Source organism: Zalophus californianus, chromosome 3 (assembly GCF_009762305.2).
Source record: "Zalophus californianus isolate mZalCal1 chromosome 3, mZalCal1.pri.v2, whole genome shotgun sequence".
Taxonomy (NCBI): Eukaryota; Metazoa; Chordata; class Mammalia; order Carnivora; family Otariidae; genus Zalophus; species Zalophus californianus.
In genome coordinates, this window is record NC_045597.1 from 178,216,587 (window position 1) to 178,288,675 (window position 72,089).

General features: G+C 39.2%; 1 long non-coding RNA gene across 1 annotated transcript; it reads right to left on the reverse strand.

The window, feature by feature from the left end:
• Nucleotides 1-4,815: 4,815 nt before the first annotated feature.
• On the reverse strand, nucleotides 4,816-39,605 carry LOC113920831. The gene is made up of 4 exons (XR_003519385.1): nucleotides 39,476-39,605; nucleotides 38,914-39,259; nucleotides 24,110-24,198; nucleotides 4,816-4,885 (listed from the first exon to the last, which is right to left on the reverse strand). It is a non-coding gene; the product is annotated as an uncharacterized LOC113920831 (long non-coding RNA).
• Nucleotides 39,606-72,089: the final 32,484 nt, after the last annotated feature.

The window sequence follows — 72,089 nt, forward strand, 5'->3', positions numbered from 1 at the left end:
TGCCACTTCCTTTGGGTCTCTCAGAAACCATCAGCCCACACCCTCTTCTAGTATCTTCACTACTGTTTTGCTGGCACCTTCTCTGTTTTGACACCCCTGCAAATGCTCCAGTTAACTATGTCCAAGAAAAAAACAGTTCCTTGAAAATCCTCAACTTCCATCTAAAAGAAACATCAGCTTTTTTAAAAAAAAATCTATCTATAACATAATTTTTACAACATGGCTTTTAATAAATATTTTAACCAAAAGGAAAATGCCTTTAATTCATCCTGCAAAGCAAGGTGCTTCATGGTTGGTGCTCACTCCCCCAAAATAAACACTTCATGGGAAGGAGGAAAAAGAAGAAGAGGAAGAAAGAGGAGAAAAAGGAAGAAAGATAGGTTATCCCTCAGTTTCAGTGAGTGCGGCTTCAAGAGTTTCAAAATGCTCCTGTGGTAGTAAATTTATCATATATAATTAAATATTTTAAATAAGATTTTCAAAATTCAATAAATGACCTTACTGATTGCTAGATAAACTCTGTTAGGCACCAGAACAGGGAATGCCTCCCAAAAAAAATGAGAAAGGAGGAACGAAATACTCAGTTACTTGTGCAAATGTGATGGGAGACATTCTTATGGTCCAGAGAGAGCTGTGAGCCTATCAATATCAGGCATGAGAAAGACCCTGAAAACACCAAATGCTACAGAAGACAATGAAGAATGATTTGCTGGACATTCCTGAAAATATAAGCTGAGAAACAGTTCTAATGTTAAAAAACCATCATCAAGACCAAACATATTTCTACCACACCTAAATTTTCAGCCTGGCCCACTTTTTATTTTGTTCTCTTTAGAATGAGACAAAAACAGGTCTTTATTTTTATAATGGGAACCAATGGAAAATTCAATTCATTCTCTGTCTAACTGCTTGACCACACTTATCATAGCATGGAGGAGGAAGGGGTGGAAAATAAGTATTATTAAGAGAGTAAGTTTTAAAAATAGAATAATCATAGAAGTGAAAATGCATTTAAGCCTGAAAGCTATAGTTTGAACATAAGGTGAACTTTAACAGTTAGTTAAAACAGTATAAAATTATCGGGAAAGCATTCATTTTAGTTTACATTTAAACTTCCAGAAGAAAAATAATCTTAAAATAGTCCCAAACATTTGGAGTACTTCTGAATTAGGATTCTTTGAAGCATGAAGATAAATTGATTCCAGGATGATTCCACAAAGGCACCAAAAAAAGTCATAAAGCTGCTGAGTGCATACAACTGTTGAATGTTTAGTCTATGAGTTCAACACATTTTCTAGGCCCAGGGAGTTGGAGATTTTATTGCAAATGGGCAAGATGGTTTAAGTTAGCGAAAGGCTGTCATTTTGATATACTTGTAAGGTTTGATGTCTCTAATCTGAAAAATTCTTAAAATGCAAATGTCAACCACGCCTAATTGGTTCTGAAGTTTTAGTTCATTGAAAGGATTCACAAAGAGTAAATGTTTCTTACCTAACATCCTACATTAACTATGTCAGTTGTATATCAGCATATGTTAAACTTCCTAGTATAATATAATTTTATTAAACACCCTGAAAATCTCAGATCCATAATGCATTATGTAATATAGCCATTCATTAGTGTAAATTTTTAGGCATTGTCTTTTTTCATGTCAAGAATTGGGTTTTGAATGAAGGAAAGCAAGCAGGACAATGAACTATTAATGGTTACCTAGAATCTGTTCTTCAAATACTTGAAATAGCCAAAATTCTCAAGATATTGATTAGGTGCTCTAATCTGTATCCAGAAATCTAAAATGGGCTTGGCATTCTACTATGTAGAATCTTGGTCCATGCGTCAGTTCCAAAGGAGCTGTTCATGTTTAATTGCATTCTGGGACCACATGTGTATCCCTGCTTATTTACAAGTCTCCTCTCCCCACCTCCCCCGATTGCTTTATCAATCTTCCATTTATCCTTCCAATCTTCTCAGTGCTCAGTGCCTTCTTCCCTGTAGAGAAAACAGAACAGCTTGTGTACCTCCCACAATTCTTTACAAGATCTCATTTCTTGATGGTTGCATCGTAGCCTATTAAGCTGCTCTCATGGAGGGTACAAGATGCTGAAGAGGTGAGGGGGAGGCACTGTAAGTAAAAGTGACTATGCACGGGTCCCCATGGGCATATGTATCTCTGGGCATCAACTATATTGGAGAAAAGGAGAAATTTCTGCCTTTGTCCATGTGAGCTCCATCCTCCTTTTTGGAAGGACAAGCTTTAAAGGTCAGCTTTGAAGTTGCAGGATGAAGAACAGGGGCTCGGAGTCAGACCTGATCCATGACTCAAATCTTAGCTTTGCCGTCGTTAGTCACTATGGCATTGGGTGAATTGCTTGAATTCTCTAGGCTATAGTTTCCTTAACTACAAAATGCAGATAAAAGTTTCTAACTTAAGAAGTTATACTGAATATGAAACAATATTAATATTCTTGATTACATGTTTCATAGTTAGAATTCAATAAATGGTAGCAATTACTGTTGTTCTTATCCTACTCAGTGGTTCAGAAAACAGTCCAGCTACCTGTTTGCATACATACCAACTGCTTTTATAACCCTGAAGCCAAGAACAACCTCAGTTATCTTTCAAAAATAACCCAATTTCATTGGCACAAGTCCAGAACATGAGATTACACCTCCTCAATAGTCTGATTGCAATAATCTGATGCTACTTCTTCTTGTACACAAATGTTGCCTACCATGGATCAAAATCTGCTTTAGGGGAAACTAAACCCAGCAACCACAATCCAGAGAGAAAGCACCAAACTAAAAATCCAGAGAGAAAGCACCAAACTAAAACTCCTTTGATTTTTTTTTTTTTTTGATTTTGGATATTTGGTTTCAGAAGTATGCTCAGAGAACCCAACATACCCACTATTCACTGGTGCCATATTAGCTCTGTGCTTTCCACTTGCTCTTGGGTCTTTCTGCTGCCTCTAAAATGATGAACGTGATTTCTCTTAAAAAAAAATTACCTCAGATTTTCTAAGGTGTCAACTCAAAATTGATGCCTAAATGGGCTTTCTTTATATACGGTCTGAAGAAAAGAAAGTGAACAGAAAAAAAAAAAAAAAAGAAGAGAAGATGAACATCAGATTTGTGAGCTCTGTGTCCATAACAAATATTTCAGAATTTATCCACATTCATCAATTTCGAAAGCCCCTCTCCCCATATTACCCATATCCACCCATCCTACCATGGGCCGTGACCCCATGATGAACACTGTCAAATGTAACATAAAGTTCATGGATGAAGGAGCTGTACCAGCAGATCCTTCTGGCCTGACAGTTGCTGCTGCCCAGCAGCCTCAAACATAATCTTCTTCAGGAAAAATCAATAAAAACCCAACAACAAATCACATATTTGGAAATCCTTTAGATGTTGGATTCTGAAGCTGCTATTCCAGAGTCCACTATTTCTCTGCTTTCTCTTGGCAAGAAATGACTCTTGATTCTTTCCTTTTAGCTCCAATTTGATTTCTTGGGCAAGTCTCCCAGTTACGGGGGATGAGAAAGGTAAATGTGTTCTAGGGTTCTTAACTTTACCATCTTGGAAAGGACCTAATCCCTTGGTCAAAATTTGTTACAAAGAAAGGGAAAATATAGGGGAACACATGAATATTTGGTGAGCATTAACTATCTTCCAGACTATTTGTGCATATACTTAAATATGTATATACATATATGTGGGTGTTCATTTACGTATAGGCATAAAAACACATTAAACTACCAGAAAATTTTGCAATCTATCATTAACCAGTAACCATGGGGAAGTAAGTGGGATTGAGTGGTTGGTGAATGGGGATGTTTAAGGTTTATTTTATGTATATCTGCATTGTATTTTTTTCAAAAGGCATATTTCATGCATTATTTTTAATTTGATTTTGAAAGAGCAGTACTCATTTACCTTTTGGAATTCCTCAGCTTCCATTTACTTGCTAACTTACTGAAACCCAACTTCGGTTCCACTATTCCATAGAAACATCACTTATAAATCTCATCAGTGACCTAGTAATTGTTAAACTCAGCAACTCCACTTAAGTTTTGATTGTACTTGACCTCCTGTAGCATGGGACACTGTTAAGCATATGACCCCTCTTTGAAACTCTTGCCTTTTTTGACATTACACTCTCTTGCTTCACCTCCTACTTCTCTGATTATTCTTCATTCTCTTTATCTCCTTCCTTGTGGTGCTTTAATTGAAAGCATCCACACAAATTCTTTTAACCTACTCTCTCTTCCTGAGCAATTTTAACAGTGCTCTAACTTTCACACTTCTTGGCAGAAGACTCAGAAATGTGCATCCTGGTCTCTCTCATGATTTTCTGCACTGAATTTCCAATTATATGCCAGAGAGTTCCATACCAATGCACAAGGGGTAACTTATACTCTATATGTAGAATACTGATCACATAATCGCCCTCCTCACAACTTTTTCCCCATTCTCGGTCTCATATCTCACTTATGTCATCTCCCAGGGGGTGAGGTCACATGATCTTCAGTCAGATGGAGTTGAAATGCAGTTCCTCAAATTTACCAGCTATGTCTTTGAGAAGTTGTTAAAACTCTCAGAATCTTAGATTCATCATCCAAATGGGAAATATTAATAATAATAATTTCCTTTAGTAGTTGATGTGTGATGTTTATATAATGTGTTACATATTATGTATATTATATATAATATATAAATTTATATAATATACATTATATATTATATCTATTGTATTTACATGTTATATATATTTTATATAACTCAGCAGGATGTGAAAATATTTTTTTATAATCTTACCATACACCGAGACTGGAAACCTTGTGCAAGAATTTGTTTCTTTCTCTTCTCATGATTACTCTTCCTACAACATGCAATGAAAAGACTATCAATTACTTTGCTAAATTGTCTACTAATTTCACCCTCTTCCTACAAGGACCTCATCTTTCCTAACTTGGATTATAACAATACCCTTCATTGGTCTTGCTCCATGTCTCAATAACATTTGTTGACTTCTATTGCCATCAGAATAATGTCCAAATCCACCAACACCTTAGTCAAGGACTTCTACAGTCAAGACCCAATCTGTCCTTCCAGCTTGACTCCTCACCACCAACTCTATGCTCTAATCATCTTAAACAATATGATTCTTCTTTTAAATCTTCTATAACTTTACTCCTATCTGTCCCTTTGTCTAAATATCTCTTCCTTCCTCCTTTATCTATTGAAACCCTTCTTTAAAATTCATCTCAGAAGCTTCTCCTACCATTAGACATGTTCTGATGGCTTATCATTCCATGAAGAATTCACTGTCTCCTCATTTTCACAACCATGGTTGTTGACTTTTACTTCTCTGCTATCCTTATATCATACCTTCTTGTATACGTTTATGTATTCATTCATTTAACCACCCTCTTCATAATGGATCAATTCTGTTGGGCACTGCAAATTACTCTGGTGACTCAAAGAGGAACACCCTGTGCACAGCTGTCTTTCTCACACTGTTTAAGTTCCTGGAAGGCACTTCTGAGTTTTTTCACCAGCCTCTCTTCCTATCGTCTAGCTCATTCTTTGCATGCAATAGATGGTTATCAAATGTTCATTGATCAAATCAGGCCAGTAGTTATAGCTCTTTCTGCAGAGTCTACCTCTAGAAACAAAGTGTGGAGGCAAAGATACTTTCTTCAGAAGACCACTTTTGCCTATTTCTAATCCAGTTCTCTCTGAACTTCAAAGAAAGAACTGAACTTCCTTTTCTCAGGGAGCCCTAACCCTCTCTCTTTGAGGCCCACCTATGAGAGCATATTGACTGAAAGGATGCCTAGAGTCAGGTGCCTCCATGGAATTATCCCTTCTCAGACCTGGAAGTTTCAAGGTACTCCAACAAACATTCCCTTGGATATATGCTCATTAAGCCTCTGTGGAAATACTTAACCTACCTTGGGCTCTCCAAGAAAGGTGACCCCCCACACCCCCAGTCCTGGATGATGTTAGCCCTTCCTTTTGAAACCTGGATGGCTACAGTTTCACCTAAAACTCTAAATCTTTCTAGGGAAGGTGAGAAAAGGAAATGAGGGGATGGGAGGGAGTGATGTTAGCAAAGTCAGAGAGTAAGGGGGTAGTTGGGCCAAGCTGAGAGCTTAGAATCCTTGTTCTAATTCAGCAGAGCCTGAAGAGGAAGAAGGGTTAGTGGCAATTTGTGTTTCACAGACTGTAAATCATGTCTGCACGCCATTGGGTCAAGATATTTTTCAAGATTTCATTTAGTATCATATTGCACCTTGCAATCACCTTTTCCATGCAAAATGTTAGAAGTGTGTTAATTTTTTTCTGTTTGTGTACATTTAAATATGTAAGATGTCTCTAAAAATTAATTTCTTTTGAAAAAATGCTGTACAGAAATTTCAAAATTGCCATATATTCAAATCCTGTTCTGCTTCTGAACCTTTCAAATATGTAATTCTATATTCTATAATAATTCATAACCTTGTAACTTTATAAGAAGAAAATGAGCAAATGCTTTTAGAAATAATGACAGCCTTTCTTTTTCAAAGTCAAGTGCTTATTTTTTTAAAGGAGCAGATAAAATTATTAAAATAATTCTGGATTTTTTTTTGATCCATGTGATTCTACTACTTGGCAATGTGAATATTTTATAGTTACTATTCTTACATATATAATATAAATGAAAGGGCTTATTTTTAATTAAAAACAGAGAAATAACTATGAATCTATAATCTCCAGAGAAAGGGAACAATTATATCACTGCTATAACAAACACACACATGTAAAAGTATTTCTGGGGTAAAGAGTTTGTTTTTTTTTAAGATTTTATTTATTTGAGAGAGAGAATGAGAGAGAATATGGGGGAGGCAGGGCCAGAGGGAGAAGCAGACTCCCCACTGAGCGGGGAGCCCAATTCGGGACTCGATCCTGGGACTCCAGGATCATGACCTGAGCTGAAGGCAGTCACTTAACCAACTGAGCTGCCCAGGCGCCCTGGGGTAAAGAGTTTTAATTTTGGGATAAGATCATCAAAGTTTTTAAATCTGATGGACTGGGTATCACTTTTTACTTCTTTAGCAAACAATCTTGAAAATAAGATTCGAGGGGTGCCTGGGTGGCTCAGTCGTTGGGCGTCTGCCTTCGGCTCAGGTCATGATCTCTGGGTCCTGGGATTGAGCCCCGCATCGGGCTCCCTGCTCAGCGGGAAGCCTGCTTCTCTCTCTCCTGCTCCCCCTGCTTGTGTTCCCTCTCTCGCTGTCTCTCTGTCAAATAAATAAATAAAATCTTAAAAAAAACCAGAGCTGGATCATTGGTGAAAAATCGGAATGAGAAAGACTTAAAAAAAAAAAAAAGAAGAAAAGAAAATAAGATTCGATAATAAGGGAAAATCAGGATAATTTTTGGCAATCATATGTAGTTATTTTAACCTTTATCACTTGGTTAATTACATCAAGGGTATCAAAATTAACAGACCAGAATTATCCTGAAACAAACTTGAGGATTTTGTGGATAACCTATCTGGATAACCTAAAACAAAAGGACCAGCTTAGAAAGGAGGGAACGGGAAGAAGGGAGGGAGGAGGAGGGTTGAGGTGAGGACAGGGGGAAAGAAAGAGAGAAAGGAAGGGAGGGAAGGGGGAGGGGAGAAACAAACAAACAAAAAAAGGAATGACATTAAGAAATTCAGGAGTGGGAAAAAAAATCCTTAAAAAAAAAGGAGCGGGGGCGCCTGGGTGGCTCAGTGGATTGTCTTGACTCTTGGTTTTGGCTCAGGTCAGTTCTCATGGATCCTGGGATCAAGCCCCACATCCTGCTTCATGTTCAATGAGGAGTCTGCTTGAAGATTTTCTCCTTCTGTCCCTGCCCCAACTCACACAAGCTCCCTCCCTCCCTCTCTCTCTCTCTCTCTCTCTCTCTCTAAAATAAATACATTTTAAAAATCTTTTTAAAAATAAATTAAAAAAAGGAAATTTAGGAGTGGGGTGCCTGGGTGGCTCAGTCGGTTAAGTGTCCTACTCTTGATTTCAGCTCATATCAGGATCTCAAAGTTAGGAGACTGAACCTGTGTCAAGCTCCACACTCAGCATAGAGTCTGTTTGAAATGCTCTCCCCTTCTCCCTCTGCCCCTCCCCCTGCTTGCTTGCACTCTCTGGCTCTCAATAAAATAAATAAAAATCTTAAAAAAAAAAGAAATTCAGGGATGATGACAGGACTTTTGTAAAAACTGCTTCTTTTGGCAAAATATTTTATTTTGAATATATTGAATGAAGATCTATGGTTTGATTGTAAATTACATAGTATTTGAATTAAGTAATATCAAGTCTGGTAAATGGTACTTGATTCCCAAATGTCCAGGTGTCTGATGTTGAAACTACTTTCTTAAAACATGTACAAAATGACAGTAGCTAACGTTTACAACATGCCAAGCATTGTTTTAAGTTCTTTATGTTTGTCCTTTAAATAAGTCACTTAAGGACCTTGTGAGGTGGTTATTATTATTATTATTCCCATTTTATAGATGAGAAAACCAAATTAGTGACTCTCACAGATTCGTACAATTAGGAAATGGTAGTCGATGGTGTTTAAACCAGGTGGTCTGATTCCCAAACCCACATCCTTAAGCACTGTCTTTATACAGATGAAAGAGCACATTCTATTAGAAACAGTCATCACTACCTTTTAGTTTTGGAACACTGAAGTTGTATTTCTCTGCTGCAGCAACGATTCAAGTGATTCCCGGCAGATTCTCAAATGAACATGATCTTATTTTCCTACCACTTCTTCTAAAACCTTTTAAATCACCATCATAATAAACTCCGTATCAGCATGTTACCTGGCAAATAGTTGCTAGGGTACAATGTTGGACAAAAGCTTTGTGCTATGGAAGATAAATTACTCCTGCTGATACTTGTCCCCCTCCTGCCCCTACCAGCTCCATTTATGAAGTTTGGGTGCATCCCTACCAAAGGATTCATTTAGGTTTCAAACATTTAAACATGTACTCCAGCAAAGAAAAATACTGGTGACCCTGAAAAGCTGCCTTGGTGTTCCCTTATGGTCTAAGGGAAATGACCTTGGCTTCCCAGAGTGACTGAGCTCGGTGTAAAGTGGCACCTGGATCCAATGGCTCTTTTAATACCCTTGCTGTAAAAAGAAGCCTCTTAGCAATGCTTCCCTTTTGTTCACTCTTAATGCAGGAAACATTTTACAGATTTTATGGAATTCCCCACTGAGAAAAATGAAATGCTGCCTTTAGACAGCCTACATTTTAAATGATTGAATAGGTACTCAGCACATTGTAGTTGCTCAATAAAGGCTTGTTGAAAGGAGTTAAGTTTTATGGATGGCTCGATTCCAAGAAAAACATCTGTTAGGATGATGCAAGTCCAAACCCAGGTGCTCCCTGTGTGGCATATTTAGGCCAGGTGTTGAGTAAAGGGACTTTAAAACTGTAACACTCTTTAGAAGAGAGGGGGACACGTTTTAAAGCTAAATCCATCATGGCAATGCCTTACTGTTTTATCACAGCTGTCCATGTGAAAATACTGCCTCCTGTCTATAGCTGAGATGTTTGATACTTGGGACAGTAAGAGTTGTCATCTGCAAGATTTGTCAGTTTGTGTGTGAGACAACCTTAGACTCCACATGACCACCTGACACTGCCACTCAAAAGAAAACTATGAAACCAGAACGTATTGTTTCTATGCCAGATCTATTTACCTCTGCCTGAGCTGTCCTTCCCACCAGACTTAATTACTCATTGCTAGCATCACTCACATTCAAGAGTCATGTGTGTGGTATTCATTAAGAGAGAAATGAAACATAAAATAGCTCAGAGATGTATCTGCTTCCCCCAGGAAGGGTGAAATGACTCCCATAGACAGTAGAGCCTTAGGGTGCAGATGATGGAAACCGGTGGGAAGGGAGGAGGCGGCAGAGAGGCAGGGATCTTGGTGGGTGGAGTGGATGTTTACTGGAGCTCCTGCCTCATGCCATCAGCTTTGTGATTCATCTGAGCAAACAATTACTCCTCCTTCCCTGATATTTCCCTTGGATGAGTTGGCTCATTGTGCAGCTAACATTCACAAGCTTTTGGGTGGATAAGTCCCCTTGAAGATTAGATGCATTTTTGTTAAAAAGGGATTCATCTGGCATAATTCTTACAATGCAAATGAAGCCTAAGTTAGAGTATTATAGCTAATAGGGTCAGTGCCTTATGGCGGCCACAGTGGAGTTGAGAACAACTGGATTGAGTGTTGTACTTAGCCATGCAAGAGCTTTGCAGTCTGTGCATTAATACCTAAATTGTTTGTGGTTCAGCAAAGGAATAATCCCAGACTCTGCCCTCAAATATACAGAAACCTGAATTCTTTATTTTCCAGATTTTGTTGGACCTCCACTTAGGAGGTGAGGAGGTAGGGTAGGAACCTTAAATTCTAGGAATTTAGCTGCATCTGTAAATAAGGAACATGGAAAATGAAGTTAAGTGTTTTTTTTTAATATCAAATCTGTTTTGGATATCCAAATAAATGCAGCAAAAACAATTGATTGATTTACACAATTCTGGAAACTTGCAGATTTAAGGAGCACAGATGTTAATTATTATATTTTCTCATTGTAAACCTCCACTGGTAACAGGAATTTAAAACCTCACTGCCATAGGAACAGACCCAAATTCCAGGAACTGGGACCCATATTCCAGGACCCAAAGAAATGGTATCAGCCTAAAGAGCCAAGTTGAGTCTAGAGACACTTTAGCCATTAACTCCCCTTTGGCTTCCCTCCATGTTATAGCAACAACACTCTTTCAAGGGCAAAAACATACTTTTGTAGGTGAAATACTCTGCAGTGAAAACAGTGCAATCACAAGCCTCATATATCTGGGCTCTGAGTAAGTGAATGGAACACCATGGAATACTAATAGTATTAGTATTAGACTGTGACTTAAGCCAAAGCCTTATGTGTTAGGCCAGCTTTGGCTATCTTTTCAAAGAATAGGTGTTAGAGGGGTTATTTATCTACCAATCAAATCAGCGTGGGTCACTCTGGCCACTGGTATGCAGAAGGAAATCACAGTGGAACTCCAGGGGTAGAGGGTGGAGGGGAGCTACAGAAAAATGACCTGATTAATCTGGGTAAAATAACGCTCGTTCATTTTTCTTCAGTAGAATATACATAAGGAGCACCTACTAATACGAGGTGTAAGGCTAGTCACTTCAGCACTTGGACTTTGACATATATTTTACTCTCACTGGATATAATATATACCCATAAATACTTCTAATGAATGGCAGAAAGTAATACATTTCATAAAAGTGTAATAACGAATGTGCTATGTCAGCTCAAAGGAGTCTAGAATCACTCCCAATATGGGGAACATGGTAAGGCTTTTAAGCTGGAATTAAATAAACGTGGGATATGTGGAGGTACAGGGCATTCCAGACAAAAGGAATATTATATTAACCAATTTGTTATATTATAAAACAAAATTAACAAAGCTGTAACACTGAGGAAGTATAAAACAGTCATATGAAACTATTGGCTTGGTTGAAGGGATATAGCGAGGAATCAAGATAAATTTATGTTAGGACAAATTGTTTAGAATTCCTTCTTCAGGTAATTAGTGAATTGTTTTATGTATCTACTTACCAAACAAGGAAATTACACAGGGACTGTATTTAGGATCAATATGGCAGTTTAATATATGTCACATTGGTGAGGAGACTGTTGCAAGAGTTTAAATTAGAGGTAATAGGGCAAAAACATGCTTCATGGTCCTAGGCAAAGGAAAGACACAATGACACCAGGCATTTGGGGTGAGTTCCCAGAGAAACTGGTGGCACTATTAACAGAATTTAGAAATCAGAAAAAAGAGGGAGCTTTGCAAGGGAAAAAGAATGAGCTCAGCCTCAGATAATGCCTTAGAGATCACAATTCGGATAATCTAACTCCAACAGGAGTTAGAAATCCAATCTTGAAACCCAGGAGAGAGACCAAGATGGTAAATATAGATTCGAGAGTCGTCCGCTGCCAAGATGCAATCACTGAAACTGACAGATTAGATGAGAGTTTACGGGAGTGATTGCTAAGGGAAAAAGGCAAGTCAAGGACAAAGACCCTAATGTCTTTCTTTTGGGAGTGAAGATGTTGGATTTCTAAATAGTCACTGCTTCACCAACCGCATTTCTTTCTTTCTTTTTTTTTTTTTTTAATTTCCAAAGTTTGTTTGCAGCATTCTTCAGATGGAAGTTCTCAGGATGTTGCTTAGCAGTAGTTAGCATTTGATATCACAGATTGGAACCTCTAGCATAGCCCTAGCCTGATTGTGTATGGCAGTGATTATGGGGTTGATGGCGGTGCCTGTATGTATTTTGGGGAATGGGATGTAATAGCCAGATTTTCCTTATCAGAAAACCACTAAATGTATACAGAAATATATACAACCATTTCCACCCTAATCTTAACAGTATTACTAAAAGTATTAACAGCTAAGTACAGTGCATTAGCATTTACCCTTACAACTTATTGAGGTGGGGATTATTAGCACATATGTTTGATGAATGAGGACGTGAGTCTCGGGATAGTTCAGCATCTCTCCCGACATCACAAAATTATTAAGTAGCAGGAAAAAATTCTAATGACTGACTCTAAAACTGAGATCTTAATCATTATATTTTCTTGCCTTGAGGTTATTCCTGAATCAGTGGTAAATCATGGTCTACTAATTTATCTTAATATCATTATTTATTCATTTGTACCTTGCTGATTCAATTTAATTTTTAAATAAGTATGCAGTAAAATTGACTTTTTTAGTGTACAGTTCTATGAATTTTAACACGTGCATAAGCTTGTGTAACACTCACCATGATTGGGATATAGACCAGTCCCATCACCCCAAAAGCTCCCTGGTACTCTCTCTTTGTAGTCAACACTCTCTCACCCCTAGCCCCTCGAAACAACTGATCTGTTCTCCAACACTGGGGCTTTCCTTTTTTGAGCATGTCTAATATAAATGGAATTATAATGTATGTAATCTTTTGAGACCGGCTTCTTTTACTCAGCATGACATCTTTGAGACTCATCCAACGTGCTGTGTATGTCACTGGTTTGTTGAGTAGTTTTCAGTCCTATGGAATCCAGTTAGTTTATCCACTTACCAGTGGATGGACATTTGGGTGTTTTTCTCGATTTTTCACAATTATGAATAGAACTGAGATAAACATTCCCATACACGTTATGATGTGAACATAGTTTTCATTTCTCTAGGGCAAACACCCAAGAGTGGGATTGCTGGGTCATGGGTAAATATAAATTTACTTATGTTATTTTTTTTTAAAAAGCATCTGAGGTAAGAGCAATCTACTGTGACAGTTACAGCAAACCATCATAGTTATCTGTGAAGGAACTCTTTTAAAAAAAATTATTTGTCAGAGAGAGAGAGCACAAGCAGGGGGAGAAGCAGGCAGAGGGAGAAGCAGGCTCCCTGCTGAGCAAGGAGCCCGACACGGGACTCAATCCCAGGACCCTGGGATCATGACCTGAGCCAAAGGCAGATGCTTAACCAACTGAGCGAGCATCCCATGTGAAGGAACTCTTTCGAAAATATGCTGCAAGAGAAGAAAAGAGTGGCTCAGTAATATAATTGTTGGGGCAGAAAAAGTCCAGGTAAGAGTCATCTGGATCTCCAGAAGCATGTAGAAATATTATAGCACATTCCCCACAATCTATAGGGAAGGCAATTAAGGCCCCCCAGTGCACTGTGACTTCTCACATGGTGAGTTTTGGCAGACTGAGGCCAAAACTAGGTTCCTTAACTCCCAAGTCATGGGAAAGAAATGTTCTGGAAAAGAAAATGAAACTCTTCTCTCAGGGAAAGCCACAACCCTGATGAGAGTAAAGTGAACAACAGCACTTAGCATGCCTTAAAGATGAAGATAAATATGCTGTGTTTGAGACCTTAAGGATTTTTCCAGTGGCATACATGCGTATGTTTATCGAAAATTTCTCTATTCCAATGGTCTGAAGTTATCAACACTAATTTAAAGTCTTCTATAAATATTTAAATATGAATGATATCCTTCTGTAAACATAACATCATATGAAGAAGCTGTGAAGAGTTGGTTCCATTCTAGGCATTTTGAGGTCATTATATGTAAAACAAATGTTTAATGCTAACAAAATAGCCCACTATGTTAGTAACTATGTCTCAAGTTACACTAAACAACCTGAAGTGTAATAGCTTATGAAGTCTATATGTTTAGCAGCAATGTTCATCTGTTCAACATAGAGTAATTATTATAACAGATTTGCCCATTAGTAGAATTCTTCATGAAATGCCTTGTTTTAAGATCTGCTGAATTTGGCAGTTCAAAAATACAAAAAAAAAAATTCTAGTATTTTCCCACTGCAAAAGAGAAACATAAAGGAATGCAGTGGTTGATAAAGGTAAATATTAAAAGTTCATGTCTACCTCAAATATAATTTCAATGAAGAGAAATGCTATCCCTGGTAGTATGAATTTAGTGGGAAAAGAGATGACAGAATAGAGTAAAGATGATGAGAACACTGCCCACTTTACCTTAAAGATTATTGATCTCATGACACAGAAAGTCACTGTGAACTTCCAGTTTCCAGCTCTGCATGTAAAGAGCTTAGACATCACCCCTCTGTCGTAACAATAAGTAAAGAGCTGAACGGACTGAAAAATCAACTGCTCTTGGAGCCATATGAGAAGGGAGGACACAAGGCAGACTGCTGCCTTCAAGATTTAGAGAACCAGAAGGAGGAATACAGGAGGCACAGCTTCCTGGAGCTGAGACCCAGGAGGAGGGGAAACAGCCTCAGGAACCAGTGTCAGGAAGGAAAACCTGAGCTGTAAGTGATAAATTGCTGGAAGCTCAGTGAGGACAACTCTGAGACTTAAAAACTCCAGGGGGACCCAGTCACAGCTCTCCCCACCCCACCCACGACCCCATTTTATGAGATTTAATTCTAGAAAACAACTGTGACTAAGAGACCAACACAGATTTATGACCTCTGAGAACCTCCTCTGCTTTTCTGGTGTGGACCAATGTCCTACTTTCTGATTGTAAAGATGACAGCTTAATTCTGCAGTGATGACAGAGAATATTCTATGTGGATGATTTCTTTTAAAATAAATGAAAATAATTAGTTGCTTTTAAATAGAGGAGGGGAATAATGAAAGCACCTCTTAGAGCAAAGATCAGACAAGAACCCATGTGAGTAGAGACCGTGATGGAGAGGAGAGGAAGGGTGATACCCAGAGCAAAAAATGGCCCCCCAGGGGAAAATTCAGGTCCCTATCATCTCTCTGATGACAACTGACAATCTCAGTGTTTCTTGAGAGACTAGTTCTTTGCAGATTTTTAAATATTCATCTGCAATCTATTGATTGAATGCTTAATGCTGTTTTATTGCAAATGAAATGTATGTTTTTAATGGCTTGAAGAACTCCTCTCTAAATTCCAGTGTCTTATTGAGGTCCTGGGCAACTAGTCCTCTGAGGACAATGGTCTGCTCATGCTGACCACCTGTGACCTATCCTCCCGGTGACCTCTGTCTGCAGCTTATTTTGGCAGGCAGAATGTGGAAAAACTCTTTTATTAAAGAGTAGTGGGACATTCACAAAATAAGATTCGAAGATGTACATAATACAGAGGGAGAAATCATTTAGGTCAGGGAAGCGGACAGGAAGTGAAGCAAGAGGAAGAGTGGCTGATGCAGGAGCTGGAGTGCTGGGTTCGTCTTCCAGCTCCGGCATTCACATACTAGTTGCTTTCCCAATATTATCCCCGTGGTGGTCCTGCTATTGAAAGACCCCATCTTTGAATAGAGGACAGGTCGTTATCATGAAGCTGAAGAATGGAGTGAGGAGGACTTCCTCAAGGAGGGAAGAGCGTGAAGACCAATTGACTCAGCTGAGAATGGAGGTATGAAGGAGTATTGAACACCAGCAGAACCTGAAGGTCACAGATCTGAAGAGATCGGAGTAGAAATTTGAATACCAGAGCAAGTATAACCATTAGCTGAGACCTAATAGCAGATGCTAGGATTAATATCATTTTTAATAAAAATAGGCTGATGGACTATCTGTGATTTTTTTTCTCCCATCTTGCCTCAATTATAACATTCTTTTTAAGCCAGATGTTGTAGGAATGGATGCCTGGTTTTAATTCACTGATCAACCAAGGGTTAACTTTTGTTAACCCTATTGGGCAAATTTCTCTATATGGGCTGGGAGAGCTAGAAATAGCAAATTGCTGTGGAACAAATCATTCTTTCTACTCTCTGGAAACACTGTGCCATAGAGATCTAAGTGGCCAGTGTGAAGGTAGAGGTTCTTTTTCATTACTGTGCATTCAGACCAGACATACTAACTGGATAAGTATCTGCCATGTGACTCTCACTCTTCTCAAGGGCCTTATTTCTCATCGTTGGAGGGATTTTACTGGCCTTAAGAGATGCACTACCTCGTTCGCAGTGGAACACACGTGAAAACAGCCAAAATGTAACATACACATTACTGTCCATTTATCCTGCATACACATACCAGTGGGAGTAAGATAGGTACAGCTGTACTTAGTACCATAGGTAACCTTTACGAATGTTGTTTTACGATGGATAATTATGTTGTTCGTCCTAAGAAATGAGCTGAATAAGGAAAGAGTGTTTTTAAATCCATTACCCCTGTCCATTTTTGCAGGTCCTCTTCAAATGAGAGCACTAAACTCAAACTCCCATGTTTCTGGAAGCCACCTTTTACTTTTTCTAAAAGAAATCATGAGGTACCCATCATATTAAAGAAAACTCTGACATTAAAATATCCCTGGATAAGCCCTCAAATACCAAGCACTTATTTTTTTCAAAGTATTTCTTCATCATTGTCCAAGAGAATACATATTTTCATAGTTAAAACCATCAAACATTCTGTTGCTTTCCCACGTTACATCATAATCTTATGTTTTCATTTAGTTTTCAGATGGATAATTTTAACACCTAGTAATTAATAGTTTGAAACTGACAATGTCTGCCTTGCTGATTTAAGAAAAAGGGTATGTGGTATTTATTTACAGATAGAGAATAAATGCAACTGTAATCTAGCTGTAGACTTCCATTGCTAAGGGTACTTGAAATAATATTTTTGGTTATATCACTTTAATGAGGGCTAAGTTCTTGGTTTGACAGCCCAAATAGTTTAAAATTGGTTTTGTTTTTGTTTTTGTTTTTTAAAGATTTTATTTATTTATTCGACAGAGAGAGACACAGCGAGAGAGGGAACACAAGTAGGGGGAGAGGGAGAAGCAGGCTTCCCGCGGAGCAGGGAGCCCAATGCGGGGCTCGATCCCAGGACCCTGGGATCATGACTTGAGCCGAAGGCAGACGCTTAACGACTGAGCCACCCAGGCGTCCCTGGTTTTGTTTTTGTGATGCTAGATATGGAATTTAGGTATAACTTTCTGGCAGATATTAATAATGTTAGGTATATCTAAAATAATGTGAAAATCCATCATAAGTGACCATTCGTAGTGTTAAATAGAAGAAAGAAAAATGTATCTAAATATGTTTGTGGTTCACCCATCACAAATCTCCTTAACACTGAGTGACAAAACTCTCATGAGTGCCCCGGGGAATGTTTTGAGAATCAGTAGGCCTTTGTACTTGATTCTTCAGCTAACTCTTTGGGTCGATGACAGCTGCTCTTGCAATTAGCCCTTCCCTTGACCTCATGGTCAACCACACAGCCTTGGAGATTTCAGGAAGGGAAACTATTACTTTTAAGGTATCTGGACAAGACCTGCATGTGTGCAAATTAATAGGGGAACCGTTTTCTGTGCTTCATTCTCCTTTTTCTCTCTTGGTTACAAATTGTCCCCATCCATATGTGACAGGCACATCTGGTTACCTACTCTAATGGGTGAAGAAACGGATCTAACAGGAAGGGGAAGCCATATAATACTCCCCAGGAATGTTTAAAAGAGGATTCCTCAGCCTTTTTCTGAAAACAGGAGTCTTGACATCCTGGGCTGAGCGCTAAGTTGCCTGCTCAACTTACCCCTCTTAGGTCAGAGGTAGTAATGTGTAAAATGTGATGATCCTTACTCCGCTGGGCCAACAGGTATTGCAATGGTAGGTTTATTATGAGTTAAATTTCTTGCCCTTTCCTTATCATCCTCGAATCTCCCCATCTCTCCTTTTTTTTTAAAGATTTTATTTATTTATTTGACAGAGAGAGACACAGCGAGAGAGGGAACACAAGCAGGGGGAGTGGGAGAGGGAGAAGCAGGCTTCCCACTGAGCAGGGAGCCTGATGCGGGGCTCGATCCCAGGACCCTGAGATCATGACCTGAGCCGAAGGCAGACGCTTAACGACTGAGCCACCCAGGCGCCCCCTCGAATCTCCCCATCTCTTGAGGGGGTTACAGGCCATGAGCATCCAATCTCTTCAAGTCTCTGTCTGCTGAGCCCAGAGGGTAGACTGTGGCTCAGAATCTAATTTGGAGTCATTTCGGACATAGCAAACAAGCCCAGCTCTTTCTATCTGTCTCTCTGCCCTTTGATTTCAGTTAGGTAGAGTTGTCTACAAGCTGAGAGAAGCAGAGTTGAACTGAAGAAGTTCAGTCATTCAACAACCCATGTCCGCATAAGCCTGATATATGAGAAACCTAAGTATGAAGAGCAGAGTTGGGATAATAAGAAAACAATGGCTGGGAAGGGAAATCTTAAGAGCAAGGAAGATGGAGATATGATGCTGGGGGCTTCGGGAGACAGGAGGGAGAGACTGATAGAACTGCAGCACAGGTGAGGGGTGAGCTCTTCGCAGAGCTGATGCAGGCAGCAACGATGGTAGAAGCTTAAGACCAGATGGGAATACCATAGCGGTGCATTTTTTCTAATGCCCTTTCAAGTGGTGACATGTGCCAGCTTGCCTAAACAAGGCAAGGAAAAAAGGAGTGACAGAACTAAATGATCATCTCAAAGGAAGTGGGAAAATGAATTCTCATTATTTTTCTAAAGGCCTATGGAAACAACATTCCTGAAATGCTGTTCACTCTCTTCCTTGGTCATACTCCCAGAATCTTTCATAATGAAGAGGGAGACACGACTACCTTTTCCAAGTATATTTTGCATATGATGACAAGTCTCCCTAAATTACTTTCCAGAAAAAGATAGAAGTATAAATTGATAAACACCAGGAAAGTTGGATTGATAAAATAAGGACATTTTTATATGGTAGTGGGCAAGTAGCACCTAACATGTTTATAATCAAATGATCATGGCAAAAATCATCTTTGGAGTTATAGCTTTCTTTTTTTGTTATGTGCAGTTAGTCACCATATAGTACATTATCAGTTTTTGATGTAGTGTTAAATGATTCAACCGTTGCATATAACACCCAGTGCTCATCACAACACATGTCCTCCTTAATACCCATCACCCGGCTACTCCCCCAGCCCCCTCCCCTCTGAAACCCTCAGTTTGTTTCCTGGGGTCCATAGTCTCTCATGGTTTGTGTCCCTCTCTGATTTCCCCCCCTCCCGTCTTCCCTCCTTTCCCCTATGGTCCTCCAGGCAATTCCTTATGTTCCACATATGAGGGAAACCATATGATAATTGTCTTTCTCTGCTTGACTTATTTCACTTAGCAGAATCCCCTCCAGTTCCATCCATGTCAATGTGAATGGTGGGTATTCATCCTTTCCGATGGCTGAGTAATATTCCATTGTATATATGTACCACATTTTGCCCATTATAGTTGTCCCACTGTATATGACAATTGCTTAAAATGTAGAAAATGCTTTTCATATTTACTCTCTAAGCTTCTTTAGTTCCCAAGACGCAGACAGAAACCGATGCCATAAAGAATATGACTTTATTTTACCAGCTAAGTACTTATAGGACAATTTACTTAGGGGACAACAGGAGCTACTCTATTACATAGGAAACATCCCATAAATGTTTGTTAGATTAAGTAAAAAACAAAGGGAGTTGCAACAAGTATTTAAATAGCACGAACAGCCATCCAATAAATGAAATGCTTAAAGGTAGTTGTAAAGGGGGGGAAATATCCTCCCCCCAGGTATAAAACATGGAGAACAAGGTATAGACCAGGAGTAAGTCATTAATGACAGTGGTCATTCCAGGAATCCTTAGCATTTTAAAATATTTCCAGTAGAATTAAAATGTAAATCCTCCTGTGAAACATCATTTGGCAATAGGCTGAGTGGTCTTTACCCATGGAGGTCAGAGAGCAGAGTTCTCCAGGACACAGGAAGAGTAGATGACTCTTTTATCTCAAGTCTCTTAGCACACTGCCAAGCTTTGGGCAGCTGTCTTTATTTAAGCTCCATCAGAGCAGTGCCTGAGAGATTTTGGATTAGCCTAAAGTTGCTGCTTTAACAGTATTAATGATATTAAACCAGTAAGTACGTGGATTATTCAAATCGGTGTCCTTGAATGAGCTAAAGACCTTTTAACAGGTAACTTCTAAGTGCCAAGAAATTTGACTTAATTAATGCTAATGGCATTGATCTTTAATGAGAATTTTCCTGTAAGAAAGTTAATTGTTAGGTGTTTTTTTTTAAAGATGGAGCTGTAATATGGACTCCAGTGGTTCTCACCGGGAGACAGTTTTGCCCTCTGACCCTAGGGAACACGTGACAATGTCTGGAGAGCTTTTTGGTTGTCACAGCTGAAGACAGGTGTGCTATTGGCATTGAATGGGTAGAGGTTAGGGATGCTACTAGACATAATGCATAGACTATCTCAGTCTCACACAAGGGATGAAAGTACTTTAGTGCCACTATTGGGAAAGTATAGAGATATATTATACTCTATATATAGAGTATACCATAGCGGTGCATTTTTCTAATGCCCTTTCAAGTGGTGACATGTGCCAGCTTGCCTAAACAAGGCAAGGAAAAAAGGAGTGACAGAACTAAATGATCATCTCAAAGGAAGTGGGAAAATGGGAAAATCAATGCCATTTGATTTGGCATTGAGCACACAAACAGCTAAAGACATTTTGAAATTTTGATTTATGGTCATGAAAAATTCTGAAATAATGAATTTTTTTTTGTGCCTAAACTACTTCCTAATAATAAATTAGGCTTCTTTTGACGCTGCATTAACTGTTTAAAACCACTAGGGAGCTATTCAGTATGTTACTACTTTGGTGTATTAAACACAACCCTGGGGTATTTAAAACGTTAATGGAACTTTCAAAAGTACCTAATTTACAACTGAGCATTAAGAGAACCAACACATGTGAAAAAGACATAAATGCACTCAAAAAGAAACACATAAACAAGCTTAAAAGTTCAGAGGCACAAAGTGATCTGAGTTAGGTGTGTGTATACGGGTGTTGAAGGTGGGGTGGGGGGGGTCATTAGTTACAAATGGCCAGAGGTGAATTTTGACCTGCAGAAAACTATAGGTTAGTTGAGAGAATATTCTAGCAATTCAGTAGCCCTTGTTAATGTAAAACAGAAAGTGTTTAATTGCTAATTCAATTTCCAGAGAGTTTTCAACAAATAGGAGCTGAAGAAAGTGATTAGTATCTACTGAGTGAAAAATATTTCAAATTAATTCATCTTTTGATGAATTCTAAATGGGTTTTTATGATAATGTTTATAATGTTCTGGGTGCCTAGAATATGGCTGATTACTTTAAGGTAAATCTGCTAATTAAAAAAATTGTCATGTGTCACAAAATTAGCACGCTAATCACATGGGAGAAAAAGCTGATTCAAATCTATGTTGGTACTCTTCATTGAAAAGAACTGATAAGTTTTAAAGGTGGTCCCTTTAACCATGGGGGTTTAAATACAATGAGGATAGTTTTCATTTTCACTTTTCAGATTTCCGGATGAAAGAAACAGCTCTGTCAGATCCTTTCCCTTCCTTAAACATCCAACAGAGCACTTTCTACTCATGCAAAGAGAGATAGGAGAGAGAATCAGAGAAGTTTGTGAAAACCAGAAGATGCACCACTGATAAAATAATATAGTTAAGAGCAGATATTTATATATTTTTTCTTTTCTAAATATGCTTTATACATTAACTTTGGTAGATAAAATATTTCATCTTTTGGGAGAACTTGAAAAGTGAAAATAATTTCATAACTGAGCAATTATTAGGGTTAGTTAAGAACTGTGGAGTATGACCTCTTCCTCTGTCGGGGCCCTGCTAACTTTTGGCCACCTTGGTGGCTAGAAACCCAAAGAACATAACTACTGTCATAGTTACCCACAGTCTTACAATAGTTAATCTTGTGTGTCAACTTAGCTGGTTAAGGCACCCGCATAGTTTGTTAAACATTATGCAAGATATTTCTATGTATTTTTAAAATGAGATTAAAATTTACATCATTTGAATAAAAAAGATTATCCTCCATAATGTGGGTGGGTCTCACCTAATCAGTTGAATGGCATAATAGAAAAAGACCTTCCCAAGACAAAGAGGAAACTCTAGCAGCAGACTGCCTCTGGAATCAAAGCGCAACTTTTCCCTGGCCTGTTCTACCCTGCAGATTTTGGACTTGCCAACTTCCACAACCATGTAAATCAATTCCTTAAAATAGATCTATCAAGAGAGAGAGATCATATATAACATATCTGTATCCATGCATTTATCTATAAATATATATGAGATAGTATTCTCTATACACATGTGATAGTAATTGTGTATCTATGTAATAGTAATTTTATACATATGTGATAGTAATTATGTATCATGTGTATGTACAGGCTATTGGTTCTATATCTCTGGAGAAGCTTCACTAATACAAGATCACAGATCTAGAATTCAGGGAATGTATAAACTCCCTTCTTTCACATTCTCCTCCCTTCCATGAATATTTGGGAAATCTTTCCTTGAACCAGGTACTGCAGTAGTGGCTGGGAACATGACACTGAGCAAAATCAAGACATTGTCCCTGCTGTTATAGAGCTATAGCACATATACTGATCTAACTAAAAGTAGACTGTAAGGCAAGAAGAAATACTGGAGGTAAGAAGGGATATTTCATAATTGCTAGAGGTAAAATGGGACTTTTAGAATATATTATAGGCCTCATTTGAATATACATTAAGCTAGAACTTCTAGATACATGAATGGAACTGATAGAACCAAAAATGATGAATCTACAAAAATGGCAAAAAGAACTTTAACACACCAGAACAGGAAGATATAAAATGGGTAAAGGCATAGAAGATCTGGCATAATTAACCAGGATCAGAAAATTATTAAAGTTGACCTCATTCTTGTATATGTGATTAAAGTTTTCTTTTCATGAGTGCATGGGACGTTTACAAAAATTACCCATAGGGTGCCTGAATGGCCCAATCAGGTAAGTGCTTGACTCTTGATTTTGGCTCAGGTCATGATCTCAGGATTGTAAGACTGAGCCCGATGTTGGACTTAGCATGGAGTCTGCTTGAGATTCTCTCTCTCTCCCCCTGCCCTGCCCCTCCCACTGCTCATGCATGCACGTGCTCTCTCTCTCAAAATAAATAAATAAATAAATAAATAAAATCTTTAAAAATAGCTACAAAAATGAACCATATAGTTGGTCATAAGTAGAGCCTCAAAAAAATTGTTTTTCAAAATTTGAGATAATTTAGGGTATATTTTCTGAGAAGTCTGAAAGTAAGCTAGAATCAAATAATTAGAAATTCCCCAACAGCCTGAGCATTAAATAAAACATTTAACAATAAATTTCACATTAATACATGAGTTAAAGGAGGAAACAAAATGAAAATAAGGAAATATTGTTAAGTGAGTGGTACATCATATCTAGAATATAGCTAAAGTAATTCTGAGGGGAAAAGTGTATACCTGAACTACATATTAGATAAGAAGACTAAAATAACTGAGTAAGCTTCCATTTCAAGATGCTACAACAAAAATGACAAACTAATTTTAAGTAAGTGGAAGAAAACAAATTTTTTGAATGTAGCGTAGAAAATTCAACAAAGCAAAATATTGCTAGATCTATATATAGCATCTTTCCCATCAATCCTCAAACCCCTCTTCCGATGAATCTCAGATTCTGGAGGAACTAACCGGATCATAAAGGCTTTCTTCTCTTTTTGAACTGATGTCATCAGCCAGGTGTCAGCTCAGAATAACATCTGTGCAGTGTCTCGAATCACCTGCAAATTGGATAGTAGGGAGAGGCAAGACATATGACCAATATCACAAATATCATAAAAAATGTTTAGAACTTCCTGTTTCCAGCTTTCTTATTGGCCTAGACCTAACCAACAGAATGTTCTCGAGGATTAGTTTGTCTGACCTTAGATAACTAGGTGATGTTTTATCTTAATTGATTGTTTGTTCTACCTTTTCCAAATTGCTTTCCCTGATGAAACCAGATATTTTAGTAATTGCATCGATTCTACCTTTGGGAGCCAGTAAACGGTTGAGGGCAAGTCTATTGCCTAAACTATTTTCATGGATGAATGTATGCTGCTATTAGCCCTCTAACACTTGCGCTCTTTTATTTGCTATCTGGGCCATAGTCAGGGATAAATTGCAGAATACATAGCTCACATTGGGAACTCCTAGTCAAGGTAGAATTTTGTACGAACCAGTAAAATCCAGTGTCTCAGATGCCATCTAATAAGTGGACATAGTTTTATCTTAATAAAATACAAGCAACCTGGAAGTTTGCATTGAAAAAGAACCAGATGGCCATATATAAGGCACAGGTCTAATTTTGACGTGATGAACACAAGAGGGCACCTGATTTCATAAGAAGAATAGCCCCATGGGTACAAAACGAGGGGATACAAACACAATGCCTCTGGTAACTGGTTGCTACAAATTATTGTTTGGACTTAACTGGTCCTATTACGTTTTGGATAGAGCTGACTCATGTAATCATTTCTAATTGCTACATGAAAAATAAATTTAACTATAGTTCCAGTCAAGACACGGAGATGTGTTGGAATTAAAGATATTCATTCTGCTACTAAATACAACAGGAGGTATGATTATTACTGTAGGGCTATGTTGGGGCTTCTATGTCTGGCTATAAAATTCTTATTAGAGAGTTCTGGTGCCAGATGACAAATCCCACAGTTGGAAAGATTGGAAATTGCTATGAATGTCTGGGAAAGAAAATTTGAGAGCTCAAGGGTTTAGAGGAAATAGGATAATTGAGAAAAAGGCAAAAAGACTCCATGGTCATTTTAATTGCTTAATTCATTGAACCAACACAAGGAAATAATAAGTAAGTAAGTAATCAGAGAAATAAAAGAAGTAAGTAATCAGAGAAATAAAAGAAGTAAATATAAGTAAGTAATCAGAGAAATAAAAGAAGTAATCAGAGAAATAAAAGAAGAAAATATAAGAAAGAAAATAAGAAAATATAAGACTGTCATCCTCATAGGTTTTAATTCCAAGGTCTCAGAAGGAAGTTATCTACACCTGATACCATCTTCTTAATCTGAAGATCTGAGACAACTCTCTACGTTTAGACTGAAACTGTTTGGAGGGATTTTAACATATGTTAGTCTCAGAGCTAGATCTCCAGGGGGGATGGATATCCAGGTTGTAAGATCCGTAGCACATTTATACCGGGAATTGTGGATCCATGGAAAGCATGCTCTAGAATCGAAGAAGTTGTTAAAGTAGCAAAATATCCCTTTTCAAGGACTTCAATTTGTGGCTTTTTCTATGTATCTAATTCCTGGTTGTATACACGTAGGAGTATGTCCAGTTCTGTCCCTTTAGAATGGCAGTTTATACCTGTTAGGCATAAGGCCATGTTTGTGATAATCATTATTTATAATACTTCACAGAATCAGAATAAAACAGGGTTGATTTGACAAGGAGAAGTTCTTAGATTGCCAGTGCTATTAGGGGAAAAAACAAGTATACACAGCTCTTAAATTCTTTTTCTTTTCATTTTAGTATGGAAGCAGGGACTCATTTTTCCAGAAGTTTGCCTTTGGTATGAATTTCATTCCAAATGACCAAGGCACTGACTTATATAGCTGTGTCATGATCACATGCCATGTCCATCCCAATCCTAAGTGGATAAGTGGATTTTCAGTGCCTTCACTTCCCACCAGACCAGAGAACCAGTCCTCCATCTCCTTGACTTTTATTTTGTCACCTACTGTCCATTTCTACTTCCCAATCTCTCTAACAATTAAGAGCCATGACTGCACACATCTGACTGACTAACATAATCCAGGAATGAATATATTGGGTAGTTCATACAACTGGCAGGAATCAGGAGGACACTGTTCTAAAAGTGAGCAGAAACAAAAGGTTGCCAGAAATGTTGCCAAGACCCATAAGAACAGCTGGTTAAAAATGCCCTGGCCACGGCTCCAGAATGATGCCCACGTCGACTAATATCACCACTGCCACATCTCCTGATGCTGGCCACTGCTGCTAATGCCACTGATACAAAACCCCTGGGCACAGAACAAGGGGTTTCCTGATCCTGCGTCTATATGTCACTTCATCTAAAGTCAAAGTTCAGGATGGAGCTTTTGGGTGGCCAAGCACAGACTTTGCATTTGTGTTCTAGATGCCAGGGATCTGGGGAAGTTGGAGGCACAGAGGAATATCTCATAAATACCAGGGAAGTTTTAGATGCTGGCAGGAAAAATGACAAATTTCTAGTATAGAAACTATAACATGATTTCCAGTTAGAGTTGACGGTAGTAAATCAATAGATACACAGATATATGCATACATACATACATACAAAGAACAAAGATCTTTCAGGCTTTGAGAGAGGAGCCCTTTATTTATCTGGCTTAAATATTTTACACTTCTTGTCTCTTTTTTATGTTTACTATGACATAGAGTCCTAACAATATCATAAGGTCCAAAGGAAAGAGAAAATATCTTCTAAATCTAGCATCTGCTACAACTCCAAACAGAAGATGTTGTACAAAATATGTCCCTGATAAGTAACTATTGATTTATTGATCCTTTCTGTCAATATCTCCTTGAGCACTAATTGATTCAAGAGCAAAAAGAAAGGCTGGGATGTCAGAAGTAACCACAGCTGTGAAGAAAACTATGGCTATCAAGCCGGGGGCAAGTTCAAAGACTGTGGCATTGAATCCAGTAGGTATTAAAGAGACTCATGGATTTCTTTCTTTGAAATCCAAGGAAAACATAAATGGCAATCATAACCATTTCAGATTGAGAATTGAACCTATACTGTTTCATTTTTTTAAAAGCATACTCAGTGCAACTATGATCTGCTAATTATAATACCATATTTAACCATCTTAATAACATGCAGTGTTTTTTTTTTCCTCTCCCCAAAAGCATAAATCAAGGAAAAATATGCTATTTTATCCCAGGCTAAAACCAGATTCACCTGCTGTTAGGTATGTATAAATTTAACTTGTGAATCTAGACTAAAATAATCTTGTAGACTATTTTGTATTAGCTTACTTCATAGCTTCCATTTGTGTACATACCATTTTGTACTAGTGAGGATTGGCCAACAAAATTATATGGATTACACTGACACCAACTGATAAGTTTTACCCACACAACTAGGGTAAAACAATGGCAAGTTATTCCAGTGGCTGGCCTAATTGTATTTTCCAAGCGAATTCTGAGGAGTCAAATGCTTACAGAAAAATGTATTGAATTCTTAAAAGCCCAAGAACATTTCTTAATTAAAATGTCATTGCTGAAAAATTCAATTATACTTTAATGTTTAGTCAGCTGGCTATATTGACATATAGAGATGTATTTCAACATCATGGCAATGTTGAATGTTCTACGATTTTAATATGCAGAACTTATTAGTGATTATGGAAAATAACCATGAGGCAGATCAGCAAAGGTCTAAGTAACCTAGGTCATGGGTAAAAACTTTAAGTGAGAAAATGCAGAGATAAAAATAAAGCAGAGCAAAAATGGGGTCTTTAAATAACTTACTAAAAAGGAAAAAAAAAAAAAAAAACCTGATGGGAAGGCACAAAAGTAAGGATGATAATAACCGTACCTATCAAAATAAAGGTGTCCATGCATAAAAAGATGTTGGAAAACCGAACCTGGTGTGTGGGGGTGAGGTGTGCACGGGGAGAGAAGAACAAAGCTGAAAGCAACATGGTATAACCATAGCGACCTCGTGTCTTCAGGGAGAACGTGGCTGGGTTACCCAGAAACAAAGCATGTCATGGATAGTAGATGTGGGGATGGTCTCCTGGTCAGCTTCTGTAGAGATGATCTGGGCCAAATATCCACATGCTATTCCTGATCCCCATACTAGATCCCTGGGGGATTGATACACACAGGAATCTATAAGGAAAAAAGGACGTTGTCTATTGCCAGATAGCATTTGGTGCTGAAATCACTCTGGGGCCTCCTACCCCTGAGAAGCTGAAATGAACCTACTTAGCCACAAGCCTCTCCTGGCGTCTTTACTGCAAGTTGTGATCCACAGGCAGATTTCAGTGGCCTTTGTTATTGCTCCTTTTACCCAGGCCAAATGCCTGGACACTGGCCACTGCGATCCCTGTAAACTGTGAGGAAACTTGCAAAAGGAGGCACAAAGAGCCCTTTAACTCAGACTCAAAGCAGATGTGGCCCTCTCCACTGATCTTTTCCCATGGATCATTCCAGGTTGCCCACGTGACCTTTCTAGAATTAGAGAGGCCAAATAATCTAGGCCACTGGTTCTCTGGTTTGGCTTCCTTTGAAATCACCTGGACAGATTTAAAATCTAACAGCTGCCTGGGCCCCACCTCCAGAGATTCTGATTTAATTGGTCTGGGTTTATGGCCTGAGTGTCCGTTAAAAGCTCCCCAGGCGATCCTAATAGATAGCCAAGGGCGAGAACCAATGGATTTAAGCCACGGGCAATCCAAAAGCTGCAAACAATGAGTGACCAGTAAAAGCACATGCAACCTAGAAAGTTGAAAGACAAGAAAAAAATGATACAGTAAATGACAGAAAACCATGTGAATGAGCTTTATATTTCTTTGCTACGCTACAGAGGTCCACTCCCCACCAATTCCAATTGTCTAATCTATTTTATTTTTACTCTAATTTGAATTGGGGGAATAGATGATCCCACCACGATCAGATTTCTCTAGATGAACAAGTGTTTGCTTATTGGCCTTTTTGCTTTCACTCAAAGATATGAACTCAAATTAATTTCCTATCATCATTCTCTTCAACAAAATTGAGGCTTGGTTAAGATAAATGGAAAGAGAAAAAAAAAAAAAACCATCACTTGAAAGAGCATCTTAATTACTGTAGGGGGTCAGGATTCCTCAGGACAATTTTTTTTTTTTTTTTTTTTTACTTTTTGCTAGCATATCCATTAGAAGCTGGCCCTTGTGATCTAGAAATAGCTTTGCACTACAGAAACTTGATGACAGGAAGGAACTCTGAACACATCAATATGCTTGGGTGGCAGGAAACAAAATTCGACTCAAACAGGCCTAAACAGCAAAGATGTATTGGCTTATATAAAATGGAAAATCTAGAAGTCAGGGAGATTTTAGCTGCAGTTCTGGCAGGATCCCCCTTCCATTTCTCCATAGTCCTTCCTGTTCTGGCTTCTTTTCTGTATTGGCTTAGGCCCCAGGCTATCTTCCCTTAGGGTGACAAGGGACAACAGCAGCTACAAGATCCCCTCGGTTGGTCCTTTTCATCTGCAGCAAGAAGACATCCCCTGTTCTGGCTGTCAGCTTGCAAAAGGCGGGAATCCCTCCTATACTTTGGCTTCAGTCCCCAGCACACAGATCCTAGAATTGTATCATCCTCAGTTCAACCATTTGTCCATCCACAGACCCATCACCATGGCTGGTAGAATGGACAGATGCCTTGAGCAAATCAGGGCCCACTCCTGAGTCTGTGGGTGGGGTAGACTTTCCAGAATCATAGGAGTCCCCAGAAGTAGACAAATAAAAATGGAGGGACTAAAGAGAGAGAGAAAGAGAGAGGGAGGGAATGGGGTAGACAAATAAACATGTACAACATAAACTTCTAACAGGGAACTGAGAGAACCAGTGTAGCTGGGCTCCAATTTAAATTCTGCCAACTCATTTTGTGTCCTTGGCTGAACAAGTCGCTCTCATTGTTAAAATGAGTGTTGGATAAGAGAATCTTATTTCTAAGATCCTGTTCAAACCCCAAATCCCTTAAATTTATATCTCTAAAATATCTTGTGCCTAAGCTGCTAGTTTTTGGTGCTATTTTTTGAGAAGCATTTAAAGAAATAGATCTGATTTATGGTGTTGGGTGAAACTGTCAAAAGAAATTAAAGAATGTTTCCACTTTTCTTTGGTAACCGGGGTACCTCTGATCCTTTGAGCATCTGCTGATGGAGACAACTTCTTGTTTCCCTTCTACTGTTTCCCTGGGTGACTGATAAAGTAGAGCAATTTCTCTGACTTGGATAAGAATGGATTTTCCTATATTTGTTTTAGGACTTCCTAGAATGATTCACTTTGCTACCACAATTCTGTTGCACTTGCAAAATGTTATGTGACACTACTAAGGTAAATTTATTGAGGCTTTCAATTTTAATTAGTTTTTTTCTCATATTTTCTCTGAAAAGTTAATCCCCTTTTAATGAAATTGTAAAATCTAAGCAAATTGTACATGACACTTTTATCACCTGCTCATTTGAGATCAAAAGTCTAACTGTATTACCTTCTAAAATTATACCAAATTTTAAGTGCGTATTAAAATGGTAATTTTTATCTCAAATCGATGGTTGAGCTTTAATTTATTTGAGCAAAATAAAACAATGCAGATAATGGGTTAGTGCTGCATTTCAACATGTTTGATAGTGCTAAGATATTATTTCAGTGATTTTATCACTATTCGAAGTTTGGTAGGAAGCAGATTCTTAACTTGAAAACTTAATGGATTTAAACTTTCCATCAGAAAAGAATCTGCCAAATAGCTCCTCTGTAATGAAAAAGGGAGACAGTCTCATATCTCTTCCTAGTTTTATGATGTAAAATAGTACCTGCTGTTACATTTGGGTGATTGTAAAAATCTAGTGCATTTGTGAGTTTGCCAGGTTAATAGGGTTATTACTTCAGCTCAGTGATAAAGAAAATATTTGTTCTCTAATCTCTCTTCCCAGCTTTCCAACCAAATCTTTGACCTCTACAGCCTGAGTGGCATTTTTGGACCCATGAACAGTACAGTCATATCCTCCATTTAATTTGGGCACCCTAGTTCATATTGTTTCAGCTCTCGTCTTTATGATCAAAGTAGGGACTCACTTTGTAGCGTTATGCTGACAATTTACAACCTGCTCATAAATGCCCCTTGTCTTGTGATTTACAGTGAGCACCCTACTTGCTGTCCCTGACCTCTCTCGCCCGGGTCCCCATTCATTGCTCATCTCAGGCAACCAGCTGAAATTAATTAGCTCAGGTACCTGTTGATAAAGGAAAACCAGCATTTAAACAATGTCTACATTATCTCCAGGCTCTTGGGGCCAGAGTGTCAACGTGGAAGATAAACATTCGTCCTAGTTTGGCCTGAGAACTGCTTAGAATATAACTGAACTTTTTGACAATTCTAGGTAACACTCACCAGAGGAAAAATAAAAAGCAAAACAAGTTTTGGTAATGAAATTAATTGAGAAAAAGCCAGTCTAACTGTCAAAAGAGAGGAACCTTGAGAAGAAAGACAGCTTCTAAAGGTCAATACTCAGCGTGTATAATCTTTACCATCTGTGTGCAGGCTGGTAAGATTCTAAGACTGTCATATGCAGTCTTCTTTTCTGAAAATAACAGACAAGGAAAAACGGGGTTGCCCAACAGGGAGCCTGGATGTACTTAGCTGGATAGAAAATGAAAACACTATATGGTATAAACTTAGGATGACCTTTAATTTTCCTTCCCCTTGACCTACATGGGTCCACGGATAGTTTCAGAAAAGCAGTGCCACGGCGAATTGAAATAATTCCATCATGGAATGAAATGTAGTGTTATATTTACAAGGTGGAACACCAAGCAGCTCAACTTAGTGTAAATGCTCACAGTCATCCGACTGGATTCTGATGGAGGCCAATAAGGACTTCTCCATTTGTTTTTCTAATAGGAAATTTAAAAAAAAGTAAAAAAAAAAAGACTTAATTTCTCTTTGCCTAAATATTTGACAGTTGTGTTAGAGATCTAGAATGTTGTCATTCCATATCTAGTGATATAAATCTCTCCTGTTAGAACAACATTTAGAGGTTGGATGTTATATAGGCTTACGAGAAGATTTATACCAAATATATGAATGTCTTTCTTACTAAAAATGATACTTCCATAAACTCTCATTTCGATGAAACTGTTGTGTTTTTACACAAATTATAAATTATTGAGAAAATATATATTTACATAGATATATGTACAGTATTTATTTACATATATATTTGTATATGTGGATGCAAATATTACATAATAATTCTATATCATTTATTAGATAAATTACCATATATAAACTTTAAGTAATTTTATTGAAATTTTGTGTATCCTGATTAATTGATTAAAGAGAGCATAAAAGACTTCCCCACCCTTATATACAGAGTCAAATGTTTTCAATAGTGTACTTGGAATATCAATTTCCATTTTTTTTTCCTAAAAAGCCAACCCTTTAGAGATTTTCAGCTATCATTCTAACTTTTTTCACCTCCATTTCACCTCCATCACCTCATTCAAAGGGCTCATTTTTTCTGCATATTACTCCATTTATTCTCACCACATCCAGGAGATTCCTGAATACCCATATGACTTTAAAGATCCATGAGGGGGCGCCTGGGTGGCTCAGTTGGTTAAGCAACTGCCTTTGGCCCAGGTCATGACCCTGGAGTCCCAGGATCAAGTCCCACATCGGACTCCCTGCTCAGCGGGGAGTCTGCTTCTCCCTCTGACCCTCCCCTCCTCATGCTCTCTCTCTCTCTCTCATTCTCTCTCTCAAATAAATAAATAAATAAAATCTTTAAAAAAAATAAAGATCCATGACGCGCATGTACTGTCGTAATGAAACATCATCCTCCTGTTCATCAGGGCTATTTTCATCACTACAGGGGTGGCAGAGTTTCCAAAGTATTTTGACATCTAAACTTCATAGATAAAGTCAGAGGTTAAGTGATTTGTTTTGCTCTTCTGTGAATTCCTTGCTTTGTTTTAGAAACACGAAATAGGAGGCTAGCCTCCACAGCATCTGTCGCTGCTCCCTCAGCCTCCCAGGAAAGGAGGATCCATAAAACCTTAGACATAACAAATAAGAGCACTCTCCAAATGCTAGTGAATAAAATGCTCCACCTCTTTAGAAGAAAGAGGTATTTTGTTTGTATTCATTAGAGTGACCTAGCCACTGGCTGGCATGCTTTATGATACCTCTCCTGTGTGATGTCATAGCGTGAACACAGAAAAAGAAGGCTTGCAGATTGCATTGTTTCCTCTCTCCACACATGTAAAACACGGCACCCTTTGCTGCTCCCTTTCTCTGGCCTCCTTTTTGGTTCCCTCCTCTTCCCCTTCCTCTACTTTTTCCTCTCTTCCTCCTCCTTGCTCTCCCCACAGAAGACTCCCCTAGCGAGCCATTCGCTTTTACATTCTGGAGGCAATTTTGCTGGTTAAAGCTCCCATGAGATTACACAAGTGGGTTAGGTTTATTTTCTTGTTGTTGCTTTGACATTGTGAGTTACATATTCTTCTCCTCAACTGGTTATGTTCACCTAAAGACCTCTCCTTTTGGAAAAATGCATTGTTTTATAACTAATCATTATGAGTAAATCATCTCGACTAATGAAAATATAACCACCAGAATGAAAATCTGGGGCTAGGAAAAAAGAACCAGAGAAAGAAAGAAGCTGTTTACACATAGGCTGTTAAATAAATGTCTCTTTCCCTTAGTTTTGGGGAAAGGGATCTCACCATTAACAAATGATGCTGCTCTGAGCCCATTATGTTGAATATTATATGTCACTGTCAATCACTTTGCAATCCACAGGACAATAATTCTCCATAATAACTGCCAACTCTAGTCAATATATTTGCATCATTTTACTTTAGAGGCTTATGAAATGCAAATGAAAATTCTAATAATAATGCTTCTTATTTAATTAGTTCTGCCTGATGGATATTCTCTTTCTTTAGCAAAGCTTTAAAAATAAGAATTCCAATTCTAAGCCTGATATGGCCATTTGCCCATTCTTTGTTTGTGTTGCTGGCCCATTCATTGCTTTGAAGTTGCTGACCAAGGAGACAGGAGTCAGGACATGAGAAATGAGACCCTTTTTTGACTTTTCAAAAGGGTCCGCCATATTATTTTAAACCCAGAGAAAATATCATACCCACATCATATTTTTAACTAATAAAAAAAAAGGGGGGGTGCCTGGGTTGGCACCAGACTGAGGCAACAGACTGAGGGTGGCTCAGTCAGTTGGGCGTCTGCCTTCGGCTCAGGTCATGATCCTGGAGTCCTGGGATCGAGCCCCGCATTGGGCTCCCTGCTCAGCGGGGAGTCTGCTTCTCCTCCTGCCCCTCACCCCGCTCGTGTTCTCTCTCTCTCTCTCACTCTGTCTCTCTCTCTCTCTCTCTCAAAAAAAAAAAAAATCTTTGGGAAATGGATACTGTTCTTCCTTCAGAAGCCACCATGAATGCCCCACTCTGTTACCATACTAGATGTATGTGCATGGTTATTCCCATCCCTCATTTTGGGAAAATACTGCTTTCCCTCACTCCAGAGTAATTCTGCTTATGCATGTGGTAGATATATGACACAGGCCTGGCTAATCAAAATAACCCATTGCAGATAGAGGCTGAGCACAGTTGCAGATAGAGGCTGCCCAGCTACTTGCTTATGGAGCTTAGAATCTGGTCTTCCCTATGAAAGGAAAGACTTTCACCTGCTTTCTATGTTCCTTCCAAAATCTTTGGCTCCCTGGAGCATGAACTCTGATCAGGATTTCCAAGGAGGCATGGCAGAGCATACTACAGAATCCTAGGTTTATACCCTGAGGATTATGTGTTTGCCAACAGTTGGGAACAACATGTGTCACACACAAGTGATCTGAAGAGCCTCCTATAAGACATTCCAACCTATCTCTATCACTGATGCAACACAGTCTAAAACTGATTTATTTCTTCAGGGAAAAGTAGTAATTTTCTTTATTTTTTCTTTTTCTTTTACAACCCCTTTATAATTACAAATTTCACATGAATCCAAAAATATATTTTGTAAAGAAGTGAAGCTGCTCTGGTAGAGCAACCTAGAACTCTCTCTCTCCTCTACCCCCACCCCTTTTCTCTCTCTTTTCTACTAGATCTCCTCATTTCCCAATCTCCTCCACTCTACATGAGTCTCAAGATCATTCTATGGAAACCGTGCCTCTTCAGAAAGACTTACAATTACAAAATGAAGACATTGAATCATTGGATCTCTTCAGTCTCAAACATTGCATGTGATATATATCTATAGTGGATATTCATTTCATTAATAAAACTATACAGAAATGGGTGGATGGATGGGAGAAAGAATGGCTGGCTGAAGGCAATTAAATACTGATGAAGGAAAGAATGGGGATAGATCATTCTGGAGTTCTGAGTAGAGTTGATTGATGGTAATGCTGAAATTAAGGGGAGCACTGAGATGCCAACAGCATTATAGTGGGTCCCTAAAGAAAAAAAGTTGGTTTAAGAAAATAGTAAAAATAACAGACATGGAGTCAGGAATACATTTCATGTCCTTCCCAACTTTGCTGGGGGGATGGGTCTGGCACAACCAATTTCTTCCTTGACTCAGTATTATGTAGATACAGTCATTGCTGAAAATAAGGGTGGACCCATTTTGGGCATTAAGAAACTGCCACCCACACCCATATGTGCTAATTTGTTTCCTGCCAAAACATGTCTTTTAAATCATGTAGGCTGTGCTAGGGGAGAAATCAGGCAGCATGTTCGGTGGGATGTAGAGGAATATTCATGAACTCATGGGTCTGTGACTTCCCACAGGAAGTTTTGGTTTCTGCTTTCAAATTAACCTGTCCAGGTGCTTCTCAGAGGCTTACAGATTATGGAGATCACTCCAAAATACCTACAGTAACTGCTTTTGTAATTAAGATCCTGAATTTGTATTAGAATATTCTTAAATTGTTAGGAGAACAAGAGGCAGAAAATACATGTCATAGTGCTCAAAACATTTATTGGACACAGGGGTCTAGATAGGTTATTCCGGTGTCAAAGAGAGACAAACAAAACAAAAATAAAACCTGTAGATCACACTTAAACCCTCAGGGTAAATATGAACAAAGAATAGACTCTATTTTTCTAAGCCATCTGGGTGTAAACCTTTTCTCCCCCCTTTGCCAGAAACCATAGTGTTTATAGGCATGTTTTACTGGAAATCTGCTGCTTCTCACAATGTTTCCTGCACAACTGTCTTAGTAAAACTACATCTGGAAATGACAAGCACACAGTTGTAAATCTGGAAGTCAGTGTGTTGTTGTAATAGCTTGCAGCTACAATATGGCCGTCTTGCTGAATGCCAAAGAGAGTTACAAAGACAGAGGCCAGCTGTAGCTACTGAAATGCATGCTATTTTTCTGAGGGCATAAAATAGATTTTAAGAGGGTTATAATGTCTCTTGCCAAACTATCAAATGAACCAGGGTCTCATTGAACTGATTGTCTTTTGGACTCATCAATTATTTCAGAGACTTTGACAACCAGATTGGCTTGACCAAGCATGATTTGCTGGATGGTAACAAAACAGGTAGAAAGCCATTGAGCTGTAGCTTCCTAGAGTTAGACTGGGTCTGAGGGGCTCCCTAAGTCAGATGTCTCTCTGGATAATGAACCTCCTCTCCTAAGAGCCACAAGATGCCATTCTCAAGGATCAGCTTAAACATCTCAGCAGTTCTTGGTCCTGGGTGACTGGTGTAATTCATAGAGGTCTCAAACAAAACATCCTATGAGGTAAGCTTGAAGCTTGCCACAGGAAGCAACAGAAGTTGCTTTCAGTTTAAATTAACTTGGGGAATCAAAGATTTGTCACTATGGGAGGTTCCTCACATCCCATTCTGATATAAAAGCGACCAGCAAGAATGGCAGCAATAAGTTGAGTAAACCTATTTAGTAACCAACAACAGTTTAAAAAATCGGGAAAATTCTTACTTGTTTCTTATTATATAATAATGGAGTATTGGTTAAGTTGGATACTATGGACTTTCACTGTTACATTTATGTATCTGAGTTTTATTTATCTTTTAAAATGGCTTACACTTTCACTAATGTCTCTGAGCCTGTTTTGAAGAGGTCTATATTTGAAATAACCACAGTGTTTTGCCTCTTATTTACTGCTACTTTGTTTCAAAGCATGTTTCTTATTTCTTTCCTTTCTGTCTAGAGGAAGAGTGGAAGCATCTCTCCTTAGAAGACTAAACTCTCCTGCCCTATCTCGTTCCTTCTACCTCATTCCACTTCCAAAGGACTTTTGCCTTCCATTACTTTATTTTTTCTCTTTTACCTTTAATATTTGGATTTTCTTTCTGAGCCCTTTCTCCTTGCTTTTAATCATGCTGCAATCTCTCCCATGTGAAAGTGAAGGTGGTCAAAGATACAAAGTTCCCATTATAAGAAATATAAGTTCTGGAGATATAACGTACAGTCTGGTGCCTACAGTTAATATTTTCTGTATATATGAAAGTTGTGGAGACTAGATATGAAAAGTTCTCATCAGAAAAAAAACACAAATTTGTAGCTATATGAGGCGATGAATGTTGACCAAACTTGTAATTATTATGCAATATATATATGTATGTATCAAATAATTATATTGTATACCTTGAACTTACACAATGTTATATGTCAATTATATCTCAATAAAACTAGGGTAAAAAGAATTTTAAAATAAACTATATATCCTACTGAATCTGCCAGAATCAGAAAAAAAAATTTTTTCAAATGAGTGCTCTGATAAGATCCATGAGGGTAGGAACAGTGTCTGTGGTTCACTGATACTCCCAGTATCTAAAAGAATGCCCAGCCACAGCAGATGCTTAATAAATATTTGCCAAATAACTGAATGAAAACAATAAATGAGTAAATAGAAAATAAATATATATATACGAGCTGTCTCAACTCCCTCACAATTTACTGGCTGTTTTTATTTCCCCCATATCAGATTTCTGAAAAATCACCTTCAACTGCTAGATGACAAGTCATTCTTATAGCTCCCCCCACCATTCCAACAGAGAGAAGAATGGAAAGGTTTCAGTAGGAGTTTGTAGTAAGAGAATACTTTTCTAAGTGACTCCAATACTTACCCCTCTCCTTCCATCATTCCCTGTTTTCCAGATTGCAGACCCTGTGCACGCTGTGTGGGAATTCTAAAAATACTGATTTATCAGGATTCTACCTTTGTCCCTTGGTTCTACTGCAGCAGAGTTCCAAGGGTGAGCCCTCCAGAATCTATATTAAAACACATGCATCCAGGTTTGGGGACCACTTAACTACAGAATATTGTATAGAAGAGGATAAATTTGGGGCATGTGGGTGGCTCAGTTGGTTAAGCATCTGCTTCAGCTCAGGTCATGATGCCAGGGTCCTGTGATCGATACCCGTGTTGGGCTCCCTGCTCAGTGGGGAGCCTGCTTCTCCCTCTCCCTCTGCCTGCCGCTCCCCCTGCATGTGCTCTCTCTCTCTCTCTCTCTGTCAAATAAGTAAATAAAATCTTTTAAAAAAGAGAAAAGGATACATTTAAGGATAAAGATGAGGGATGAAAACTTAACCATTCAAAGGCTGTGGCACCCAGGTCATTCATCATAACCTACAGAATTGTCTGCAGCCCTCCCCTCTCGCAGTGTAGAAGAATCCTGCATGAATTCAATGATCTTTAGGATGTTGAAGTTCTTACCTTCACTCTGCACTCCCCCATGCCTCATTCTGTATGAGATGGCTCCAACAAACAGTGCTCTCTGCAGCTCGCGAAAGTCTGAGTATGGATTTTCAGGGGAGTTTCCTCAAGTAAGTGTAGTGAAGTCCAGATCCAAGTTGCAGGATGAGCCAAGACTCCAGCACTTTTATTTCATTCAAACTTCTACACATTTTTGCTCTTCTTTCATCTTTATCTCTACTTTTTATTTTTGCTACTACATTTTTTCCATTTCAGACATAAATCAGTAACATTTTTTTCTGCTTTTTAAGACGGAAATATTTTGGTTCGGATATTATGCATATCAGCAACAACCCTACAGTTGCTCCTAAAAAGTAAGGGGAAGGGATCATTATAAATAGTTGATAGAAGACATGGTTTATTTGCAAAGCATAGGCATATAATTGGGGATAGTTTATTGCCACCCCCAAATTTCATGACATTTCTACATAGCTACACATGTGGAATAAGAAGAGAGAAAAAAAGAAAGAAACTAATTAACAACCAATGCGCTCTCATTAATATCTATTTTACTGATACATACATAATTTTACTCCATGAGACTCTTGAGAAACAAAGGGTCTGTACTTTCATTGGTTCTAATCTTGCCCCGCTGCTCAGTCTGTTTGTCTCCCGCATTTAGTGCTGACAGTTCTTAGTGGCTGTGCTGTGGCATATCCCGTTTGCATGAGGAAACACTGCCCTCAAATGTGGCTAAAGCCAGTGCCTTCACAAGGACAACTTGGTCAAGGCTCGCAGCTTCCTTATCCAGCCCTAAGTTAGAAGAAGGAACACCCAATGTTTTAAATAATAACTGTGCTCACTGGGTCTTATTTTAGACTCTTTGTTCTTCGATTTGCTTTTTTTTTTTTTTCTCTTTCCAAGCTGACATTCTTTGAGAGCCTCCTTTTTGCTATCTGGCATGAGATATCAGAAAATAAAATTACAAAGTCATAGAGGTATTAGATAGCTGACTATGGTATAATCTTGACATTTCCTTTTTTTTTTTTTTAAAGATTTTATTTATTTATTTGAGAGAGAGAGAGCACATGAGAGGGGGGAAGGTCAGAGGGAGAAGCAGACTCCCCGCTGAGCAGGGAGCCCGACGCGGGGCTCAATCCAGGGACTCAAGCATCATGACCTGAGCAGAAAGCAGGTGCTTAACCAACTGAGCCACCCAGGCGCCTGATGTTTCTAATATGTGATTCAGTCTGAACTATGCACGAGTCGTTTGCACTCTAGTGGTCTCTGAAATTTGGGTGTCATTACCCGTTTACCTGCAACTTGACCTCCCTCTTCCCACTTAAGAAAAGCTGTATCCTCATTTTACGAGTGTGTTATGGTGCACTTCCTAAATATATTTGGAAAAAATATTGAAAATTCTAATGAAAATACTAATTCCTAATATCAGAGTACTCATAATAACATCGCTCAGAGATACCCACTGTTAACATTTTTAATTCTTCTGTCCAGCCCTTTGCCTTCTCTGCCTTCTGAGAATTGAATTATAATGTATACCTTTTTCTATGTTGCTTTATTTTCCTCAGCGTTTTATTATAAGTATTTCTCATTCAATTAAAAACTCTTGATAAACATCACTTTAATGGCTGCATGATACCCTGCTAGATGACATTAACAATTTATTCATTTTCCTAATTGGAGATATTTAGATTATTTCCAAGGATATGAATTGCATATGTTTGAAAGATGAACATAAAAAAATAAATGTGTATATGTTTTTAACTGATTCATTTTCCTAGAACAAAATCACCTATATATTATCAATGGGTCAGAGAGTAAGAGTATTTTGATGGCTCTGGATATGTATGACCCTTGCCCATTTTCAGACCTGATTTTTTATTTTACCTAGCTCCGGATTACTGCGGCTGCAATTAGTCAATATTTATTTATGAGACTTGTTAACTAAAGGTAATGGAACGTAATTGAATGGGAATTTAAAAGGAGAGAAGTAATTTTCTAGAAATGACTACTTTGAGGAGCGATTTTAGCTTTGATTAAATCATGCATGAATTTTAATTCTCCTTTTCTGACCATAGGGAACAGTCCAGCCCATTTGGTTTTGCTACAAAGACCGTCTTCAGGATCCTTCTGGCCTACGTTCTCTTTTACTTTGTAAATGAGTTTAGAAGGGCTCTTCCCTTGTCCTGATGCACACATTTCTGTGGCCTGAAGAAAGGGGCCACAGAATGTGGTTTCTGCTTTCCCTACTTTTTGGTTCCCTTTCATCTATAATACAAAACCAGTTGTCCCTCTGATTTCTAAACAGTCTCGCACCTTCACTCCCACTCTGTCCTTCAGATTGTTTTTGGCTGCCTTTGTGAATTCTCCCAGCTGATTCACTCACAGACAGTTCAGGATGATACTTGTTGGTTCAGGTGAACAGCCTTATCCAAATGGTGGCTTAAGGATGATATACTCCGAGGTTGTTCAATGTCATCATTCCACAATCTTACAGTAAAATTCCTTTAACTCTGTTAAAATGTTGTTCACAGCCTGACATAGTTCCCTATCTTTTCTCTTCTCAGAAAACAGAGCTTCGTTCTTCAGCTGACGTCCTATCTTGGAGCAGATCATCCCTCCTGGAGGCAGAGATGCAGAAGCTTAAAAACAGCACTAACCTTCCAATGGGGACTTCTGCTAAGGAACAGTCTATTCAACAGCAAACAGGAAGATAGGTAGCCACAGTTACTCTTATCTTTTGTGTTATGTACATTCTTATATGAGTGGCGCATGGCAGTGAGTTGGGCAGGGGCCTAGGAAACTACACCTTTTATTTTTTTTTAATATTTATTTATTTGTTTGTTTTATTTTTTTAAAGATTTTATTTATTTATTTGACAGAGAGAGAGAGCACAAGCAGGGGGAACAGGAGAGGGAGAATCAGGCTCCCCAGTGAGCAAGGAGCCTGATGCGGGACTCAATCCCAGGACCCAGGGATCACGACCTGAGCCGAAGGCAGATGCTTCACCGACTGAGCCACCCAGGCACCCCCAAAACTACACCTTCTATTTTTCAAGTTGAGGAATCTAACACTTTTTACTAACGCAATTCCACACCCAGCAACCTTCCCCAGGTGAGTTAGGAATTTAATTGCAAGTGTCACTCATTTCCACAGGAGGACTTCACCGGTCTTCCATGTAAATGACAGACCACTGGAATGTAAAGCATTTGGTTTTTCACAAATGCTTTTACTTGGGCTGGAAGCCGTGATCTATGTTCCAGGTCAAAGGCAAGAACACGCTTTCCCCTATCTGTTTCCAAGTGATCAATCATTGATTTCCCAAGGGAATTGTAGTTCTTGGGCATGTGGCCTGTTTTCCATTGGCTTCTATTATCATTTGCTAATTAGATTACAACCTAGTATTTACCTTACTCTGTGGTTTTGAGACCTTCCCCTGCAGTGTTTTTCTGTTAGCTTTACAAATGCTGCAAATCATGCCTCCTCTTGGCCTATTGTGTTAAACCGGGGAGAGCGGGGAATTTACATTGATGTCATTTTTTTTTTTCAGGGGGAGAGGTAAAAAATTAAATTAAACTTACTTTATATTTAAACATGACTCAACTTTAAGAATATGCAGTGAGGAAGTTTCAGAGATTTTGTCATCCGGGGGCTACTTTAGATTTTAAAATATAACTCTTAGCTTGAATCAATAGCTTACTTAAGCTTAATAAAAATTTGTTCTTTAACATGGAATAGTATCATGTTCCACCGTGATGATTAATTTCATGTATCAACTTGCTAGGGTATGGTGCCCTGTTCTTTGGTCAAACACAGGTCTAGATATTGCTGTGAAGGTATTTTTAGATGTGATTAATATTTAAATCAATAGATTTTGAGTAAAACAGATTACTACTCACTGTAAGGTAGGTGGGCCTTGTCCAATCAGTCAAAGACCTCAAAAGACTGAGGTCCCTTGCAAGAATTCTGCCTTGATTACAACACAGAAACTTTACCTGAGTTTCCAATCTTTGTACTCGAGAATACAACTTCAACTCTTGCTGAATTTACAGACTGCCCTGCAGTGGAAGCCCCCCACCCCCAGTCATATAAGCCAATTTCTTAAAATGAATCTCTGTCTCTATGTATGTATATCTGGTATTGGTTCTGTTTCTCTGCCCCATTTACCTCTAATCTTTTTTTCTAAATTTCCCCCTAAGTTCCTATTTATCAAGGAACTTTCTTCTAAAATACTTTATGAATCCAAAACCAATATACTTTAGTTTCTATTCTGACCCCAGAGGAATAGCTAACTTTTTGTACATTGAAAGTTCTTGGTACATTTCAGGACAGTAGGCATCACAGAAAATAAAAGATAGCCCAGAGGCTAAATGCAAGAAGCAATTTCTCTATGGCCCAGGGGAGACATTTATTATAATGGGATCATTGGCTATAAACTGTCTCAGACATTTTTCAAAGTGGATGGAAACTTGTTTACCCAAAAGCTTGCATATTAGATAGAACTTTGTAAGTTGACTACAGAGGTTTTTTTGTGGGATTGGGGGAGCAGTATTAGGCATGCAATAGAATCTTCTGTGAGCTTTTCTTTCACTTCCGAGAAAACACCTCATTGGATGCATCTCTGCTCATGCAGCTTGCATAAGTTTTCCAGGATATACTCACAAGTTCTCTCTTTCTATACCCCTTCCCTATTTCCTTCCACCCTTAGGGGGAATAAAACAGGCAGAAAAGAGAGGGCTTTCTGGTGCAGAGGAACCAGAGAAAATTTCCCCCTGAAGGGGCAGTCCAAGTTTATTTTAAAACTTCCAAAATACTCTGGACTCCCCCAACCAAGATGGTTTCAGAGAATCAGTTGCAAATTTCTTTCTAGGAGTCCTGACAGGGTCTAAATATGGGGTGGAAGACTTTAGGAGTAGACAAGTGTAATACTCATTAAAGAGTTCTCTAATTTCCTGGCTTCCATTGAGGATTTCTTTTTCTTTCTTTCTTTCTTTCTTTCTTTCTTTCTTTCTTTCTTTCTTTCTTTCTTTCTTTCTTTCTTTCTTTCTTTCTTTCTTTCTTTCTTTCTTTCTTAAGATTTTATTTATTTATTCAAGCGAGAGAGCATGAGCTGTAGGGGGGGGCGGTTAGGCCAGAGGCAGAGGGAGAAGCAGGCTCCCCATTGATCAAGGTCCCCCTACCCGGGGCTTGATCCCAGGACCCTGACACCATGACCCATGCCAAAGACAGACACTTAACTGACTGAGCCACCTCCCCCCAATTGAGCATTTTTTTTTAAGTGATGTATCAGATGAATGTGTGTAGGGTAAAGGCAAGACTAAGATGAGGTCCTCAACATACAGACTAGCTGGACAGTAGATATTTCACATGGATGAGTACCTACATAACACTAGAAAACGAGAATCCAGTACACTTCCTACTGTTACCAAGACTCCAATTTCATTGAGAACAGAGGATGAGAGACCCCCAACACTTAATGATAGTACCCCAGAATTAAAGGGTTTCCTAGGATGAGGGTCTTTCAGTGCTAAAACCTGAAGAACCCCAGGCAAACAAGGCTGGGTATAAAAATCAGGCAGGAAGGAATTAATGCCAAGAGTGGTGGAGAAGAAAGAGGAAGCATCCAGTTGAAAGAAGACCTCCTGCAGGAGGGAAAACTCCAAGAATTTAAGAATGGGGAGCATTTGCCTAAGCAGAAGGAAGGAGGTGTTTAAGCAGAAAGCTCAGCAAGAACCCAGAAACAGGCACAATTAAGCCTACTGTGTCCAGAGGACAGCAGGCAACTGGGGGATGGGGGGGCGGGCAAGGATGGAGGATGAGAGGGTGAGGAAGGCAACTGTTTGGGAAGGGGGCAATAGGAGATAAAACTGGAAAAGTTGGTTGTGGTCAGATCCAGAAGTCTAGACTTTATTCTGTTAACAATAAGAACCAGTGGGTTTTGAGCAGGGCCCTGCCATGACCTAAAGAATGTTTTGGTGTAAGGCTATTAAAAAAAAAAAAATGGAGAGGGGAGGGGATAGGAGATAGGACAGATGAGAGTCTGGGATATCAGGTATTTTACTAATTAAAGTTTGAGGAAATGATAAGATAAATTAAAGTTTGAGGAAATGATAAGATTACAGTAGAAATATGAAAGTAAGAACAAATATGAGAAATATGTCAAAGAGAAGGTTGGTGGAATCATGGAACTGATTAAGAATAGGAGTAGATAAATTAGAATCAATGATACCATCAGACTTTCTGGAGTCTGAATCACTATGAAAATACTGGCAGCCTGAGAGCTCATCGCCTTCTGGGGAAAACTAATGCCCTTGGTTCTAAGGATGATATCTTCTCTTGGGGCAAATAAAGGAATTTAGCCTATGATTACTAATACCTTAGATCATCTGGTGGCTGGTTTTGAGTACGTCTTTGTTTTGGGCATGTATCACTGGTTGACAAACTAAGAAATACATAACTTTATTTCAACTTAAGTTTCATTTTTATCTTACTTGAGCCAGGATAGCAAAATATTAAACTCAGGCTTTTGAGCCATATTTCTTTCTCTAGGACTGTACCAAAATTCAGAGTCTGAGTGTTTAAGGAATGACAAAAAACAAAAACAAACACATACAAAAAAACCAACACAACACCAAGTTTGGGGGTTTGGGGGAGGGGCAGTCATAATCTCATAATCTGGGCTTCAAGTGTTCTTGGAATATCAGTCATATTCTGGGGTTCCATAAAGATGGCTGCTGAAATGACCCTCAGTTTTTTCCAACTAACCTTTGTAAAGCCAATGTCTCATTCAACTATTGCTCTGCCTTTGCTTGGAGGCTTACATTCTGTGGCTTCCATGACTCACTGGGGCATAGAAATCTCTGCCAGTTGATCTAGAGTTCCAACCATCTCAATTTACTGTGAAGCCACCTCTTTCCTGGAGTCTGTTTGCCTCCATGGCGTTCTGTCCCCCCGCCCAAAAAAAGGAGGACCCAGGGCACCATTAGTGGGGGCTCACTAAATATTCATGCTTTCTTCTCATGCCCACTAACTAGTCCAAGGCCTCTCAACTAACTGTGCTGAAGTATTAGTCTCCCCATCCCCAGTTTCATCATGGATCAATACTTTTATAAGCAAAAATGACATAAAGAAAACTGAAATCTAAAAAAGACAAGCCCATTTACATTATTATATGAGAGTCAGCAGACATAAAGTTACTGCCAAATTGTTACAAATATTTCTAAATATTTCCTATCAATATCTGTACCGTTCACATGCAGGAGGACTGTTCATAGGCATGGGCCTTAATCCATAGTCTACACTTTACCTGGCACAAATCTCGCCCTCCATTTTCTGCTTGGAAGTACCTTTTCTGGTTGGGGGTAGAGTGGAAAAGAAATGATGTGAATTATCAAAAGGAAAATAGTATCTCAAGATATCTTGCCACATGGTGTTAAAGTCATGATTCTCTGAGAATTACACACTCCCGTCCATATACATGAAATTATTTTGAAATTATAAACTTGGCAAATTGCTGAAATTCTGGGAACCTCACTCACCTTATCTATAAAATGGAATTAAACAGTTGTACCTACAAGGATTATTTGGTACATGAAGATTCCATAAGGAATGTCCCTAGAACATCTGGCATGCCATAGGTAATTGTGAAAGGTAACTATTACTATTACCAGGAAGACATGGGCTCAGGGAAAAATTAAATTAAGGGCTAAGGGGTTCCGCAATTCATTTCAGGAAATAGACTTACTAAAACAAGAAGGATTAGACCCACTTGGTATGTCTTTGGGTCTTTATCATGGAGCTCTAAGTTGTTGCTAAGTGTCAGCTAATTCATCTTCCCTATACATATGGAGGTATCATGTACTAATGCATAGTGCAAACTATTGGATTATTAACTACTGGGAGCATCACCACTTCTATGACTCAGACACCTATCTCCCACACAGTTTTACCACTTGAAAGTTAAACAAGTCCCTTATATTTATGGTTTTTAAAGCACTTTTGGATGTTGGAGGATTAAATGCACTATAAGAATGTCTAGATAGCAATAATAATATCGTAGCTTATTCTTGCAATGATAAATACCCCAACGCACAGGATATTCAATATACTCTAATGCAAACAAATCTTTAAGCTATCTTTCTTGTTAACTAAAAATGACACAAATTTAAATTAATAACTGATACAGTAATAAAACTGCTAAAAGCTTGGATTCATTGTGCATTAAGCTCTAGAGTCTTTATTTAGGCTGGAAGTGATTACGTGATAATAGAATAAACGCTTTGCTAAGTGTATAAAAACTAAAATACTCTGTATATCACAGAGGCACATTACATTTGCAGGGCATTAATTTACCTCATTATACAATAAAATTTTTCTTTTTAAATGAAATATCAAGGAGAAATCACTTTGCTGAATGGATCTCAAGATATGTTAACCTTGGATAAGAATCAACTTTTGGCATAAGTTCCACGTCATTCAAATGACTTTCTCTTGACCTTTAAAAAGAGGAAAGGATTCTATAGAAATCCAAACACACCTTGGCAAAAAGTCAAGTATTCTGTTCTACTCACCCAAGAATTTTTTCTTTGGAAGAATCATGCCTAATCCCTAACACGTACAGGCAATGAATTAATCATCATTTTGAATACAGTTACTGCTATAACTCAAAATAATTCATCACTACATTGAGAAAATACGTTAGAGTAAATAGCTACAATTTAGTGTTGACTACAAAGTTAGTGATTAAACAAATAACCAACCAACCTGTGGTATCATTTGGGTCAAAATATTCCACTTTCATATTGTTCAACTACTAAGGAAGATACCTCTGGTTCCATTATGATAGTCTTTGCTTAGGTGGCCATGAAAGGAACCAGGAGCATAATCTACTAGGTCGTTCAAGTCAAAAGCCAAGAGTTAGCTCTTCTGTCTTTCTTTCCTTCACTCTCCCTCATCCAATCCATCACCCCATTCTGCCAGTTCAATACCTAAACTGTATCTCAAACTCACCCATTTCTCTCGATCTTTACCAGAATCTCAGTCTAACCCATCATCTTCTCTTACCTGAACTCTGCAGTTGCTTCCTAACTGGGCTGCCCTCTGTCTCATTAAAGTCTATTCTCCACACAGCAGCCAGAAGGGTATTTTAAAAATGTGAACCCTGCTCTACCAGTCGACTGAGCAAGCCTCCAGGAATTAAACCCATGCCACTACCTGGGCCTACTTCTCTGCTCTGGTCTCAGGCCACTCTCCTCCCTTTGCACTCTGATCTGTCATTGTTGGCCTGCTTCCTTTTCTTTAGATACTCCAAAGCTATTCTCAGTTTAGGGCCAGTATACATGCCATTCACTCTGTTGAAATGTTTCTCCAAAATTCTCCAAACACTGACTCCCTCTCATAAATCAGGTCCTACCTTCTCAGATGTTTCTGAGAAGTAACCAACCACCTTATATGATATGGCCATTCCTAGTTATTTTCTATTCTATTCTTTTCTTTGTATTACTCATCACTCTCCAAAATATCTTATACCTTGGTCAGTGGTTTATGGTCTATTTCCATGAGAGGGAGTGATTGAGTCTTCCTTGTCACTATTGTGTCCCCAGAGCCAGCACTATGCCAGGCACTCAGTATGCCCTCAATAAATGTTTATCGGATATATTCATTGACTGATAAGTATAGATTCTGATAGACACAGTGCTGGCTGTTGAAAAGGTTTTCTGGCCCATCCAAAATAAAAATGTGAAGGGAAAAAGTACCTAACCTATTTGCATCCTTTTATCAAGCCTTCAACAAAGACCATTTTCAAACAAGTTAATTCATTTAGAAATGATTGGGTTGTTAAACCCTTTGAACCATCTCTAGAGGCTTATGATTGACTGATGGCATTTCCTGCACCTTTCGAGAAGAGTTCTTAATGTTATACATTCTCTCGTGGACTATTTCAGAATATGTGTTACTTTTTGCCATTTTTATTTTACCCCATAAAGTATATAAATCAAAAAGGATGCTGTCCTCATGGATGATAGACATTTTATCAATTCTTGCTGCCAGCATTAAAAATAATGTTTGGGCTGTTCCCTCAGGAGTATATTTAATTCTCTTGATAAATTAATGACTGGCCTTGGCCTCTGACAGAAAAGAATGAAACTCCTCTTAATCTATGCAACTAATGAAATGGGCTTCTATGTGAGCTTGCTTCAGGATGCTAACGACACAGGCAGTACGGCATCAGAAACATAGCTACCAACGGGGGAAGCCACTAGGATTATTTGCAGCCAAATTTACTCTATTTGCCCTTAAGTATTTAAATAAAACCAAAGTGAAATGGAGCACTCATATTGGGAAGGAGGTGGAAGAAAGTACTGCTGGAAAGGAAGGAAGACACAAAGAAAATGAAAGGCAAAACACAAAAACGAACACATCCACTTAAGGTCTTCAGCAGTATTAAGTAAGACAGAACATATTTTGGAATCAATAAACATATTTCAGTTTTTCTTAATTGGGAATCCTCCCGAGATACTGTTTAATCTAGGTTTCAGGTAGCATTTTCTCCTGTCCCTTTCTTTATTTTTCACGTACTTCATCAGGGACATACCTCTAAAGGTCAGCCTTCTTGCCAGAATGATCCACAAACTTCTTAAATGTCAGGGATCAATGGCTGAGGTGGGAGGAGGTACAGGAAGTATAGAGGCACACATGGGACTTGTCAGCTCAACAAAGGTGGAGAGGATCAAAGAGGCAAGCTCAAGGAGGTGGAGGGAAGTACAAAGTGCAGGATTTGGGCATAGTGACTTTAAGAATCAGAGGAATCACCGACTAACCTAGAGCCAGGTGGAGCACATCCTTCATGCCTGCCTGAAGGAGATGGAGGCTGGTGAGGCTGTTGTTCTTACTCATGAAAAAGACAGTGCCAGGATATGAAGCAGTCAACCCAGCCAGAGCAGAGGAATGGGACAGGTCTGGAGATGTTCCAACAAGGCACACTCAGAGTATACTTATTTCTAAGGCCCACTAAAGGTCTTCATGATGTCAGGGTGGTCAAAAGAAAATTAAGAAGCAGCCTAAAAGAAATATTATATAATTGTCACTTCTCCTCTCTTCTGTTTGGTTGTTTTCCAGAATCTCTTTTCTAAGGAATCCTGTATCGTTATGCCATTAGCATCTGTCTGACATATCCATCTCCCTACTCCATTTCTCACTGTCCCATTGGGTTCGCCTTTCCTACTGTTGGATGAATGATGGATCCTTAGTATTACCTCTTTTAGGTGTCTGTGTATCAGCTATCATCAGGCCCTTAAGTCAGCAATGAGGGAAAGTGAAAATCTAAGGGGAAACAGTAGCATAGTTTTGTTGGTTTTGTTTACAAATATAGCAATTATTTTAGAAAGATCTATGCTTAGCCAGTGTGAGCCTCAAATTCACTTTTTAAAAAGGCATGCAATAATTGTCCTTTTCTTTCAGTCAAATGAAATAACTGTAAGTCTCCATCCTTGTAGGGAAGTGGGATAGTCAATCTTAGACATCACTGCTCCTGTGCCTATTCCCTTGACTTGTCTCCTGGTCAGCTCAGAAAAGAAAATGGGATATTGACATGATATTCAGGAAACAGGGCATGGGTGCTGGCATCCTCCTCCAGGCCTGTAGAGGTCCCCTGACAGCAAACAGATCTGTTGCTTGTTAGTCACAGATGAGGCTAGGAAATCTCTGCTCCGCACCAGCTGTGTTCCTGCCACTCCTTGGGACACAGCAATGGAGCAATGGGAAAAAGGGAAAGACCCACTCTAGATCACCCTGGGAGAAATCTCTCATCTATTCTTTTTGTCTTCAAAAATATTCCCAGTTACCCTCTCATTTCCTTTAAAATCCCTCAAGAAATCACCAACAAATTGCTTTTCTATTCTTTTGTAAAAACCAAAGACACACCATAACACGCAATCATAGATGATTATAGGATGTACACTAGCTGTTAAAAAGGTCCTGCTCTGTCCTTATGGGCTTTTTGCTCTAGAAAATGCTGGCCTCACCCAGTCTTCTGCGGGGACCCAGCAGGCCTATAGGAGCTGTTTGGGAGAGGGGCTAGGATGCCCTTAGCCGAAGCTCAACCAGGAGACAGGTTGCCATGTGCCACAGCAGACGACCCAAGAGATCCTGGTGTTTTAGACTGTTGGATAATCTAATTTTAGCTAGTTTGTCGGTAAACATACATGTTCTACTCCAGTGTCTCTGACAATCAGCAGAGCAGCCCACTTTAGTCTTCTTTAAATCTGGCAGCCCCTCTCCCAACCACATACACACACAGCTGTGGTTTCTTATCTACCCAAAGCTGTAGGATATGAAAATGTTCCCTTGAGATATGTATATATGTATATGTGCTTATTTTTATATAATAGAGTAATAATAGATTATTATATATTATATAATTATACATGTTATATATGTGCATATATTTGTATGATATATAACTTGCATAATACAGTACTTATATAATATTTATATAATATATTCATGTGAGCTGCATGGGAACCCCTCTTCTACAACCTCTGTAAATACCCTGTAGGTCACTGCTCCATAAGGGTAGACCATGTTACTCGCTATTTAATGGGCCATATTTTTTTTCCCCTGTGATTTTGGGATATATGATGTTGACTTGACTTGTACTAAATCTAAAGCAGATTCTTTTTCATCCCATTCTTAATGGACAATAAAATTATTTCCTGAGGAATCTCATTCACTTTATCCAATACTAACCCTCATATTCTGTAACCAATAATGTAGAAGGAGAAATACCTCACAGTTCTTATATCTACACTTACAGAATCCTAGCTCGATACCCCATCTTGAAAGAAAGGGCATGGTTTAATCCATTCTGAAAATGACCTTACTGGGGACTGATAAGCACATATGTCTGCAAGAACCTATAACAGTCTTTTATTTTGGGTTCCACTTGGATAGTCAAGCCTTTTACAGAACTTGTGAGGGTGGTTGGAGGTGTGGTAGAAGCTTCTTTGTGCATGTCATTGTTTTTCCCTCCACAGCTTCTATCACTAGAGATGGGCTTTGTTTCTCCACCCCTCCTCCACCCTGTTGTCTGCCTGCACCGCAGCAATGAGCACACTAGCCCTCCAGCTCTGCCCTCGCCACAGTCAGTGAGGAGCCCAAGCAGGAGATGGAGGGAAGGAAGATAATGAGCCTAGGATATTTATCTTGGCAGTTTCTTCCTTAAAGAATTGCCTCTGGCTGGCTTGTCCTCAACCCAAGTTCAAGGCTTTCTCACACCAACCTCCTTGTATGACTCTCATCTTTGGAGTCCCAACAACCACTCCCATCTCATGCCTGGCAACAATACCCTTATGCAACTCTACTTGCATCGTGTTACTTCTGGTATGCCATGTGTTTCCTCCAGTGCCAACCACTGATTCTCATGCTGGTCCCCTGCTGGGGGCTGGGGCCTGTGGGGGAAGCAGAGGAAGAAGGAAGGAAGGTTTTCACCATCGTCCACCTCAGGGCGTGGACTTGTCCAAGTCAATGAATGTGTGGCAGGGCACAGAATAACAAGTCTGTGTGGGATATTCTGGAATAGTCTATGTCTCCTTCTGTTATCCTTGTCTGATGTAGTCCAAAATTCAGGAGGCCAAAGAACAATTCATCCTACTCCACTTAGCTTTTTGTATTCGACAAATATTAATTAAGTGCCTATTAGGGTGAGTGGGAAGTGGGGACAACCAAAGCAAAAATTACATACCAGATGGTGAGAAGGGCTGTGGAGAAAAATAGAGGTGGAGGGAAGGGGAAGCAGAGCGCAGAGAGGCAGGGAGGACTCCCTCAGCTGGGCGCACCTGTCATGGTGGTCATGGCGACTCCACGGGGAGGGTGGCACTGAACAAAGGCCTGAAGGACGTGAGGCAGACTGACGTGAAAAGCGGGAGTAAGAGCACCATAAGCCACAGGGATCTCAACTTCCGGTGGCACTCCTCCGCCCAGGGTGCTGTTTGCAAGTCTGTGGGGTGTGCTCGAAGGTCACAGTGACAGGGGGTGGAGGGGAGGGCGGGAGTGGGGGGCGACTAGAAGAGGAGACACTGCTGCGGGTCATTAGGTGACAGAACCAAGGAAGCCAGATGCCCTGCAATGCATAGGACAGCCACAGACAACGAAGATCGATCCAACAAAACTGCCCCCATGGCATCCTTGTTGAGAAGCCCTGAGAGGAAATAGCAAGTAAAAAAGACTTGAGGTAGAATGTCACGCCCCCCTCCAAAAACACACACACACACACACACACGGTTTTTTTTAACCTAAAATAGACTCCTGTGATTCCCCAAGTCTTCACAATTTTCCCAGCTGCCCTGCTGCACAGCAGCTCCAGCAAGCTTGTGCTGTGTGCCTGCCCCCCGGGGATGACTGCATCTTCTCTCAGCACGTAGGGTACAGTGGAGCCTGGGAGCTCCCGAGAAGAGTGCTCACGGTGGTACTTCAGATGGGAAGGTGAATTTGCTGGTGTTGATTCAGTTGGAAAAGACCAGAGGGACACCAAGAGTCTCACCCATCTGTGCACACGCAGAAATTTCTCTTTGCCAACTCAGAGTTCTTTTAGAAATAATAGGTAAAGTTTTAGTTTTTTGTTTTTGTTTTAAGATTTTATTTGAGAGAGAGAGCAAGAGCAAGAGAGAGCACAAGCAGGGAGAGGGGCAGAGGGGGAGGGAGAAGCAGGCTCCCCGCTGAGCAGGGAGCCATGCTGATGTGGGGCTCCATCCCAGGACCCTAAGATCATGACCTGAGCTGAAGGCAGATGCTTAACTGACTGAGCCACCCAGTGCCCCAAGAAATAATAGGTGGAGTTCTACAATATGCAGTATTCGCAAGGATGTTACTCACTTTTTTGGAAACTCCAGCAGAAGTTAGCAAATGCTTTTCATTGGTAATTTTGAGGACCAAGACATTTTGCATTTTCCCTCCACATATATATGGTCATGATTTCTTTGGAAATGATGTTATCTGGCATAGTTGCTATACATGTCAGATACATTCTATAAATCTGTTATTTCTCATTTTAGTATAAACTACCAAGATAATGGGATAAAAGTATTAGGCTATAGTTTGATAAATTTAACTTTAAAAAAATAAACTTATTTTTTTTTAAAAGTTAAATGTGGCTTTAAAATTCATTTAATATCATCCTTCTGTATGTTTGAGCTTCTCTTCTACCTCCAACTGAAATCTTACATACTTGTTAATAATTCTTACATGCTTTTAATAATTCTCTTGTTTTACCACTTATGAAGATGCACAGTATTGCCAGGTAAATATGACATTTTTATTTTCCATTTTATTTTATTGAAAAGATCGTAGAAGACACATAAAAAAATGGCCTCCAATTAGGTTTCAGATCTCATTGCTTCATAAGGACCTCTCACTAGCAAGCCACGCTATGAACTAACTCTAGCAAAGAGTTGGTTCCAGTAAATAGAGCTACTGTGGATGACTGGACTTATGCTCTTTTATCAAGACAAGGTAGTTTGTCGTAAATCGGGGAGCAAGGCCAGAGTAAAGGCACAAACTGAAGTAGGACCCTGATACCTTATCTCTGATCATTTCCCCACTCAGTTAGAGTTAAAGACATGTCCTGTGTTCTGGTAATTCTTTAGTAAATGGCACTCTGATAACTCTTGCAGAACTGGTTAATAAGAACTATCCTCCATCTAATTTCCTTCTCCCACTCCAAAAGGACATAACAATGCATCTTCTGTAGCACTGAGGAAGGAATGGTCTTGCATTTGTTCTTTGCATATTTTACCTGTGCTTTGGATCAGTTTCTGGGAGGGGATATCTAACACTGGCTAATAGCCTGGGCAGCTGCTGTTCTCCACACTTCTCAGCAGACTGAAGAGAGATACCTGTAAATGTGCCAATACACGAGTTGAAGTACTTTGGATCTGGAAGTCTAAACTACGTCTTAACTTTTCCTTCTTGTTTCGATTGCAACCCCATGGACTTGCTGCTCATCAGGGCAAAAATCCATTCAAGCATCTGAACTTTGCTATGAGAGAGAAAAGAAAATGAGTGCTCTTTTTGGTGAAGAACCTGATCCTTTTACTTATGGATTCCCATCCATCCCTGGGATAAAATCCAGAATGGTTTGCACTAGAATGAGTAAATGCATAGCATAGAGTAGCTCTTTCCACAGTGGTTCTTCACCATCCAACTTAGGGCACGTCCTGAGCTTCTAGGCAATGTTCAATATTGCTAGGACCTGACACTGCCATTACCCTGAACTTTGAGTGAAAACAGTTTCAGTGAGGTCAGAAATTAAATACCCCATAATTATCTCCACTTTGAAATCTCATTGCAATTAACCCATCCTTGTTATTAACTCATAACTTATTATGGTACTCATTTCACTTTTTTTTCTTATACTAAGGTCATTTTTAAACCTGATCTTCCCAACTGGATTATAAATTTCCTGAGGATTTCATCATCTGTTTTTCCATGACATCTGCCATAGGGGAAAATTGGTGTAGATGCCCGGGAGGTGTGGGTTAAATAAATGAATTGAAACCTGTCCATGGACCTACCCAGCACGGTTAGTATTTTAAGAGTCTTGAAGGATCATCATTACTAATAACTTCAGGTAAAAGAGTTGCAGGTAAAATAGCCTGCTTTAGTAAATATCAACTTTGTTGAGTTAATCAGTGATACAAAATATTTTCATAAACAAGGAAAATTTTTGTCCTAGATGTTGACAACAGTCCATAAGCATTGTCAAAATAAATGTGGGGGCACTTGGGTGGCTCAGTCAGTTAAGTGTCTGCCTTCGGTTCAGGTCATGATCTCAGGGTCCTGGGATCAAGCCCTGCATCAGCCTCCTTGCTCAGTGGGGAGTCTCCTTGACCCTCTCCCTCTGCTCCCCCAGACCTCACTCATGATAGCTCTCTCTCAAATAAATACTTTAAATCTTCTTTAAAAAATGTGTTCTAGCTAGAAAGCTAGAATATGAATCTCATTAGGGCAGGTATTATATCTTCCTTCAATAGAAATTAAATGCATGTACCATATTTATATGTCAGTGCTTTACATGGTAGGTACTCAATAAATGTTGAATTTATTTTTAGGAATTTTTCATATTTTGGCTGCAAGATATTTGAAGAACTTCTTTAATTCTCTTCCTTTCTGACTGGAATAAATTCAGACTTTGGGGCTCAGTGCATGGCCTTTAAAGGGGTAAATGCAACTAGATGATCCAGGTGTGACATGCCAACTGTTTGGGAACAAAAGAACAAATGACTCAGGACCTTAATGAAATCTTGCCTCTTCCCCAGTCCTCGGGTCTGACTGTGTGGTTAACAGAAGCTCACCCACGAGAACAGTGGCACCATCATGGCAAACTGGCAATGAGCAGCTAAGTATGGCAGGGCCAGGGCTAAGAGAACTAGCCATACAGTAGAAATGGTCCCTGAGGGGAAGAAACAAAGACCCCAGTGACTCTGTCCAAAATCTGAGGCCTTCCCTAACCTATTCTGACCAGGTAGGCTTGATCTGACCACCTAGGCAAAGACCCAGCAGCAAGAATTCCTTGGGACCCCAAAGACAGTCTTTTTGCATTGCAGAGATTGTCAGAGGTCCATTTGGGCTGAGATAGGGCCTTGGTGTGGGGTCTGGAATCCATAATGCCATACATAGCTCCTAGGAGGGGTATTACTAGTAAGAGCTAACAACCAAAGGTTATTTAGCATTCAGAAGAGTGCAAAAGCACAAGTCAAAGATGAAGCTTTGGTAGGGGAAGCTGCAGCTCAATGGCATAAAATTATAGGGAACTGATTCTTCATACATCTCAAGTTAGATTCTGATTGGCTCAAGGACTGGGCTACACCGATGAGAATGTGGTTCTCCGTGCTTAAGTATAGGTGGGCTAGGACCGTGGCAGGAAGACCTTACCAACTCAGTCCTGCATCTCTAAACTACAATCCTATTTCAATTCCTACTATTTCATCTCAGCATTGCTTTTGTATCCTTAAACTAATTCTTCATCAGCCATCAGTATGCTACTTCTAAATCACCATGCCTACCTAAAATAATTTCTCCTGGCAGTCAGCTTCTCAGCTGACTGGTCTGCAGTCTCCTAAGGGGTCTTGGCCACTGAATACTGATAGGTCAACCTTGTCATAGATACAGTCATTTTCATGACATATGTAAGAAACTGACACACAGAAATGATATGTGATTTGTCACAGAGAAATTAACCCCAGGGCTGAGAATACCCTAGGGCTTCTAATACCTTCTATCATGCAAACCTATTTTCTTTTCCATTTCTAAAACGATCTTTCGCTTCACTGTGTTTGATAAACCAACACTCATTCTATAAACTAGTTCCCTCGTTTCTTTATTTGCTGACTCTAAACAAACTGTCTGTAGCCAGCTTCAGATTCGGTTCCCTGTAAAAGAGTAAAAAAAAAAGTAATCACAATATTGGGATTTTTAATGGAAGAATCACCAAGCCAACCTAATTAAAGAAGGTCAATTAAACATAGCACTAAACCATCCGAAGCACAAAGAACAATTTTCCATTTAGAAACTCAGGATACAGCAATTACCTGGTTAATTTGGCATGTAGCCAGGATGCAGATTCCCCAAAGCACAGCCCCATTTCTTATGCTTTTTTTTTTTTACACTCCTGACTACTTATTTTACATCGGTTTCACAAACATTCGTTTATAGTGTAAAATTTCTTTTGAAGATTGCTTTGGAAACCACACAGTTGAGACAAATTCAAAAATCAGTTTAATGTCGTCTGCCTCCATCTTATTATTATCCTACCAAGCCCATCTTTTGGCCCATTCTTGATTTAGTATCCAACTGCGAAGACCTCTAACTAATGTCCTTCTGAAGAAAGCAGCCAAGTATCATCATTCTCCATGAATCCAGAAAACTTTCATTTCCTAATGAAGGGGTTCTCAAAATTTAGGGTTAAAAAATCAGCTGGGGATGTGATAAAAGTATCAATTCCCAGCCTTTTCAGAAATTCACTTGGTCAAAGATAAGGTCCAAAAATCTCCCTTTTAATTAACACACACCAGTATTTTTCTTTCTTTCTTTCTCTTTCTTTCTTTCTTTCTTTCTTTCTTTCTTTCTTTCTTTCTTTCTTTCTTTCTTTCTTTCTTTCTTTCTTTCTTTCTTTCTCTTTCTTTCTTTCTGCATAGGTTCACAGACAATATTTGGAGATATTTATCCCTTATCAAACTAATGAAATATTAAACACCCTCCAAACCATCTCTATGCCCCTACTTGACTCATTTTACAATATTAACCTGGCTTTGATGGTCTAGGTAATAGGGATTCCGAGGACCAGAAGCATTTTCAGTTCTATCTACTGCTTTATGATTTATCTTACAGAGTTAAATAAAAGTCACAACATCTTGAAAATGCATCACCTTAAGTTTATTTCTCCCTACTCAGACAAAAGTCCAGAACCTGTATGTTTGAAACCTAATCTCCTTAATCATGTGCTTCTCTTGAGTTAAGGTTTTTATTTACTACTTTTCTACGTCCCTACAGAATTGATTACTGGGTGAACCATTTCTGGCTGTCTCCGAAAGTTGATTTCTCTGTGCTTTATAGAGTCAGACAGTCCCGTCAGTATAATTTCCAAAGATATTATACAGGTGGCTGCCTAACAGTTAGAATTAATATGGTTGTGAGATAAAGTCCCACAGGGTACACAGGTATGCTTTTTTCAAAAACAGAGTATCAGTGTAAACAGAACATTAGCAAAGCTTTTATTGTTCAGTAAGATCTCATTTCCAAAAAAAAATGGCAGATTTTTAGGTTGAGGCTTTCTGCCTCTTAAACGTGCAACAAAGATATATGATAGAATGAATTCATTTTTAGGGCCCAACAATAGTCGATGTGAATGGATGAAATGTCACACCAAGGAGTGCTTTCCAAGCATGTTGTTTACCTTATTCTGGTGAAAATGCCTGCCCTCAATTAAAGCAGGGCTCCAGGTCAAACTTCACACACTGGCATGAACTCCAGACCCATGTGTTAGGCAAGGCCAGGTCTGGCTCTGTGTATCTAAAACTCAGGCCCACTGTGATATCCCGAGAATCCTTGCACTAGGGTCCATGATAATTCTGCTTTGGACCCAGTTCTGGAGTGGCTCCGTACTTACTGTGGGTACAAGGCGATCTGGACTCCCTAAGGCAGGATGTCATGGCTCCAAAGGCATTGCTTTGCTATAGTATCTGTGCATCTCCAAGATAAGTCACAAGTCCAAGAGCCCATGGATTGACCCTTCATGCAGGATCCTTGGATTCTAAGGCCCTCTAAGTAACCATGACAGAGTCTTCTTGAACCCAAAGTGGAGTCTTGGTATGACCAAGACTTCAGGATCTCCAGCTCCATACTAATGCACCCACTGTCCTAATTAGGCCAGTGGTATCTGCAAACTCTTCATGTGTTCTTTTAACTACCCATCACCAAAACCACAGCTATGCGGGACTTCAGAAAATACTAAATCCAAGAATAACACACTGCTTCTCAAACTGGATCATACACATCTTCAAGACTAACTGGTGGTATACCACAGAAGTATGTAAGTACAAAGGATTTAAGTAAGTGTGATTTTCTGCAACACCAAATTTATCTGAAAATTCGTGAAAGAATATACATTTTTATATGAACACCCAAATATGGAGTAGGGCACAACATTGGAGTAGATTCTGCAACAAAAATAAGATCCCAAAGAAAATTCTTGCTTGCATTAGAATCTTGGAGCTCTGCCTCCCAAACATCTTAGAGATTATGTTCATTCTCTTCTGTCATTCATGTTTAGAAAAATTGGCAAGCACTATGTCAATCTCATTAGATGACCAGAGAGAGTAAATCATTTGTTCAAAGTCAACAATTAGTCAGTCTCCATGCTAGGTATGATTCTTATGCCTGCCCTCCACTTTTGCTCTCACTTGTTCCTTTTTCCCTATGACAACATAAACCACCTGAAGTTCAATCCTTCAGATTCTTTTAAGGCTTAAAATACAAATAATCTCAGTAAGGATATAAGACATTGATATGTTGGGTATAGATGATTGGCATGTTTTATCCTTTTCTTCAATATTTTTACAGGAAATGGGGGAGGCAGAATATAGTGGTGCTTTGGAAGTAAACATGATTGCTTTCTTAAGTCTGTGTGTGTAGACTTCACATAAACATACACACACACACACACACACACACACACACACATATATATAATTGTGGGTCTAGGTTTCTGAGTTTGTCAGTAGATGTGCAGCTAGTGGGAGAAATATAGCACAAAATAGGCAGAGAACCAAAGCATACCTTTCCCTATTTTGCAATTTTGCACAATATAATAGTAGTTGATATAACCCAAGTATTGCCTACCTAACCTCGGCCTTTCCTTTGGAAAAAATCATGCCTTCTTGAACATTTCCATCACTCATGTAAAAAATATAGCTAAACATCTTTCTACTTGCAGCTGCTTGAAGTAATGGATTATGCCTTTGAACTTGCCAGTAAACTTCACGGTCCTGGTATAAATATCCAACTTGTCAAACTTGCTTTCAAGGAAGCCCTATAATGAAAAGCTTATCTGTTTGGGGGGTAAGTTAATGCCTCAACTTTTCCTCCAAGCCAGATCCTGAGAACATTTCGGTGTAGAGAACTTCCTGCCAGCTATTGGGTCATCTCTGTCCAGGCCCGGAGGCTGGTTTCACTGACATTTGATTTCAGCCACTCTCCAGGCCTCCACAAAGACAGCGCTCTCCCTGTGAGCTCTGTGCCTTCCTCTGCTTTTCCTTTCCCTTTGAATAGACACATCAGTAGATCAAAGGGATCTGCCTGCCCAAATTACCACCAAAAGAGACAGAAGTCAGTAAGGGTGTGGTAGGATTTTTTGGGGTGCCTGATGATACAAGGCGAACAGTCAAATAATTCTCAGTCAGGTCATTACCACACCTCAGGGGGCAGTGTGTGGAGTCAAGGGCAATTTCTCTGAATCTGGGTTCTCATGGGACAGCCAGCATTTTTCTTCTTTCTGGGAAATAGGGATAGACAAAGAGAGATATCTCTAACAAAAGTCTCTGCGTTCTAACAACAAAACCACCTTCAAACTTCAGAGGGTCAAAGAGTATTTCTTTCAAGAGGAGTTAGAAATATTATTATTGACTCTGAAAAACAAACTGAGGGTTCTAGAGGGGAGGAGGGTGGGGGGATGGGTTAGCCTGGTGATGGGTATTAAAGAGGGCACGTTCTGCATGGAGCACTGGGTGTTATGCACAAACAATGAATCATGGAACACTACATCCAAAGCTAATGATGTAATGTATGGTGATTAACATAACAATTAAAAATTTTTAAAAAAGAAATATTATTAATACTAAGAAGAATGGCTTTAGAGAAATCACCTTATAGGACTATTCCATGCAAAGGTGTATGTCTAAACCGCCTTTTCATGAGGAACTGCTGGCTTCATCCTCACCTGGGCTGTGGAATTCTTAGCAAAGCCCATGAGGTGCTGACCATTTGGGCCACATCGAGAGTCCTCCCTGGGAAGGGCAGGGGTTTTTGTTTTCTCCTTAGGTAGTTGAAGAATGATTGCTAATAAGAACCTTCTAGCCTTCTTTAGACACAAAACGTGTTTCCACAGTGTGCCCGAGAGAAAGACTGTGGGTTTTAATGCACTCTGTGGTACTAGACAAAAGGAGAAACTCAGCAAACAACCAATGATAATCAGGCCAGCCCCTCTGAACAAACGTTTCTACCTGGTTCCCCTGATAACGATACCAAACCTGTTGTTTCTTTTTCATTTTTTCTTTCTTTTCTTTCTTTCTTTCTTTCTTTCTTTCTTTCTTTCTTTCTTTCTTTCTTTCTTTCTTTCTTTCTTTCTTTCTTTCTTTCTTTCTTTCTCTTTCTTTCTTTCTTTCTTTCTCTTTCTTTCTTTCTCTTTCTTTTTCTTTCTTTCTTTTTTTCTTTCTTTCTTTCTTTCTTTCTTTCTTTCTTTCTTTCTTTCTTTCTTTCTTTCTTTCTTTCTTTCTTTCTTTCTTTCTTTCCTTCTCTTTCTTCTTTTTCTTCTTCTTCTTCTTCTTCTTCTTCTTCTTCTTCTTCTTCTTCTTCTTCTTCTTCTTCTTTACCACTTCTAGATCTGTGGCCAGCTGTATTGTAGTTAAATTTCAAAATACTCATTTGGCAGCTTTGTACAATGGTGCTGTAATGTTTATAAAGCCCATGGTACTAGTTTGAAAGTGACATGCACAGAAATGCACTTTAAAGGGGCATAAAATGAACAAAATGCATTACCAAGTGCAATACCCAGTATTAACTACATTGATATGAGTTTTGTATTTGATCCAATAAACTAGTGGTGCCAGATGTAAAATTAGCCTGTAAAACTTTCCTTTCATTTCAGTCATCCATAATTCCTATTCTTAAATACCAATGTACAAAGGTAGCATCTTTCTTTAAAAAAAAATTTAAAAAGAAGTGTATAATACATAGCACATGCAGCACACTTACATTCATTATATACCATGTATGTTAACATACATAATATATACAATATATTTCACTATATATGATGTGTGTATACCTATAGATATGAAATAATTACAATAATTTAAATTATTGAGGAAATGGACTGAAGTTTTCTCATTTCTGATTTGACTTACAGTGTGTCAGGTACTAAAGGGATTTTAAAAGCCCTGTGTCCTTGAAAATTATTTTGGTAGTTTGTCCCAATATGCTTCTCTTGGAAGAAAACCAATCTTTTGTAAAGGACATCCGTGGTGTTTGCCCAGCCAGTCACATTACCCATTCTTCCAATAAAAATCACCTGTGGCTCAAGCCAATTGCCCTCATGCCCTCCCCTGGGAGCCCAGGCAAGGATGCACACAGAAAACACGCCTGCTTAAGTAGGTCATTTTCTCTCCACTCTCTGCAGTTATTTGGTCAGGGATGGACATGTGAACCAAACCAGGGACATGAGATGTGGTCCAGGCTCTTATTAGAATCTTTGGGGAGAGAAGAAACCTTGAATTTGTGAGGATACTTGCCTGTTACTGATGAGGGACATCCTCAGAGGAGAGGTCACCCAAGAAGGAAGATGACTCAGAAGAAGGCAAGGTTTAAAAAACAAAGAGAAGCTAATCTCTGAAAACATTATTTGAGAACCCAGTTCTTTCTTGGATTTTTCAGGCAAGTCGGTTGGTAGATCCCTTTCTTTGCCTAAGACATTTGGGGTTAGGTTTTGTCTCTTGCAACTGAGAGTGTACTGATGAATACATCTTTAGAAGTTTCCAGTTAACTTTGTCAGAAGACAAATATGGCCTCCCCGAACAGATTAAAAATCTAAACCTCAGATAAAAACAAGTGAAATAACTCACTTAAGACCACACAATTAGTAAGCCTTAGGAGCAAAATCTAAGTCCAAAATATAGGTTTTTAACATAAACTCAGGGTCTTTAATGTAAGAGCCTTTACATGTAAATACCTTTGGAAGGAGAAATAATTTAAGCAAGTTATAAATAATTTGAATCTCAATAAATGAAAAATCTAAATATGCTTTTAGTGAGAGAACCAGAATGAACTTCAAATGAAGTGGAATCTGATAGAAGGCTGGATGTATATCTGAATTGAAGAGGAACACTTGGAGAAACCAAGTGGTTAGGAGCTAACATCCATTGAGGGCACATGTACAAATTGACTTAATCCTCTCTCAAACCCCATAAGATGGATGCTATTCTTATCCCCATCGTATAGATGAGAACAATTAAGCACAGAGAGAGGTGATACCATGTCCAAAGTTATGCAGTCACTAGGTGTGAGAAGCCTCCAGATCTGAGTCCCACTTTAATGTGTAAGGAAAACACACCAGAAGAGCTCCTAAGTAGAATGTATTACCTGTACTGACAAATTTTTACTAACTGCTTTAGCAGAAATATATTTTTTAAAGATTTTATTTATTTATTTGACAGAGACAGAGATAGCAAGAGCAGGAACACAAGCAGCAGGAGTGGGAGAGGGAGAAGCAGGCTTCCTGCAGAGCAGGGAGCCCGATGTGGGACTGGATCCCAGGACCCTGGGATCACGACCTGAGCCGAAGGCAGACGCTTAATGACTGAGGCACCCAGGCACCCTTGGCAGAAATATTTTTATAGAAAACTATGGTCTCTAGAATGTGGTTTGATAAAATATATGACTAAACAAATGATTTCATCTTTGAGGCCTGAATTCAAGAAAAACTTGCTATTGTATAGGAATGTATTATAAACAGTTAGCTTCCACTGATACGCCAATGCGTAGAAATTATGATTAAAATAGGTCCCCTTATTAAGAAGCTTATTTAACAGAGTCTGAACTCCTCGGATCTTCATATTTTAGGAAGGAAGGGGAAAAATTATCAGACCTTTTTTGCAACCTAACATCCAGAGATGTTATGGGAAGCTTTTTGATCATTACAGACACAGTGCTATAGAATCTGAGGTACTCAAAACAATTTTCAATAATGATTTCACATGACTTGAGAATTTAGGTAAGTTCTGAAAATCAAAGAGGCAAAGATTGAGTAAGGAAAGGCATATTCATAGCTGACATGTCTGCACTAGTAATCTTCAAACCTTCAGAGGGTTCATTGATAAGGCAAAGGGTAAATGTCATCCAAAATACTTCCCTTCAAGCAATACGGATTTGCGTGGTCCTGTTCTCGGTCTGTTTCCAACGGGCTATGTCTTGTAGGCAGCTATGAAAAGAGCTTTGTCTAAGCAAGGCTTTAGATTGTCCTTTACGACCTTACCCTAATTTTCCAGAGATACTGGAATGACTTTTCCTTTGTGGGGAAGGTCAGGCAGAGAACATCTTAAGAGACGATAAAAGAGGTGTTGAAGAAATGAAGGGAATGTAATTCTTTCAAGACCATAAAGCCACTTCCATGCGCTAAGAATAATATAACATTATAGATGCCTGCCACTTTCATGTCTTTTATGTAAAAATAGTAACTTTAGAGGAGCTTATATAATGGTCATTTTAACTTGCCAAAGCAGGGTCCTTCATACCGGGCCCCAGCTCTCTGACCATGGCTCCCCTGGACATGACCAGAAAAACAGATTGGCTTGTGAAAATGCTTATAATTACATTTTTTAGTAGATATTTCTTACTTATAGGGGATGTGTAGACAAGACATGAAGAAACATTAAGACTTAAAAAAAAATGCTTCATTTAATTATTCCATGATAGGGTAAAGTCAGTCTCCAAAAAGAGGAATTCATTACTTCAGAAATGGAAATGGGCTGTTTTGGAAAATTTTAAAAATTTGGAATGACAGCCTAGAGTCCCATACTATGTATTGTTTATGCCTGGAGAGATTTTTCAAATATGAAGAAACATACTCCAAAGTTCATAATTTATTTCTCCATTTCATTAAAAATGGCCAAAATTTTTTATAAATGAACAAAACTGAGACTGAATCCAAATAAAGATATTATTCTATAAATAGTTAACGTACAGCAAGATGGCGGAGGAGTAGGAGACCTAGATTTCGTCTGGTCTCAGGAATTCAGCTGAATAGGGATCAAACCATTCTGAACACCTACGAACTCAACAGGAGATAGAAAGGAAGAATAGCAACAACTCTCTGAACAGAAAAGCGACCACTTACTGGAAGGTAGGACGTGCGGAGAAGTGAATCCGAGGCGATATTCGGGAGGATAGACAGTGGGGGAGGGGGCCTCCGTCGGCCGCTTCTGGCAAGTGCTAGAGCCGCAGAGCACAAAATCAGAACTTTTAGAAGTTGGCTCGGCTGAGGGATGTCGCTGCAGTGGCTAAGCAGGGGGTGGAATCCTCCCGGGACAGTGTGGTCTCAGGACCTTTGGGGTCACAGAAAGACCGGGGGTGCCTGAGTGCGGCAGAGCTCCCAGGTATCAGAGCAGGGAAGCCGGCTGCAGAGACAGAGCTGAAGTGCGGACTCTCAGCTCAGGGTGGCCATAAACTGTGATCCGCGGCCCAGTCGGGCCACGGCTCCTCCAGCAGGGACCCAACAAGCGACAGAGCTGGGGAGACTCCCCTTCCTTCCCGGGGAGGAGCAGCGGGGGAGCGCACCGCAGGGATCTGCTGGGTTTGGAGACTCCACCCGGGGTCGGGTGCCAGAGATTGAAACGCTCGGTCACAGGCCGGGTGAGCACGGAGTGCGGCCGGGGACCAGGGAGACGGGAGTGTCTGCTTTTCTCTGGGGGCGCACTGAGGAGTGGGGCCCCGAGTTCTCAGCTCCTCCGGGTGGAGATTGGGAGGCTACCATTTTCACCCTGGTCCTCCAAAGCTGTACCGAGAGCTTGCAGGGAACAAAAAAAGCTCCTGAGAGCAAACCGGAGCAGCTTCTTTAGCCCGGACCCACAAGGGCGGGGCAATTCAGCCTCCAGCAAAGACATTTGGAAACCACAGCAACAGGCCCCTCCCCCAGAAGATCAGCACGAACAGCCCGCCAAGACCAAGTTTACCGATCAAGGAGAACGGGAGAACTCCAGCGCTAGGGGAATACTGCACATAGAATTCATGGCTTTTTTTTTACCATGATTCATTAGTTCATCAAAGTTAATTTTTGTTGACTGTTTCTTTTTTTATTTTATTTTTCTTTTTCCCTTTTTCAACCAACATCTTATCAATCCCTTTAAAAAAAAAAAACATTTTTTATTTTTCATTTTTAGAGTCATATTTTATCCCTTCAGGTAGTTACCCTTATTTTTGGCATATATATATAAGTTGTTCTCTCTTTAAAATTTTGAGATACAGTTTCTTCTAACAGATCAAAATATACCCTAAATCACTAGTGTATGGCTTTGTTCTAGTCTCCTGCCTGATCACATTTTCTCCCTTTTTCCTTTTTTTTTTCCTTAAATCTTCTTTCTTTTTTCAAACAACTTCTTATCTTATTAAGTCCTTTTATAAAATCTTTTTTAATTTTCATCTTTACAGTCATCTTCCATCCCTTCATTGTATCAATCCTTATTTTGTACATATATGTCTTTCTTCCTTTAAAATTTTAGGAGGCACTTTTTTTTTAAAGATTTTATTTATTTATTTGAGAGAGAGAATGAGATAGAGAGAGAGCATGAGAGGGGAGAGGGTCAGAGGGAGAAGCAGACTACCTGCCGAGCAGGGAGCCTGATGCGGGACCCGATCCTGGGACTCCGGGATCACACCCGAGCCGAAGGCAATCGCTTAACCAACTGAGCCACCCAGGCACCCAGGAGGCACTTTTTTCTAACAGACCAAAATACGCCCAAAATCTAGTGTGTGGCACTGATCTATGCACTAGCCTGATCGTATTTGATCATATTCTGCTTTTTTTGTATTGTTCTGTTTTTGTTTTTATCTTTTTTTTTCTTTTTTTTTTCTCTTTCTTTTTTCTTTCTTTCCCTTTCTTTTCCCCTGGTTTCAGGTCTTTTCTGATTTGTATACAGTATATTTGCTGAGGACGTTGTAAACCTGTTAGCATTTTGTTCTCTCATTCATCTCTTCTCCTCTGGACAAAATGACAAGACGAAAAAAATCACCTCAGCAAAAAGAACAAGGGGTAGTACCGTCAGCCAGGGACCTACTCAATACGGACATTAGTACGATGTTGGACCTAGAGTTCAGAATCATGACTTTAAAGATACTAGCTGGGCTTGAAAAAAGCGTGGAAGTTATTAGAGAAACCCTTTCTGGAGAAATAAAAGAACTAAAATCTAACCAAGTCAAAATCAAAAAGGCTATTGATGAGGTGCAATGAAAAATAGGGGCACTAAATGCTAGGATAAATGAGGCAGAAGAGAGAATCAGTGATATAGAAGACCAAATGATGGAAAATAAAGAGGCCGAGAAAAAGAGAGAGAAACACCTACAGGATCACGAGGGCAGAATTCGAGAGATAAGTGATACGATAAGACGAAACAACATTAGAATAATTGGGATCCCAGAAGAAGAAGAGAGAGAGAGGGGGGCAGAAGGTATATTGGAGCAAATAATACCAGAGAACTTCCCTAATGTGAGGAAGGAAACAGGCATCAAAATCCAGGAGGCACAGAGAACCCCTCTCAAAATCAATAAAAATAGGTCAACACCCCGACATCTAATAGTAAAACTTACGAGTCTCAGAGACAAAGAGAAAATCCTGAAAGCAGCTCGGGAGAAGAGATATGTAACCTACAATGGTAGAAACATTAGATGGGCAACAGACCTATCCACAGAGACCTGGCAGGCCAGAAAGGACAGGCAAGATATCTTCAGAGCACTAAACGAGAAAAATATGCAGCCAAGAATACTATATCCAGCTAGGCTGTCATTGAAAATAGAAGGAGAGATAAAAAGCTTCCAGAACAAACAAAAACTAAAGGAATTTGCAAACACGAAACCAGCCCTCCAAGAAATATTGAAAGGGGTCCTCTAAGCAAAGAGAGAGCCTAAAGGCAGCAAAGATCAGAAAGGAACACAGACAACATACAGTTAACAGTCACCTTAGAGGCAATACAATGGCACTAAATTCAGACCTTTCAATAGTTACCTTGAATGTAAATGGGCTAAATGTCCCAATCAAAAGATATAGGCTATCAGATTGGATTTAAAAACAAGACCCATCAATATACTGTCTGCAAGAGACTCATTTTAGACCCAAAGACACCCCCAGATTGAAAGTGAGGGGGTGGAAAACCATTTACCATGCTAATGGACACCAAAAGAAAGCTGGGGTGGCAATCCTTATATCAGACGAACTAGATTTTAAAACAAAGACTGTAATAAGAGATGAGGAAGGACACTATATCCTACTTAAAGGGTCTATCCAACAAGAAGCTCTAACAATTGTAAATATCTATGCTCCGAACATGGGAGCAGCCAATTATATAAGGCAATTAATAACAAAAGCAAAGAAACACATCGACAGCAATACAATAATAGTGGGGGACTTTAACACCCCCCTGACTGAAATGGACAGATCATCTAAGCAAAATATCAACAAGGAAATAAAGACTTTAAATGACACACTGGACCAAATGGACTTCACAGACATATTCAGAACGTGCCATCCCAAAGCAATGGAATACACATTCTTCTCTAGTGCCCATGGAACATTCTCCAGAATTGATCACATCCTCGGTCACAAATCAGGTCTCAACCGGTACCAAAAGATTGGGATCATTCCCTGCATATTTTCAGACCACAGTGCTTTGAAACTAGAACTCAATCACAAGAGGAAACTCAGAAAGAACTCAAATACATGGAGGCTAGAGAGCATCCTACTAAAGAATGAATGGGTCAACCAGGAAATTAAAGAAGAATTAAAAAATTCATGGAAACCAATGAAAATGAAAACACAACTGTTCAAAATCTTTGGGATACAGCAAAGGCAGTCCTGAGAGGAAAGTATATAGCAATACAAGCCTTTCTCAAGAAACAAGAAAGGTCTCAAATACCCAACCTAACCCTACACCTAAAGGAGCTAGAGAAAAAACAGCAAATAAAGCCTAAATCCAGCAGGAGAAGAGAAATAGTAAAAATCAGAGCAGAAATCAATGAACTAGAAACCAAAAGAACAGTAGAACAGATCAACGAAACTAGGAGCTGGTTCTTTGAAAGAATTAACAAGATTGATAAACCCCTGGCCAGACTGATCAAAAAGAAAAGAGAAAGGACCCAAATCAACAAAATCATGAATGAAAGAGGAGAGATCACAACCAACACCAAAGAAATACAAACAATTATAAGAACATATTATGAGCAACTCTATGCCAGCAAATTAGATAACCTGGAAGAAATGGGTACATTCCTAGAGATGTATCAACGACCAAAATTGAACCAGGAAGAAATAGAAAACCTGAACAGACCTATAGCCACTAAGGAAATTGAAGCAGTCATCAAAAATCTCTCAACAAACAAAAGCCCAAGGCCAGATGGCTTCCCAGGGGAATTCTATCAGCCATTTAAAGAAGAATTAATACCTATTCTCCTGAAACTGTTCCAAAAAATAGAAATGGAAGGAAAACTTCCAAACTCATTTATGAGGCCACCATTACCTTGATCCCCAAACCAGACAAAGACCCCATCAAAAAGGAGAATTACAGACCAATATCCTTGATGAACACGGATGCAAAAATTCTCACCAAAATACTAGCCAATAGGATCCAACAGTACATTAAAAGGATTATTCACCACGACCAAGTGGGATTTATCCCTGGGCTGCAAGGCTGGTTCAACATCCGCAAATCAATCAACGTGATACAATACATTAACAAAAGCAAGAACAAGAATCATATGATCCTCTCAATAGATGCAGAAAAAGCATTTGACAAAGTACAGCATCCTTTCTTGATCAAAACTCTTCAGAGTATAGGGTTAGAGGGTACATACCTCAATAGCATAAAAGCCATCTATGAAAAACCTACAGCGAATATCATTCTCAATGGGGAAAGGCTGAGAGCTTTTCCCCTAAGGTCAGGAACGCGTCAGAGAAGTCCACCCTCACCACTGCTATTCAATATAGTATTAGAAGTCCTAGCCACAGCAATCAGACAACAAAAAGAAATCAAAGGCATCCAAATCGGCAAAGAGGAAGTCAAACTTTCACTCTTTGCAGATGATATGATACTTTCTGTGGAAAACCCAAAAGACTCCACCCCAAAACTGCTAGAACTCATACAGGAATTCAGTGAAGTAGCAGGATATAAAATCAATGCACGGAAATCAGTGGCATTCCTATACACAAACAACAAGACAGAAGAGAGACAAATCAAGGAGTCGATCCCATTTACAATTGCACCCAAAACCATTAGATATCTAGGAATAAATTTAACCAAAGAGGCAAAGGATCTGTACTCAGAAAACTATAAAATACTCATGAAAGAAACTGAAGAAGACACAAAGAAATGGAAAAACGTTCCATGCTCATGGATTGGGAGAACCAACATTGTGAAGATGTCAATGCTACCTAGAGTAATCTACACATTCAATGCAATCCCCATCAAAATACCATCCACTTTTTTCAAAGAAATGGAACAAATAATCCTAAAATTTGTATGGAACCAGAAGAGACCCCGGATAGCCAGAGGAATATTGAAAAAGAAAAGCAAAGCTGGTGGCATCACAATTCCGGACTTCCAGCTTTATTACAAAGCTGTCATCATCAAGACAGTATGGTACGGGCACAAAAACAGACACATAGACCAATGGAACAGAATAGAGAGCCCAGAAATGGACCCTCAACTCTATGGTCAACTAATTTTCAACAAAGCAGGAAAGAATGTCCAGTGGAAAAGAGACAGTCTCTTCAACAAATGGTGTTGGGAAAATTGGACAGCCACATGCAGAAGAATGAAACTGGACCATTTCCTTACACCACACACAAAAATAGACTCCAAATGGTTGAAAGACCTAAATGTGAGACAGGAGTCCATCAAAATCCTAAAGGAGAACACAGGCAGCAACCTCTTCGACCTCAGCCGCAGCAACTTCTTCCTAGAAACATCGCCAAAGGCACAGGAAGCCAGGGCAAAAATGAACTATTGGGATTTCATCAAGATGAAAAGCTTTTGCACGGCAAAAGAAACAGTCCAGAAAACCAAAAGACAACCGACAGAATGGGAGAAAATATTTGCAAATGACATATCAGATAAAGGGCTGGTATCCAAAATCTATAAAGAACTTATCAAACTCAACACCCAAAGAACAAAGAATCCAATCAAGAAATGGGCAGAAGACATGAACAGACATTTTTCCAAAGAAGACATCCAAATGGCCAACAGGCACATGAAAAAGTGCTCAACATCGCTCGGCATCAGGGAAATCCAAATCAAAACCTCAATGAGATACCACCTCACACCCGTGAGAATGGCTAAAATTAACAAGTCAGGAAACGACAGATGTTGGCGGGGATGTGGAGAAAGGGGAACCCTCCTACACTGTTGGTGGGAATGCAAGCTGGTGCAACCACTCTGGAAAACAGTATGGAGGTTCCTCAAACAGTTGAAAATAAAGCTACCATACGATCTAGCAATTGCACTACTGGGTATTTACCCCAAAGATACAAATGTAGGGACCCGAAGGGGTACGTGCACCCCAATGTTTATAGCAGCAATGTGCACAATAGCCAAACTGTGGAAAGAGCCAAGATGTCCATCGACAGATGAATGGCTAAAGAAGAGGTGGTATAT